This window comes from Dipteris shenzhenensis, chromosome 2, assembly GCF_047967505.1.
Source record: "Dipteris shenzhenensis isolate YYH24624 ecotype China chromosome 2, Dip_SZ_1.0, whole genome shotgun sequence".
NCBI lineage: Eukaryota > Viridiplantae > Streptophyta > Polypodiopsida > Gleicheniales > Dipteridaceae > Dipteris > Dipteris shenzhenensis.
The window spans coordinates 31,550,158-31,622,246 of NC_141597.1; the positions used below are offsets into that span (position 1 = coordinate 31,550,158).

At 44.8% G+C, this 72,089-nt stretch overlaps 1 protein-coding gene across 2 annotated transcripts; it reads left to right on the forward strand.

The window, feature by feature from the left end:
* The first annotated feature begins 12,614 nt into the window (after positions 1 to 12,614).
* LOC147904624 (zinc metalloproteinase-like protein) lies at positions 12,615 to 52,373 on the forward strand. Of its 2 annotated transcripts, XM_087387674.1 has the most exons (12): positions 12,615 to 12,851; positions 23,093 to 23,299; positions 35,798 to 35,878; positions 36,019 to 36,105; positions 36,190 to 36,285; positions 36,367 to 36,420; positions 45,986 to 46,432; positions 46,529 to 46,827; positions 46,984 to 47,032; positions 47,315 to 47,354; positions 51,776 to 51,959; positions 51,990 to 52,373. In XM_087387674.1, exons 1-11 carry the CDS (start codon positions 12,615 to 12,617, stop codon positions 51,913 to 51,915), a joined length of 1,737 nt encoding a protein of 578 aa, XP_087243800.1. In that variant the 3' UTR covers positions 51,916 to 51,959; positions 51,990 to 52,373. The 2 variants fall into 2 exon arrangements, with proteins under 2 accessions (XP_087243800.1, XP_087243792.1); XM_087387666.1 differs by having other exon boundaries at positions 51,776 to 52,372.
* Positions 52,374 to 72,089: the final 19,716 nt, after the last annotated feature.

Below are 72,089 nucleotides of genomic sequence, written 5' to 3' on the forward strand. Positions count from 1 at the left end.
CTAACTATCCATTTACTCTAACTGTTGGTGGAGTAACTAGGTCAGTTTAATTCAGTCAATTGAGGTAGCCTAACTAGACAGTTAGTTTGACTGACAATTAGTGTACTAACCTAACTAACTGTGATTAACACTAAGTAAGGTTAATACTAACTGAAGTGTCTTTATCTTAGCTTAACCTAGCTTGTTAGTCTAACCTTACCAAATCTAACCTAACCTTGGTTAACACTAACCTAACTAACCTAACCTATATACCTAACTTAACCAAGGTTAGTGTTATGGTTATTTTTTTTGAAATAATTAAAACAAAAGGGGGGGGGGCATCGAGCAGGGCTATCAGGAGGGGAGGCGAGGGTGGAGGGGGTGGAGGGGAGTGGAGGAGATGGAGGGGAGGGAGGAGATGGAGGTGGAGGTGGTGAGGAGGATGAGGTAGAGGGGAGGGAGGAGATGGAGGCGGAGGCCCGAAGGTGGAGAGTGTAGATGGAGGCCGGGGCGGAGGAAGAGCGTTGCCGCAAGCGAGGCGAGGCGAGCGTTGTGCATGTGGCGGGCATCATCGCCTTTTTGGGGCAATTCTACCTTGGGCGGGCCATTGGAGGTGCATCGTCGGTTGGCGGGCGATCAATCGGGCGACTTTGTATCGACATCGCCACGTCGAGCCGGTGGCCTTGTAAGGCCTTGGCCCAAGGGGCCTTAGGTCCTTAGGAGGGAGTTAGGGAGGGGGGGATTAGGGGCGGGGTGGAGGGGGGGGGCGAGGGGAAGAAGGGGGGAGGGGGGAAGGGGCTGGGAGAGAGGGGGGATGGAGGGTGCAGTGTGGGGGGATGGAGGGGTGGGGTTGGTGGAGGGGGGGGTGGGGAAAATGGAGGGTGGGGGAGGGGTGTGGGTGGGGATGGAGGGTGGGGGTGGGAGTGGGAGTGGGGGGGAGTGGAGGGGGGCGGGGTGAGGTGGAGAGGGGGGGGTGGAGATGGAGAGGGGGGTGGTAGTGGATAGGGAGGGGAGGGGTGGTGGTGGAGAGGGAGGGTGGGTGGTGGTGGATAGGGAGGGGAGGGGGGGTTCATGAAAGTTCGTAGTAGTTCATTTCTTACACATACTTGTGTATGTTTACTCATTACTTGAGATGCTAGTCTCCCTGATAACAGTGCCAAATGTTTGCTCTTCCCCACGGCTTCCACAGGAAAAGCATGGTTTTCTCAATATGCAGGGTTCCGAGGCTTTTTGTCACCTACAAATAGATCGATGTTGTCATTTGTAGTATAAGTGTAGCTTAGGACCTTGGGTCATATTCTGGTGAGAGATGTAGGCTTAAGTATGGTAAGCAAACATAGTGCATGCATGTGTGAAAGGAACATGCATCATCATGGTTGGGGTAATGAAGGCTTTCACCTTCATTGGGAGTTTAAGGGTTAGAGGGAGGTTCAGGGTTTAGAAGGAGGATCAGGGTTTAGAAGGAGGTTCCAAGGTTCAAAGAGAGGTTCAAGAGTTTAGAAGAGGTTCCAGGGTTCAGAAGGGGTTTAAGGATTAGAAGGAGGATCGAAGGTTCATAGTAGAATAATGGTGGAGAGCTCGTCTCCCTCATAGTTCATGGAGGTCAAGGATTGAGGGACTAAGCATTTAGGGGGAGCATAGGAGTGGGAGAGGAAGGAGTAAGAGCATGGGGGGGGAAGGAGAGGGAGAGGATGGGTTGTAAGGTTGGAGGAGAGGGGTGGAGGAGTTGCAAGGTTAGGACATGCTTTTGGACGTGGAGTGCATTTTGAAGGATGACATCGATGTTTGGATTCCTTAAGAGTTTAGGCTAATGTCATGGGTCACAATGCAACCATATTTAATAGGTCCATTCAAGGATTCAAGGAAGGCTACAGCAAAGAAAGAGAAGCATTGGAAGCGTTGCATTGTTGGGTTTTTCAATACAAAGAAAGGACTCAAGGTCAAGGTTCAGTATGTGTACATGGCTCGAGACTTGAACTTGGACCGTACAAATTGAATTTGCTTTCCTTCAAATTGTTTCTCTCTTTTACATTGTCTCTTTTGCATAATGGCACTTCATTTGTCCATTCTATGCATGTGAATGTGTGTAGAGAAAGGTTGCTACGAAGAGAGAGAGAGAGAGAGAGAGAGAGAGAGAGAGAGAGAGAGAGAGAGAGATGGTGAGGGGTGGAAGGGACATGGTGAGGGAAAGAGAGAGAGGGATGTGTGTGTGTGTGTGTGTGTGTGTTTGAGAGAGAGAGAGAGAGAGAGAGGGGGGGGCAGTGATTGATGGGCTCATTGACATCTTTCTTTACTTCTTTTGTAGATATTTTTTTTCCCGCCAAAGTCAAAACTCAACCCTAGGAGAGTCTCACCAGAACATTTCAAGATTTTCATTCAAACATTGGGGAGATAATGTTCTCGGGAAGGAATACTACCTCCTTAATGAAATTTAGTTTCATTTTCTATAATGCATGCTACCAAGTACTGCGAAGAGAAGGTGCATACGGACTGCTCCGTCCTATTCCTCTATGTGACTTTGATAGTCGAAAATGGCCTCTTCTAGACGCATTCTCTATAGATGCATTTAGAATGAAGATGAAATCGGATGTTCAATCATCAATGAAGTTTACTTTTAGTTCTAAATCTGTGGGGGATAGTTGGTTCATGCCCTCCATTGTATTTATTTAGTACTTCAAATCAGTTTTCCTCCACAAAACAAAGACCATGTGGGTATGCAAAGACCTGGCTGAGGACTTTCTTGATAAACTTCTTTATCCAACATGGGGTGTTACAGAACGTTTTCAAAAGGGAGACCATTTTAGATGTGTTAGTAAAGAAAGTTTAGTAATAAGGTATCAAGTAGTATACAATATTTGTTATATGAGATATGCTTATAGATGTTGGAAAAATAATCACGGCACATGGATACCTATGGATTGTGATGTAGTAGACACAGATACATATGCCAAATGGTGAAATCCAATGTCTTGAGGTCATAGATAGTTGGAGCTTGGAGCAGCTTCGAGAATACATTGCTGGCCACCTTTGATGATAGTGACTTTTCTTTCAGGATGTTATTCAAGTTGACGATTTTGCATTGCGACATGCAGGCTGAGGTGGTAGCATTGGTGTAGACTCATTGGTGTAGACTCTGCACTTGGACATGACAAGGGGATGCATCAGAGTCTTATTTGCATGCATTCCTTGTACTCGCCTCACGGAATGGAGTTGATCAAATGTAGGGCACTTTCAAAGTTGGTGTCTATTGTGCCCTTACCTCCATCAATCCATAAGTGCATTTTGGTTATGCGAGATCTTGCTCTTGCAGCTTTTGGGGAAAGAATGGTAGGAAGGCTTTTGGTGACTGCTGCTATTGGGGCTTCGATAGGTGTTTATGATTTAGAAAAAATTGTGGAGTGTTACAATATGAAGCCAAGTTGAGTCAGTTTGGTGTGTTCTAGTGTGAGTTCTAGTCTAGTGTGTCCTATGGATGCCACATGCACATTGGGAGTTATCCCATATGCATAGGTGTTCATATGTGTGTGTGTGCTCTTATATAAGAGTTGTACTTGTCTAGTGTCAAATCAATCAAGTGTCAAGGTACAAGCTCTTTAGTCTACATGTGAGTACTCTTATTTTGTTCATTGTTCTAGTAATTTTGTTTCCATCTCATTATGTCTCTCTTTGAGTATCACTTCCTCTCTCCCTAGCCTACCCTCTCTCTCTCTCCCTCTCCACCATGTGCCTTCATGTGGTATCAGAGCCTCATTTCCACTTTCCCCTTCTTCTCACTCTACCTAGAGGATGAAAGAAGCCCCCAAATGGAAGCTGCCCTCTCCTGAAAGGTACATCTCCCTTCCTATCCTTAGCCTCACCTTTGTTTGGAGCTTTTGGAGGAGGTGATCTACATCGACCATTAGCCCGGTATGCCTCGCCATCGCACGCTCCTTTAGAAGCTACAAATCCTCCGTACTAGCTTGCCCACCTACCTGTACCAGCCTGTTGATTCGTCATATATGCCCATACCAGTAGTTGCATCTGCCCATACTGCTCGCACAGCTACCATACAATCTGTCGTACAACCTAACTCAACTTAGCTTCATATTCTAACACCCCCCCATGAATGCAAGGTGAGAGACTACTGGAATGGGACCAAGGACAAAACATGACAGTGACAGGACTACTAAATTGTGCAATGTCTGAACTAGACCTGACTCGCCTACTGTACGATTGTATGATCAGCCCTCTGATTTGCTCGTACTTTCCTACCTCGAAATGCACATCTAAACCCGCTTGCATTTTTTGCTATCTTTGCCCTCTCTGCCGCATCATTTACAATTGCCCTTGCTCATTGCCTCTTCAAGTGTGGATACCATGGAATTTTTTCCTCCTGTACATCACTTCATCTCGTGAGAAAGCCCTTGCCCATATTGTCGTGAGGTTGGACAACAAATTGCTCCATCACTTTGACCTCACTGCTTTTGCCATGGAGATCAAATCCGAGTTCCAAAAGCTTCATGCTACATCTACTAGACTTGACCGACGAGCTATATCTATTGTTTTACATAATCTATCTGAAGTGATAAATAATGGTTAGGAATATTTGGGTACTCTACCCAAGGATGTTTCCCAAAAATGAATGCAATAAATAATGTATGTTGAGTCAATAAAGGGACTCTGCCTTGGATTGTCTTCCTAAAATGATGTATTTCTTATATGGTGTGTGACTCCATGTTTCTAGTTAGTCCCTGGAGTCAAGAGGGGGATGTACTATGGGAGCCATGTATTGGCATTGATAGGGTCTAGTTATCAGGTCTGGCATACGAGTTCTAGGATATTGGTGCACTGGTCTTCTAGATCTTTGAGTTGCTCATGCATCCATGATGAGACATGAGTCTTTGAGTCATGTTTGGGACATAAAGCCATGTGAGTGTTTAGTCTGACCTTTGAACCATGCTCAAACTTCAGCCTATGAGTGCATGGGACCCATGTCTAATTCAGACATTGCACAGTTTAGTAGTCCTATCACTATCATGTTATATCCTAGGTTCCTTTCCAATAGTCTCTCGAGTCTCACCTTGCCTTCATGGGGGGGTGTTAGAATATGAAGCCAAGTTGAGTCAGTTTGGTGTGTTCTAGTGTAAGTTCTAGTCTAGTGTGTCCTATGGATGCCATGTGTCACATTGGGAGTCATCCCATATGCATAGGTGTTCATATGTGTGTGTGCCCTTATATAAGAGTTGTACTTGTCTAGTGTCAAATCAATCAAGTATTAAGGTACAAGCTCTTGGTCTACATGTGAGTACTCTTATTTTGTTCATTGCTCTAATTATTTCATTTCCATTTCATTATGTCTCTCTTTGACTATCACTTCCTCTCTCCCTAGCCTACCCTCTCTCTCTCTCTCTCCCCCTCTCCACCATGTGCCTTCATTGCTCTAATCATTTCATTTCCATGTCTCTCTTTGAGTATCACTTCCTCTCTCCCTAGCCTACCCTCTCTCTCTGTCCCTCTCCACCATGCGCCTTCCAAAGAAAGGAACCCTCTATTAATGCTTGAAAGATTTCATACAAGACAGTAGCCTTGAGGGTGCCGAGTATGAAAAAACTAGAAAAGATTGAAAGAAAAAGCCGGCCTGTTCCAAAGAAGCCCAGCTCACTACCTAGGGGATCTCTGGAACTGGGGCTAACAACCAAGTGGGGGGACTATACAGCCAGCGAATCCCTCACAGAGTGAAGATATAGAAAACACTTGTAAGCCATGCCTTGCAGAAATGAGCATGCCTCTCAATAGTCACCCGAGAGCCTGGAGTCCCACGCTCCTAGGTGGACCGTAGAGTGTAAATGATATCCTGCTAGATGGCAACCAAGGTAGTCGAGGGTGGAACTGAGTGCTCTCCCATCACAAGACTGCACCGAGCCACCCAAATATTCCAAGTCGTGATGCTACTACCACCTCCTAAACATTGTCCTCCTTAGGAGAAGGAGGAGCTAGGGTGTCAGGGGGGACTCTGCCTCGTGGAGTGCAATCCTCTAAATGCTTTGGTAGGCTGGGGAGATCTCATCAATCTAAAATGCATGTCCTCCCTCTGTCAACCAAGCCATCCCGCAAATGTAGTCTCTGTGTATACTCTACATGCGTGTCATGATCCTGAGGGCTCTCATCCAAATCCTCGCTGCGCTACGACAGCTCCATAGGCAGTGCAGGATAGTCTCCAAGACACCATCCAAGCAGCAGTGGCACTGCCCCTCCACTCGCATCTGCTCCAACCACGAGCTGCCTCCGTGGGCTGCTAACCAGAAGAAGTATGAAATCTTCCTCAGTCGCAAGCTGGACCACAACCGCATCCAAAACCTGGAGCGAACATCCCGGGGCACTCTCTGGGCCACCCAGTGTCTCTCCCTCGAGGGGGTCCACCTCGACGAGTCCATCTGAAGTCTCCTGCCAATCTGTGTGGTGTAGGAAAAGAAAAGAAAGGCACCTCATCTATCGTCTCAGCTAGGCCACCCTTAGAGGGCCAGAACCACTCCCCCAGGTCCCAGTGGACCTCCCTCAGGGGTCTACCCTCCCATAGCCAGAGGTGCCATCAAGAGGCATCTTGCTCTGAGATACTGGGATCAATGTGCCACTCCTTCCCCAAGCGTCTTACCACTTTGATCATCTGCCAGTGTATCCCATCAAGATTCCCATCCATCTTAGGGTCACTCCTAGTGAGGGGTTGAAGTAGGCCTCCAGGTCCTATGCGGAAGAAGCCGGGGTGCATGCTATATCGAAATCCTCAAGGGAACACCAGTATGGGAAAACTGCCCCAACCATCTACTCTCTCTCCAAATGTGAAGTCTTTCCCACCAGGACTCAGGAATGGCTAAGTCAATCTTGCCCATCCGCTACCTTGCCCCTCTCAGATGCGCTAGGGCATCAAGCCTCGCCTCTGCCTCCATAGGTAGTTTGCTCCAGTGACCAAAAGACCCTACTGGACCACTGTCCCACTGTGCCCAGCCAATGTGAGTCTGCTGCCCAAGCATACGTCCCTCCTGATCTCTGACCTTTGGGTGCCACATAACGGGCTGGCACTCAAACTCCTCTCTGCATCTGGGTGGAGCACGAATGAGACCCCCTGCTAGTCTTTGCCAAACCCTATGAAGACTCCTCATTAGGGGGGAGCCCTTCCCAATAAGGGGGGCCTCTGAGAAGATCCATCTATGTGAAGGCTGCCACTGTCCCCCAGTGTGTGGGGTGTTCCTCAGAAGCCCTCTCTGTAAGAGGTGCTTCCAAGGCTCGGCACCTGGGGTGAGGCCACGAACCACTAACTTGCCCAGAAGGGCCCTGCTCTGCATCTCCGGATCAATGATACCCAAGCCTCCCAGTGCCTACGGCATGATCACCATTTGCCAAGCTACTCGGGCCCTAGTGTTCCTTGTGCCATCTAAACCTACCGAGAGGAAGTTCCATACAACCGTCGGAGCTGCCCAATGCATCCTCTATGAAAGGACCAATAGGAGGCAATATACCATGCACTGGTAAGAAGGACTTGGTTTGCCATTAAGGTGCGACCTACGAGGGAGAGTTTGGCTGAGCTCCAATAGAGAAGCTTGCACCAAACACTCTCAAGGACCGGGGCAATTTGCTGCTCTGCTATGATGTCAATACCCACCTGGCATCCGAGGTATCTCGCTATCTGGCCCCTCGGTATCCATCTGAAACCAAAGTCACTCCCCCACTCATGGATCTCCTGTGTCTCCTCAAAGCCTATGAAGAAGCCTATGGATTTCGTTCAGTTGATCCGTGCCCCCGAGGCCTCACAATAGATAGCCAAGGCGCCTCTGACTCTCTCTAGACTTGCTGTGGTGCCCTCAACATACAAGGCTGTGTCATCTGCAAACTCCGAGTCAAGGAGCTCCTCCTCTTGCCTGATTGGGAGCCTCAACCCTGTGAGACCCGCCACCTGTGATCTCAAGTAGTAGCCCAAAGCCTCCGCTACAAACAAGAAGAACGGAGCTAGTGGGTAGCCCTAGCGGATCGAGCGAGAGAGAGGAAAGGCCTCGCCTATGCGTCCTCTGATAATCATTTGACTAAAGCTCCCTGCATATAGTGCTGAAACTCCTCTTACCCATCGGTCTGAGAAACCCAATCTCCTCATAGTGCCCTCAAGGAAGGACCACTCCACCCTATCGTAGGCCTTCTCGAAGTCCAAGAGAAGGATGGCCAGTGGCTGTGACTCCTCCCTAGACCAATCCACTGCCTGCCAGAATGTGAAGATGTTGTCCAGGATGCTGCGCTCCTGGATAATAAACCCAGTTTGCGTGTCATGGATTATGTTGGTATCAAGAAAAGGGCAAGCAAACTCAAGACCTTGGCGAGGATCTTGTATGCAGTATCAAGCAAAGTGATCGGCCTCCACTATCAGATATCTGATCTATCTCCCCCTTTCGGGATCAAACAAATCCACCCCCTATGCAAGGACTGAGGGAGAAGGCCTGTGTCGAAAATCTCTTGGCAACCTAAATGGAAAGGGGTGGAGATAATTTCCCAGAAGTTTCGAAAGAAGGCCGGAGTCAAGCCATCCTCCCCCCGGCAATTCTGGGTCAGGAGAGCCTTGAGGGCTTCCCAGAGCTCGTCATCTGTGAAAGGCTCCTAAATTCTGCTACATAAGTCCTGCGAGACTACTGTCGAAACGTGATCCCAAACTAGCTCTCGGGCCACAAGACCAGTTGGGGTCTTCATGGAGACTTTCACACAACCAACTATCTTGGCACCCCAACAGAGAGCTGCAATCTTGGACAAAGTGGAGGATGCAAAGCAAGCAAATATCTTGTAGAGGAAATCATAAAATCATGTTTTGATGACTTTAGTTTTACCAAAAACATTGAAAATACAAATGGAGGTCTAATATACATTTCCCCCCCCCTTGTTGGTGTTAATTTGCAATGACATTAAAGTTTATCGTGATAAAATTATCTTTACATTTTGTCTAACCAGTTTTGATACATAATGTATTTCAATATTTTGTTTATAAGAAATTCAAAGTTTTTACTAAAAAATACCAATATAGACTAACATTGTTGAGTACACACTCTGCTTTCCCAAAACATACTCTTCATTTGGCCACTTAATTAATTGTCTACATGTTGTGGTATGGTTAATAATATGATAGAGAGTGGCCCATGCTTGAGGTGATAATTCACTTAATGATAAGTGCACATTCCAAGTGGATCCTATCAACAACATAAAAGTCATTCTAAATCATCATCTCATTGACAATGTGGGAGGCTATATTGACTCAATCTAGAGTTTCCCTACATTTCCCAAAGTCTAGCATTAATAAGAGGTTATTCTAAGGGCAACAAGAGAGCAACATCTGGTCAAGCCTTCCCATACCCACAGGTAGGGAAGGTGTAGAATCTAAGTGCTCGTTGTGATATGCTTTTTTTTTGTTGGCAGAGTCGGGGTAAACTTACCCGATCTTCCTCATTTGTTCAAAAAGCTCCAAAGTATACACATTGTCATCATCCGCAAAATAGAAAAAAAAATGAAAAATCATACACATTATCATCATCCGCAAGGTATACACCTTGTAACACTCTATGCTAGTGTTTAATTATTAAAAAAAAGGCTAGGATTGGCCATGTACGCGCGGGCGTGCAAATTGACCAGACACCACCGAGCCGTATTACACACCTGCGTGCACATGGGCAATCCTGGCTTCTTTTTTTTTGTTGAATAAATGCCTTGTAGGTGATCTATGCTAATGTTTTCATTATTATTATTATTGTTAAAATGGCCGAAATCGGCCATGTGTGTGCGGGCATGCAAATCGGCTGTTGTCGTCTATTGTTAGAAATGCATTGCAGTTTAATGATGAGTCTATCAATGCTGAATATCTTTTTGTTCATTGGTTTTATAAGAATGTCTCTCTTTTCCAAAAATGATAGTTTGCAACTTTACTAATGTGTTGTTACTCTGTTGCCTCAAGCTAAATGGTTGCTTGACCAGGACTTTGTTAGCTACAATGCTACATTGGCCTAGTTACAAGAAGAAGGTGATGAGCATCAAAGGACCTTGAATAGTTGCAAAATTACTATCCAAAACTTTCATGCTCAAGTTATTCCCTCTGTGTTCCCTGTTAAGGAAGAGATCCTTTGAACTTTTCTTTGCTATTGCTTACCAAGTTGCCACAAGTTTTGCTAATCCCTATGTTTACTCCAAAGTTGGTGGATTTTTAATACCTATAGATCTTCTCATGTGAGAGATTTTTTGTTGATCAGGAATATCATTGTATAAATCTTTTGATAGTAATATAAATACAAACTTTTCTACCCAAAGAAAAAAGACTTGCGAGTAGGTAGTTTTAGGGGAGACCTTCTTTGAGTTATCTCAAACAATCCACATGAAGAGGTCTTGGTGGTGCAATAGGAGAAGCTAAAGATTCAAACATGATAAAAGAAGTTTCACATTTTAAGAGCCCTTGATGACTATTTCATAGCCCTGATGAGAATAGTCATAGCGGCTTTACATTTCAACTTGTAGGCAGCCTATAGTGTTTTTTCCAACCTTTACAAAGAGGCTATCGTATTCTACATGCATCTACCTCTTATTTTACCAGAAGTTATGAACTCTCAACCATTGGGTATTTGCTTATTCCCTCAAACCTTCAACTCTTCTATTGTTTTTCCTTCTTTTGTAGGTGAGCCTCCCACAAACGAGAAACCACCATGACATCCACACCCATCTTGATAGCGCATTGCTTTTGCATTGTTCAGATTTTGGGCCCTATGATATTTTTGTTATATTTGCAATGTAATCCCTTGCAAGTGGCTCCAAACCACTATGAAAATCAAGCTATTGTTTGTTTTGATAGCTATAAACCTAAAAGATTATTCTCAGAAATCGATTCGAGGATGTTGGCCTAAGTTCTTACAAACTACAAAGTTTTTTATGAATACAACATGCTTGATGATCTAGACCCTTCTTCCATAGCTAAGCTCATTCTCATACATAAAAGCATGGAGACCGATCATCCTGGTTTAGGTTCCTTGATCCTAATAACGTCATGGTTGGACATGTGAGTTTCTTACATGAGACTTAGTTGTTGTTCAGTGGAGGATGCTTAGTGTAAGCACTTAGTGGAGCGACATGATAGCATATAAGTGGTGTCAATGTAGCAACAAAAGTACTTTTACAAGATAGTGAGCAGAGTTCATAATATTAAGAGATATTGGCATTGTATTAATTAGATTCGTTTAGATCAAATCGGGTCTAGAGTCGTGAGCTTTCGTCAATATGATGTATAAGACGACGAGCTGCCAGCGCCTCCTTGTGGTGCTCACCCAAACCCACTAGCCCCATGCAGGTCCAGCATTGATTGATCTTCAAAGCTTCCATTGCAGGTCAAGCCCAACAATGTTAAATTTCACGATTCTAGCACACTGTTGGACCATTGGAGTGGGATATCCAGTAAATTGCAGTGTTAGGCTCCATAAAGCCTCTCTCTCTCCATGAGTCTCAGACTATGGGAAAGAACTAGTAGAGGTGGTGGTAGCCGATGAAGCCGATTGCCACCATGGATCTTAGGACATGCTAGGATGTGCGAGGAGCACATATGATTGTTGTATAGGCGGCAGCAGGCAAATTGCTGAGTCCCCAGTGCTAGCAATGTGAATAAGGTGTGAGATGCTTCATCATCATCATCATCATCATCATCATCATTTGGCCTTCTTTTGCGTCCAGGTCGGCTTAGATTAAATCTAAGTCGTTCGATTACGGCAATTGTAGAAGCTGAATATGGCACCCCCCTTTTATGGTAGTCAAATGCCATGTGGTGAGGCCACATCCCCTATTTTCGGTGCTCCTTCCTCCATTTATGTTCTCGCTGCCACCGCCCACTTGCTATCCTACGGAATCATGCTGCCGCCCACTTGATATCCCACTTTTGATTATAGCCACTGGATCTAAGAGAGATCCTAGGGCCATCATTCCTTCGCACTAAGATCCATTGGATCTCATTGCATCCAACGGCCATGGATGCTTCTTCTCGTGCTTGTCATTGACGTATTGATGGTCAGTTGGATGACCGCTCAGGCTTTCCGGATTGATAAGTACCCGGAAGGTGGCATGGGTAGCAGTCGTTGGTCGCCACCACCCCGAAAAGCCCTCCCCGACACATTCCCAATACATCATCATCATCATTCATCATCATTTGGCCTTCTTCATCTTTGTTCCTGTTTGTGTTGGCTGGAAATGATGAGGATCGTCGATCAGAAACAACAACAACTCATTGAAAGTGAGTTGTTGTTGGCAGCTCGTGAACCCATTGCCGCCATAGACCTTAGGACGACACGCTAGGATGTGTGGGTAGTCCGCGGGCGACCAACCGCTCAGTCCCCAATGCCGTGAGCAAAGCCGTTACGAATAAGGTGTGAGACGCATCGTCATCATCATCATCATCATTATCATCATCATCAATTGGCGCTTACATCATCAACATCATCATCAATTGGCCTTCTACTTGCTTACATCATCATCATCATCATCATTGTGCTTACATCATCATCTTCATTTCTTCTTTGAGCTTTCACATGGTCGGTTGGCCTTCTTCTTCCTTGTGAATTGATTTCGCCTTCTTCGTGCTTGTGTTGGTGTCTGTGTGTTTGGCTATGGAGACGATGGAGATGGAGCTTACTGTCATCTTCCGTAAGAATGAATTCCGTCTACCTTGCACAACCAATTCCACTCTTCTTCAACTCGGAGAGCAGCTCCGATCTCTCTCTGGCATTGACCCTCACACCATGCGCCTCCTCCTTCCCCCCAGCCGCCGTGCCTTCTCCTCCTCCCTTCTCCCTTTCTCGGATGAACACGCCCATCTCACCCTCCAAGTTGCCGGCCTAACTGAGGTGAGTCTTTTCTTAATGGCGTAATCTCGAATGCTCCTTTGCGTCCCTTGCTATCTCTTTTTCCATTGGAATCGGCTGAGTGGTCTCCCGAGCATCTTAAATCTTACCGTCTTTCATGGAGATTAAGCGTTTACTCATTTCTATGCAAAGCTGTGAGCATGACTCCCAAACATCCGTATTTGATGCATTGTGTAACATTACTTTCTGAAGACATTTGTCGCAATATATTTCGTACCATCGTGGCTTTCAATCGTACATATTTGCTCATCTGTAAGTCAAAGCCATCATCGTCCGCACTCTGTGTTCCTTCCTTCTGAAATGATCGCCAATTTTGCATCTTGTGCAAACAAGCTAGAAATCTTTTTGTGTCCCAAAGAAAACGGGGATGGGCTATCGTATGAGGCCTCACAGGTGGCGCGTTGGCTGTTGTGTTCTGACATCTTTAATACCATAGCTACGGTTTCTACTTGGAATTAGACTTCCATGTGATGTATGTTAAGCCCAAATTTGCGGGTGCTAGGGAGTCACTTATCGAATTGTCTCCTAATCGATATCTGCTGGGTCGCGATCGACCTGTACTACGAGATCTGCCTCTTTATCTTTGCTTCGTCCTTTTGCAAAATCTTGCTTATTGGACGATCGTCTCCATGGTTGAGCCGGTGCAGTGTGCGTGGTGTTCTTCACTTAGTACTATTGTTTTAATTTCATTTAACCTGGGAGTAGTAGCTTGCATTGCAGTGCTTGGGTCTAAATTTTCATATCCTTCATCTGGTCCGTTTGATACAACCTGTACAGCGTCTTCTTCCTTTACAGTATTCCATATCTTGCGGGCTGATTTTTCAAAGTTCTAATCTGAGTCTCAAAACGTATGTATGTGCTGTGCCGTTGACAATCCTGTACCTCTAATTGTCTATCTGTCAAGATTAACAACCTTAATGTGTTCTCTACCTTAGAGACTATCCCAAACATTCCCCATGCTTGTGTTGGTGTTATTCTATTAACCAATGATTGTGCCATGGATTTTGTGTTGGATCCACCCCCTAAGTTTAGGTCAGTCCTTAGTTGCTCAATGCTTGAGCGAAATGTTACCTGCCCAATGGCGGCAGTAATCGAGGTGACAGGATTTGAACCTATGGCCCTCTATACCCAAAGCAGACCACCACCCCCAATCTCAACTCTCTGTAGGAATCTTCTCTCTTGGGAGGGGGAGTCCATACCCAATAGGGATCGTTTGGAAACTACTTGGAAGATTTTGGTCGTGATTGATAGCCAACGGAAGGACCCACCCTTTTTGGAGTCAATTCAAGCAATTTTGGTGTTATTCTATTAGTGCCATGGATTTTGTGTTGGATTCACCCCCTAAGTTTAGGGTTAGTCCTTAGTTGCTCAATGCTAAGCACACTTCCAGGCAACTATATGGACCAGATTTGCATCAGATCTGATGACATATGTTGAGAGGACACATTGGCTGAAGTGCCATGTGTTTGACAAGGTTAGCCCTCTTCCTTTGTGAGAGTGCTGTTGTTGGTCTGTAACATAGGGGAAACATGGCGGGGAAGCTAGCATTAGTATCATCTAGGGCTTGAAGAATATACGTGTTTAGCCTATGTCTAATTTATCTCAAGCGAGAATAAGTGGGCTATTCTGAGTCCGTCGTGTGAGTGGATTTGTTCGCCCAGCCCTAAAACTATAAAAAGGCAGTTGTTCCTATCATTGTACTCATCTTCAAAGACATCATTCTTAATGACATTAGAGCTGGAGTAGACAAGCTCTAGCCCAGCTCATCTAAAGCTTCTTCCTAGGCCTGTGCAACAACTATACACACATGCTTCACTATATCTGCTCGTCCTCATGTTGACAAGATAGGTTAACGTTTTATATTGCGGTCACCCAAGTTATAAGTGTTCTTCCTCATTAGAGTAATTTGTGTAAGAAAACAATAAAACGTCTGTGCTCAACAGATAACAGGATCTCGTATGCAAGAGAGAAAAGTAGATAGTATGGAGAATCAAAAATTTGATTACTGTAAAACTGATACAATAGATGGCGCTGCCCCCCAGCTGTGCGCTCCTGTGTGAGAAGCTTGGATGGCGTGCTAGAAACAGTAGAGGACGGAGGTTGGATGCTAAGGAATCAGGGTTGCTGTTGCCAGTGATGGTAATGGGCTTCACGGGCTTGCTCTTATATAGCCACCAGTCGTAGTCGGTTAGACCCAATTGGGAGACCGACCCGGTTGACCCAAAACAACCGATTGGAGGTCGGCCGAAATAGGCCACTGACCACACGTTAGAACCGTGGCGCAGAATAGAGCAACTCACCTACGATATCCGTTCGGCCCAGAGCCATCCGGGATCATCTGGGGCTCCAAACAGGCCCCGCAGCCCGAGAGTGGGCTGCCCCGGGAAATGCTCCATCTACCCTCAGTGCAGTCAGTCAAGGGATGTCTTTCCGCACTTGCATGTAGCCTAGTTGGCAGTGTATCAACTCTATCTGAAGCCGTCCAGCCATCAGGCCACACATGGCTCCCATTTGGTGTCCAAACCAGGACCTACCGGATAACTGAGCTACTCAAATGCCTTCTCCTCATATGGGGGGCTTACAAGTAGAGTTAGCTGGTTTCCGCGTAGTTACACGAGAGTGGAGCATTGATATCTAACACCCCCCCTCAATGTCCACCCGCAAGTGAACTTACTTTTTCGGCCCAATGCCAAGTCGATGAAGATGCCTCTCTAGCAAGTCTCTTCCAAGAGCCTTCGTGAAGATGTCCACAGCATTGTCTGTAGTCGGACAATACACCAAGTCGACCTCTCCATCCAAGATGAGCTCGCATACAAAGTGATATTGAATCTCAATGTGTTTTGTGCAAGCGTGGAACACATGGTTCTTTGCAATTGCCATGCAACTCTGATTGTCACATGATAAGTGCGTAGGCTTGTTTTGCATTGCACCCATGTCCCCTAAAATCCTCCTCAACCACACTGCCTCACAAGAAGCAAAACATGCTGATTTGTACTCAGCCTCGGTAGAAGAAAGAGCAACTGTAGGTTGCTTCTTGTTGACCCATGACACAGCTCCAGATCCAAGTGAGAAATAGTAACCTGTCACTGATCTCCTGCTGTCCATGTCTCCTGCCCAATCCGAGTCACAGAATCCTGTCATCCTGCCTCAACATGTATCCACTTGCTTGGTACTATTTCTTTTTGTTTTTCAATAGTATGCTTATTAAGAAATGAAATGTTTTCCTTCTGTTCAGTTACGGACAATGGGGACTAGGTCTAGCATTTGAGGGTGGACCCCCTTGCTTGGGGTTATGGGCATTAGTGACCCACAAGAGTGATGGCCTCTCTTTGAGAGGGACATCTAGAAACCACACCCCACCTGAGTACCCAAACATGGGACCAATCAAATGCACAGATTGCATACCGACCTAGGAACCATTCAAGAGAATGTTCCCTGAGCTTTGGGTGTGGGCCTGGCAGCATGCCAAGAGTAATGGAGATACAAGATAAGACGACAAACAAATGAGCTCAGTATGGCTCAATTATGACCTTAGAGTACGTCAATAGATAGTCTAAGCTGTTAGGAACCCGTGGGTGCGATCAGAATTAAATTCTGACAACTTTGAAATTTAAGGGTTTTTGGGAGTGACGTGGCAGCTGACACGTGGCAGACTGCCACATGGAATCTGAGCTGGCAGGTCAGTCCACCTGTCCCACACATGTGGCAGCATGCATGGCAAGTGGCAGGGCATGCAGGCCAAGTGTTTGGCCCCAAATCTGGTAGATTTAGGGCAAGTGGTGGGCTGTCCTCTTTGGGACTGCAGCCCACCAAAAATCTGGGACAAGTGTCCACCTTCCACTCTAGGTCTAGGGGGGGGGCTGAGCCTATAAAAGAAGGCCTCTCCCCTTCATTCCTCACATGAAAATTTCGTCACTTTTCTTCTTCCTCCTTTTGGATGATGCTATAGAACCTCTCCAGCTCCTTGGGTGCAGCCAGCTTCTCCCCAGGCCATTCTCTCACCTCAGCAGCACATTCTCTCTCTACAACAGCACATTCTCTCTCTACAGTTCCAGCCCCTTCTCTCCAGAAATCTGCCCCCTCTCAGCTCTTGTGAAACAGCAGCAGCATCCTCTCTCCTTCACCTGGCCTGGAGCAGCCACAGCCCCTTTCTCTCTCCTGCTGCAGTCTTTCTCTCTCTACTGCAGAATTTCTCTCTCTACTGTTCCAGCCCATTTCCCTTGCAGAAATCTGCCTTTCTGTGCACCTCTGGAACAGCAGCAGCTCCTCTCTTACATCTCCTCCCTTGGGATCAGCATAGGCACTCTCTCTCTACAGCTATCACTCCATAAAAGCTTTCTCTCTCTAGCCTACAGGCTGTTTTTCTAAGCTGTTCTCATTCCAGCCCCATTTCCACACTCTCCTCACCCAAGGTAGCTTTAGAGGCATCAAGGACTTCATCTACAAAAAGGCCAAGTCACGAAGGGAGCCTGTATTGTCAAGTTTATCTCATTTACAGCACTATTTCATGTTGGTTCTACTATCTTTCTAGAAACTAGTGTTTGTCTCTAATGTTGGATGTAAGTGGTGATTGTTGCATGCTTCTTCCTTGTGGATTGGGCAAGCCAAGAGCTGAAACCTGAGCTTGGAGTCCTCCTTTTTGTTGTCTACCTTGTACATATGCTCTTGAGTCTTGTATCTAGGTCCTAGGTTTTCACTGAGTTCATCAGTTTGGAAGGTGCATTGCACCTTGGTCTTGTATCTCCATTTTCAAGAATAAAGTGAGCCTGGATAAGGGGGGGCCCCGTCTTGGCCCCTCAATCATATTGCATTCTCCAATGATGTCACTTTGTGTTTAAGCTGTATAAGTCTTAATTCCAGCTTAATTGCAAACTCTTAAGTTCAAGTATATGTGTTTGGCAACTCGCAATCATCTCATTCAAATGCCTCTGCAAAATCCGTTGTTTGAATTGATAGAAAGCACCGAGTAGTTTACAAATCCAGTCAAGGTGTTGCCCTTGGTGTAGGTGATGCCATAATCAAGTGTGCCTTTGCACCGCATCCCTGCCCTCCAATGGTTCTCCTGGGGCTTATTGGAAAACCTGCTTAGTACACCAGTCGCAAAACTGATGTCCGGCCGCGTGTTGCACAAGTAAATCAAACTGCTTACAAGCCTTTTGTACTTGGCTTCGTCCACCAGTGGTGATGAATCCTCGTTTGAGAGCTTCACGTCAACCTCTATAGGAGTGCCAACTGTCTTGCACTTAGCCATTCCAAATGCCTTCAGTATCTCTCCAGCATACTTCAGCTGTGAGATGAAGATCTGTTTTGGCTCTTGTCAAACTTCAATCCCCAAACAGAAATGCATCAGTCCGAGGTCTGTCATTTCAAACTCTCTTTCTAGCAATTGCTTTGTCTGTGAGATCTTTTCTTCACGGTTCCCTGTTATGACAAGGTCGTCCACATAAAGGACCACGATCATGCACCTGCCTCCTCTGTAGATATACAAATTTGCATCAGATGGGCTCCTCGTGAACCTGTTTTACAGAAAGTAGGCATCAATCCGCTGGTACCACGCTCATGGGGCCTGTTTCAGCCCATAAAGTGCCTTCTTTAGTTTACAGACTTTGCCTTCTGAACCGGGGATCACAAAACCTGGTGGTTGTTCCACGTATACCTCCTCCTTGAGATCTTCATTCAGAAAGGCGGATTTTACATCCGTCTAAAACACGGGCCAACTTTCCTGTGCTGCTAAAGCCAAAACACTGCGAATTGTGGTTAGTCGAGCTGTGGGAGCAAAAGTATCCTGATAATCAAAACCATGTACCTGTGCAAATCCTTTGCTACGAGCTGAGCCTTGTACTTATCCAACGTGCCGTCGGGGACTTGTACTTGGTCTTGTACACCCACTTGGTGCTGACTACCTTGCGTTTTGGTGGTCGATCCACAAGGTCCCAAGTGTTGTTCTTCATTATGGAGCCATACTCCGACTGCATAGTCCCATCTACTTATCATCACCCTGTGCCTCTTCAAGACACTTGGGTTCTTTAGCACGGATCACTTCTATTATCAAAGCGTAGTTGACCAAGTGTTCCTGCGCCCTTCTTTGCTCCTCTAATCTCTTAGACCGGCGGTGTTCGGATGGTTCCTCCTCAATGGCTGGAGGTTCTCTGCCGTCCAAAAGCTGCTTTACCCACTTCGGGAATGGCCATTGTCGTTGTGGTTCTGCAGGCTCTTCTTTCTCTTCTTTATCTTGAATCCTCCCAAGCACCGTTGGGGGAGTTCGGTCTGCTGTTGGTGGTTGTACTGGATGGATATCCTGGTCCTGGTTGTGTGGGAAGGAAGCATCCTCCTCCAATTGATGCGGCTATTCTGAGAAAAGCACATCGCGAATTACTATTACCTTCTTGGTAAGAGGATTATAGAGACGGTAACCCTTCGCCTCTTCACTGTAGCCCAAGAAAATACACTTCCGGCTCTTCGGTTCCCATTTGGTCTGGTTAGCATCAGGGACATGCACAAAACAGTCACATCCAAAAACTGTGAAATGTGCAGCTGAAGGTTTCTTACCAGAAAAGGCCTGCAGTGGGGTCATCCCGTTCACAGCCTTCGTGTAGCTACGATTCAAAATGTAAACTGCCGTGTTACATGCTTCAGCCAAGAAGGTCTTTGGCAAATCTTTTCCTTTCATTATACTCCTGTCCATTTCGCAGATGACGCGCATCTTGCGCTCTGCTACGCCATTTTGATGTGGTGTATGTGGCGGGGGTTTCTGCCTCTTGATCCCGTGACTTTTGCAATAACTTTCGAATTCACTTGATGTGAACTCTCCACCTCTGTCTGATCTCAACTTCTTAACCTTCTTCCCCGTTTCTTTCTCGACCATTACATGCCATTCTTTGAAGTTACTAAGAGCCTCATCTTTAGTCTTTAGGAAGTATATCCATATCCTTCTACTGTAGTTGTCGAATTAGCGTCATGAAGTAGTAGAAACCACTTAAAGCTTTCGTCTCCATCTTTCCGCAAAGGTCTGTGTGAACGAGCTCTAAAGGAGCCTTCGCCCTGCTGGCCTTTTTAGGAAAGGGCTGCCGATGCTGCTTGCCCATCATGCAAGCTTCACATACATCGGGCAAATCTGTAATTTCTGGTAGGTCTGCAATCATTCCACTTTTATGCATCTCCTTTAAAGAACTAAGGTTTAGATGACCAAACCTCTCATGCCACAGCTTAGTGTTGCTCACATTGGCTCGAGCACTGAAAGCTGAGAGTTCGTGGATGTTGTTGCGCTGTGTACCTTTACCAATGACCTTCCCTTGAAGATTCAAAATCTGTGCGCCATTCTTATCGAAGTGATCTTTGAGGTCTCGATCCGTGATCGCAGAAACGAACAACAAGTTTCTCTTGATATCTGGCACATAAAGAACATCGGACAAGTGTTTTACAACTCCATCTGACTTGAGAGCAATCGTACCTTTTTCTTTTGCTGGACATTTTACATCATTGCCGACTGCTACTAGGATGTCATTCCCTACCGGATATAGAGAGGTATACCAATCCTTTCGACTGGTCATGTGGCGCGATGCACCACTGTCAATAATCCAAGGTTCATCCGTAGGTACATGAACTGCCTCCGTGCAAATCTCCTCAATTGCTACGAACAGCTCTACTGGTACTGCCTGCGCGCTGTTGCTGGACTCTTTCTTTACTCCGTTCTTCTCATCTGTAATAGAAACCCTTAATCTTCTTCTTTCTCTTTATCATCAGAAGAAGATGGGTTACCAGAGTCCTTACCCTTACCTTTCTTTGATCCAGCCGAGAAAGTCGAATCTTCTCCAGTCCTTGTCTTTTGACGCATCTCCTCCTCCAGAAGCATTGCGCTGAAATCCTCAAAGTTGAGGGGCAGATTTTCTGTTCTGCGTATTCAGCGCCGTAACAAGACTGTCGTACTTTGGTGGGAGAATCCGTATGCACCTTCGTGCTAGATTCTCGCTGGTGATGGTGATGCCAATTGTAGTCATTTGATCGCATAGATTCTTCATCCTGGTGATGAATTTCTCTGCCGTTTCAGACTCAGACAGTTTCTCGTTCGCGAGTTGAGTCTCCAGATTCTGAATCCGCATCTGATTCGTGGTCTTGTACTGATTTTTCAAGACCATCCATGCCTCCTTCGTTGTGGTGACATGTTGAATTAATGTCATGACATAAACACTTACACTACAGACAATAGAACACAGTGCCTCTGCATTTCTTCGTGTCCACGCGAGAATCTCATCCGCAGTTGGTACTATCTGTTGTCCTGCATTGGCTGGATTCGGTCTCGCAATCGGCTTCACGTCCACCCCAGTAGCAGTATCCCAAAGGTCGTATGTGCTTAGGATGGTCTTCATCTTGAACTTCTAGAGTGGATAGTTAGTGCCGTCCAACTTTCCGCTTTCGCTGAACGGTGGGATTCATAGTCTTGCGGGTTGGGCCATCTTTCACAATCTGCTCGCAAACAGAAACACACTACCAAATCTTCTTGCTAGAGCCCAAGCTCTGATACCATGTAAGAAAACAATACAACGTTTGTGCTCAACAGATAACAGGATCTCGTATGCAAGAGAGAAAAGTAGATAGTATGGAGAATTAAAAATTTGATTACTGTAAAATTGGTACAATAGATGGCGCTTCCTCCCATCCGTGCGCTCTTGTGTGAGAAGCTTCGATGGCGTGCTAAACAGTAGAGGACGGAGGCTGGATGCTAAGGAATCAGGGTTGCTGTAGCCACTGATGATAATGGGCTTCACGGGCTTGCTCTTATATAGCCACCAGTCATAGTCGGTTAGACTCAATTGGGAGACCGACCTGATCAACCCAAAACGGCCGATTGGAGGTCGGTCCCGGAATAGGCTACTGACCACACGTTAGAACCGTGGCGCAGAATATAGCAACTCACCTATGGTGTCTGTTCGGCCCAGAACCATCCGGGATCATCTGGGGCTCCAAACAGGCCCCGCAACCTGAGAGTGGGCTGCCCCGGGAAATAGTCCGTCTACCCTCAGTCAGTCAGCCTTCCCGCACTTGAATGTAGCCTAGTTGGCAGTGTGCCAACTCTATCCGAAGCCGTTCAGCCATCAGGCCACACATGGCCCCCATCTGGTGTCCAAACCAGGACCTATTGGATAACCGAGCTACTCAAATGCCTTCTCATATGGGGGGCTTACAAGTAGAGTTAGCTGGTTCCCGCGTAGTTACACGAGAGTGGAGCATTGATATCTAACAATTTGTATATTAATACAAAAACATTTTTGATATGGCTAAACATGGAGCGATTACTTTCCAATTCTATAGGTTCTCTCATCTTTGTTTTAGTAAGAGTGCTTTAATCTCTCAAATTTTTGAAAGGGCTACAATACAAGAATAGTACTAAAGAATGGCCGCTACATTGTAGTCATTATACGTTTGCAATTTTGCTATTGTATGATTAAGATCCTCGATTGTAGAACCAAAGTGGGAAGCTTTAAAGTTTATTTGGGTTTGTCTTTAGCCTTGTACTTTATTTGGATGCCATTTTGTTTGAGACAGTTTTAACTTTGATATATCCCTTCCTTGTTTTCTTAAGTTTGTGTTGGGGTTTCTCTTGTTTTCTTGTGTTTGCGTTGGGTTTTAATCTAATGGAATCAATTAATCCTCTGTGTGTGTGTGTTTTTCTCTCTCTCGTGCATCTCTTCTCTTCTTCTTCTTCCTTTGTGTTGTTATGGTATTTTTAGTTTGGGTTTACTTTGGGTTTACCCAAGAGATTCAAAAATCTTTGAAAACCAAGATGCTAGCTTATTCTTGGGTACTTATGAGAACATGAGTGTACCTTGTGTACCAAGTTTATGTTATATGTTTCCTTACTCTTTGTTTTGTTTCATGTCTCTCCTAAATCTCCTTCTTCCCTCTCTCATCCTCTTTTTTTCCTTCCCGCCTTTGTCATTTGTCTTATAAAAAATTTGATTTGTAAGATTGGATTTGTGGTAGTCTTATGGAGGTAATGTATATGCACCAATTCCATTTAACTTCAAAACTTAAAAAAGGAGCGTATTTCTTAAATTATGAAAGAAAGATCTAGAAATCTTTGGTTATCTTCATGTAGCATAAAGTACCATCAAAAGCTGACAAATGGTGGAAACACACCTCGGATATTTGAAAATTCTATTTATTATGAAAGAGGATATTTGTTAACGATGCTTAAACATGTGTTTCCTTTTGTTTTCAATAAGAATTCGGTGTTGAGGATGATGGGATCATTGCCCGAGGAGTTAAACGGGATATTAGGACAGAAGGAGGAAGGCACAATCATTGGATTTTCAGAAGAGGAAAGAAGGGCAAAACAACGCTTAGCACTAAGAAATGCTACAAGCTGGAAACTTCCTCAGGGTAGCTACATCTTCCGTGATTTCCAAACACTAGAGCTACCTGGCATCAAGGTATGATGTTATTTCAATTCCAATATGGTTTTATAACATTTAAGTTTGGTACGATCTGAATAAGGGTACAAAACCTTCTGCCCCAAGGAAGTATTGAATTTCTATTCTCACAACCATTAAATTCTTGGAAAACTAAGATGTTTGCCTTGTTAAAGTGTAGTGAAGTGTGTGTTTGTATATTTGTGTGTGTGTGTGCTCGAACTCGAAGTGTTTGTGGTTTCACCTAATGCAACAACTGCTCCTAAAATGTTGCACTCTAAAAAAGCTTGCTAGACAAAAGAAATGTAGCTCTAAACATTGATTCTTGGCCATGTGATCTCATGCATGGTATGTGGACACTCGTGTAATTTTAATTCAAAAAGTCTTACAAAATGGGTGCCCCATGCCCCTCCCCCCCCTCCCCACGGTTCCTCTCTCTCTCTCTCTCTCTCTCTCTCTCTCTCTCTCTCTCTCTCTCTCGGATTGTTTGAGAGGAGAAAATCATATCTTTTGATGATAAAGGGTGTATTGAACTCTTATAGTGAACATTTCACTGCTTCTTCCCCCCCCCTCCTCTCTCTCTCTCTCTCTCTCTCTCTCTCTCTCTCTCTCTCTCTCTACTTCTCTTGGGTTGTTTGAGATGAGAAAATCTCTTCTTTGATGATAAAGGGTGTAGTGAAGATTTCACTTAAGGGGTGAAGGGGGAGTGTGGTGGAACTAGAAGTTGAAAGCTGGGTTTGCTCCTATCTATTAAAATGGCAGCGGAAGATGCAAACAAACTGAAATTATAGAGCCACACAGAGAACACTAGAGATAACAAAATGTACCACCACTGATATGCTGTAAATCAGCCCTTAAACCAGGGCAGCAACTGAAATACAAGATATCTTGAATAAGATAAGAAAACAGGAGCTGCAGGAGAGGCTGAACTGAAGCAGAGAAAAAGGGGGGGGAAACAAGAAAGCTGAAGCGTGAGAGCACGGAGGCAGGAGAAGCCTGAAACGAAGAGGCAAGGGCCTGGAGTGAAGAGGCTAGAGAAGCCTGAACTGAGGAGGCAAGAGCCTAGAGAAGAGGAGGCTGAAGGAGCCTGGGTGAAGAGGCAGGAACCTTGGAACAAGGGAACTGTAGAGGCCTGGAGCGGGGAGGCAAGAGCCCTGAAGAGGCAAGATCTGCTGCGGGAGTGTGGGCAGCCAACTGAGCAGCTGAGAGGGGGCTCTGAGGGGATGGTCAGGAGCAGGCTGTATGCTGGAGCCTTGAGGAGCTGCAAGAAGTGATGGAGGAAGTGAAGGGAAGGAGGCCCTTTTATAGGGCAGGCCAGGGGGGGAGTCGGCCAGTTTGGCTGGACCGACCAGCCTGGTCGGTCAGGCCAACTGGGCCGACCAGCTGGTCGGCCAGCCTACCCCCTCTGGCCCCCCTTGCTGCATGGGGGCTGGTCAGCTGGCCACTCCTGGAGATGCTGATTCTCAACACCCCCTCTCAGCTCCAGGGTGTGGCACAAGACCCAGAGAGCTGGTATGACGTTGGAGAAGGGGAGGAGAAACAGATTTGGTAAATATGTCGGCGACGTTGTCGGAAGTGGTGCTGAATAGGAGCACAATGGTACCGTCAAGAACCTTCTCTCGCGTGTAGTGGTACTGAATTTCAATGTGTTTTGTCTGAGCATGAAAAACCGGATTGCGAGCAAGGGCAATACAGCTTTGATTGTCACAAAAAAGTGTGGTAGAAGTGGATTGCTGAAAACCACAATCGAGAAGAAGGCGCCGAAGCCACACAGCCTCACAGGTGGCACTATACATAGCCCGATACTCAGCCTCGGTGGAAGATAGGGCGACCGTGGGTTGGCGTTTACTGGACCAGGAGATAGCCGCAGAGCCAAAGGAGAAAACATAGCCCGTGGTAGAGCGGCGAGAATCGGGGTCGCCAGCCCAATCGGAGTCACTCCAACCTCGGAGAGTGAGCGGGGAAGGAGAGGAACCACCGGCAGCATAAAAGAGCCCAAAAGTAGAGGTCCCCTGAAGATAGCGGAGGAGACGTCGAGCAGCTTGCCAATGAGAAAGCGAAGGGGTTTGCATGAAGGTACTGAGGGTGCCGACAGAGAAGCCGAGATCCAGTCGAGTGTTAAGTAGCCAAAGAAGAGATCCAACAAGCTGGCGGTAGAGGGAGGCATCAGGATAAGTAGTGGACCCAGAAGCAGAGAGTTTAGCGTTGGGATCCATGGGAGAGGTGATGGGCCGACAGTCAGCCATGTGGAAAGTTTCGAGGAGCTTGTGAACATAGCGTTGCTGAGAGACAAAATACCCCCTCTTAGTCTGCCAAATCTCAAGACCCAAGAAAAAATGGAGAAGGCCCATATCCGTCATCTCAAATTCAGTTTGAAGAGCAACTTTAATGGCAAGGATATGATTGGTATGACTCCCGGTGAGGATTAAATCATCCACATAAAGAATGATGAAGGTATGAAGCTGTCCTTCATGAAAAAGATAAAGATTGGGATCAGCCAGAGAGCGAAGAAGTCCTTGGCGGCAGAAGAAGGTATCAATACGCTGATTCCAGGCCCGAGGAGCTTGCTTGAGACCGTAGAGAGCCTTGCGAAGGCGACAGACCATGAAAGGAGAACGAGAATTAATGAAGCCGGGCGGCTGATCCACATATACCTCTTCATGAAGATCACCATTCAAAAATGCAGATTTGACGTCCATTTGAAAGATGGGCCACTGATGGTGGGCGGCAAGAGCGAGGATCGTGCGGATGGTGCTCATCCGGGCGGTAGGTGCAAAGGTCTCCCCATAGTCGATGCCGGGTCGTTGGGCATAGCCTTTAGCCACTAGCCGAGCTTTATACTTGTCGACAGAACCATCAGAGGCGTATTTTGTTTTGAAAATCCACCGGACACCAATGACGGAACGATGTGAGGGACGAGGGACAAGGTCCCAGGTGTGGTTCCGAAGAAGAGCATGAATTTCCGCTTCCATAGCCTGTTTCCAATGAGGCTGGGCCAGAGCCTGAGGAACGGTAGTGGGCTCACGAGTGGCGAGGATGCGAGACATAAGGGCATAATTGACATGAAGGGGATCAGAAGAGGACGGTGGGAGATGGCGATGAGAGCGACGAGGCCCATCATCAGGGGGTGGTTCGGAGTAGGGATCCTCAAGACCGGAGGAGCGGAGAGTATCAATGGGCCATCGCGGAACACGTACCGAGCGGGGTTCCAAAGGAGGAGCAGACGAGGGTGGAGCCGGAGAAGGAGGCGGAGGAGAGAGAATAGGAGGTGATGTACCGGGGGACGAGGCAGGTGGAGGGAGAGAGGGCTCCGGGGCATCGGACGGATCTCCAAGAACAGGAGGAGAGTCGGAGGATGTCGGAAGGACGTGCTCGTCGAAAAGAACATCCCTACTCACGGAGATAATGCGGCGGCGAGGATCATAGAGGCGATAGCCAGTGGAGACGGAGTTGTAGCCTACGAACAAGAGCTTGTGGGACTTAGGATCAAGCTTTCCACGATCAGATTTAGGAATATGAACATAAGCATCACAGCCAAATACCCGAAAATGGGAAACATCGGGCTTAGATCCATAGTAAGCCTGATAAGGGGTCATGCCTGGGACTGCTGATGTCGGAGAGCGGTTAAGAGTATGGGTGGCGGTCATCATGGCCTCGGCCCAAAGAGACTGAGGGAGTTGACTGTGAGTGAGCATGGTCCGAGCCATTTCAACACCGGTACGATGTTTACGTTCAACCACACCATTATCAGAAGGGGTACCTGTGTTGGCAAATTCCCGTTTGACACCATGACTACTCAAGAACTGATCAAACTCGAGAGAGGTGAATTCACCACCTTTATCAGCACGAAGAATTTTGAGGGAGTGATTGGATTCTTTTTCCACCATGGCTAGCCAGGTCTGGAAACGACTGAAAGCCAGATCCTTGTGGGAAAGAAAATAGATCCAAGAGTAGCGACTGAAATCATCAACAAGGAGCATGTAGTACGAGGCTCCCCCAAGGGACATAATCTGCATAGGGCCACATAGGTCGAGGTGAACAAGACCAAGCGGAACAGTGGCACGGCGAGAGGCATGATGAGCGAACGGCTCGCGATGTTGTTTGCCCAATATGCAAGAGGGACAGAGACCTTGGCGAGTGCCGACGTTAGGGAGGCCGAGGACAAGCTGATCACGGAAAGCACGATGAAGAGCATCAATGTGTAAATGACCAAACCGATAATGCCAAAGGTCGCCAAGAGAGGTTCCTGTAAGTGAGGGAAGGGCAACAAGCTTGTAGATACCATTAGTAGAATGGCCGGTCCAAACCGGCTGTCCGGTGGTACGATCGCGGATGGTGACAGAGGCTGCTTCAAACTCAACTTTCATATTGTTTTGACAAATCTGATGAACCAAAAGGAGATGAAAGCCGAGAGACGGAACATAAAGAACACGAGAAGAGTGTTTACCCCCTTTGCCATCAGGAATAATATCAAGAGAGCCCTCTGAATGAACAGGAATAGAGTGCTTATCGCCGATGCAGACACGACCAGAATGAGGAGTGAGATCCTGGAGCAGTGAGGAGGAGGGGGTCATATGCCGAGAGGCCCCACTATCAACAATCCATTCACGGGCATCGGAGCTATGGAGAGCCAATGACTCTGCTGCAGGAAGGGGGACCGAATTCAAGAGCTCAAGGTGAACAAATGCAGGAGTAGGGGTAAGGGAAGCATCAGCCGCAGCGGCCAGAGGTGCGTCAGCTCGTTTGTGTTTGCGGTAGGGACAATTGCGCCAATAATGGCCAGGAGTGCCACAGTGATTGCAATTACCTTTGGGAGCAGGACGGTCACTGGAGGGATCTGAAGGAGATGAGTTATTGGCAGAGGATGGGGCATTCTTGGATCGTGATTTGGGACGATGGGCCACAAGAGCCTCAGAAGAACCATCAGAGGTTTTAGTGAATGTTCCTCCTGATCCATCATCATGGGGACAAGTTCCTCCCAAGTGATGGTGCTGAGGCGGCCAGAGGTAATAAGAGAAGAATAGAATGCTGCATATCGACTGTCAGTAATAACATGAGATAAGAGAGTAATAGCCATATCTTCGGAGGAGATAGCCTTGCCTGCATGGAGGATGTCCTGATGCATGCTCTGCATTTTGTTGATGTGGTCCCGTATGGAAGGAGAAGTAGTTGGATCGAGGCGACGAAGCTGAACTTCCAAGGAAATACGTTTCATGGGAGTGACGCGAAGATACATGCCATCAAGAAATTCCCAAATAGCACGTGCAGAAGTAAGATGCTTGATATGATTGAGAACCCCTGGTTGACAATTGAGAAAGATGAACGAGCGTACACGAGCATTCAATTTATCCCAGATAAGAGAAGCATGTGGCTTCTCCTCAGGTGACGGACGAGGGATCCCGGGATCAACAAACTCAGCAAGATCATAAGATTCCAATACAGACGCCATCTGAATTTTCCAAAGAGAATAATTGGTCCCATCTAACTGCCGAGCATCTGGAAATGTAGGAAGAGTGGGAATACGTACAGGCTTGTCAGACTCTTGAAAGAAACTGGACATAGGGGATACGCGAAGATCCGGAGTAGAATCCTTTGTTTCATCAGCCATAACTGAAACCAGGGAATGGACAGCAACAAGGGGCTGAAGAGAACGGGGCTGGTGAAAAGATCAAGGTCTAGAACAGGGCTGCCGACAGGCAGCAAAAAAAAATATATAGGGAGGGGAGAAGAGAGCTCTGTAGTCAGTGGGAAGGAGAGTTGCTGACGAGGACAAACTTCTTCAACTTCATCAATATAGAAGTTCCCAGATCAGAGAGTAACCTGGTGCTCTGATACCATATTAAAATGGCAGCGGAAGATGCAAACAAACTGAAATTATAGAGCCACACAGAGAACACTAGAGATAACAAAATGTACCACCACTGATCTGCTGTAAATCAGCCCTTAAACCAGGGCAGCAACTGAAATACAAGATATCTTGAATAAGATAAGAAAACAGGAGCTGCAGGAGAGGCTGAACTGAAGCAGAGAAAAAGGGGGGGGAAACAAGAAAGCTGAAGCGTGAGAGCACGGAGGCAGGAGAAGCCTGAAACGAAGAGGCAAGGGCCTGGAGTGAAGAGGCTAGAGAAGCCTGAACTGAGGAGGCAAGAGCCTAGAGAAGAGGAGGCTGAAGGAGCCTGGGTGAAGAGGCAGGAACCTTGGAACAAGGGAACTGTAGAGGCCTGGAGCGGGGAGGCAAGAGCCCTGAAGAGGCAAGATCTGCTGCGGGAGTGTGGGCAGCCAACTGAGCAGCTGAGAGGGGGCTCTGAGGGGATGGTCAGGAGCAGGCTGTATGCTGGAGCCTTGAGGAGCTGCAAGAAGTGATGGAGGAAGTGAAGGGAAGGAGGCCCTTTTATAGGGCAGGCCAGGGGGGGAGTCGGCTAGTTTGGCTGGACCGACCAGCCTGGTCGGTCAGGCCAACTGGGCCGACCAGCTGGTCGGCCAGCCTACCCCCTCTGGCCCCCTTTGCTGCATGGGGGCTGGTCGGCTGGCCACTCCTGGAGATGCTGATTCTCAACACTATCTTGGGACACAATGATTACCTCTTTGATCCTTTGCCAACTTGAGTGAATCCAAGGCTGCATTGTCCCACAGATCTGTGTCTTCTGGTTCTAACTCTAATAGCAACACTAGACCTCCTTAGGTTATGAGAAATATCATAAGCCATGCAGAGAACTTTGAATATCACCCTTGTCTTCAAGAATTGGGCAAACCATCAAGGGGAATGCGTTGTATTTGGAGCCACTCTAAGCCCCTTCCATCTATCTTCTCTAAGCCTCTGACATTGTCACGGGCATCCACAACCCGTGGACATGCTGGACTGCCACGTTAGCAGCCAGCACAACAGCAGCCACGCAGGCAGCCACGTTAGCAACCATGCAGGCAGCAGCAGCCACGTCAGCGTAGACCAGGTCATTAGCAATGACGCCAGCATAGCGGCACCACATTAGCAGATGACGTCAGCAGCCACATGGCGACTACCACGTGGCAGGTCAGTGTATCCAGCAGGTCGGCCACCCAAATGTTTATACAATTGTAGTTGGAGGAAAATCAAAAGCTGAGCAAATTTCTCCATGGCTGCATACAGAAATCCAATGGTATGTCAGAAGTTTCAGGCCACGGGATTATGAGTGTGCATACGAGCTTGGTCAGAACTTTGAGCTCATGCACAAGGGTCAAGGACCCAAGCAAGTCAATAGTAAGAAGCCGCCCTAGGATTCCATGTTAGGTGATGATGGGAATGGGCAATAGAAGAAGAGCTGGATGGCGAAGGACAGCAATAGATATGGTGGTACTTGGATGTAGCGACACAAGCACTCTATGCCAAAGAGAACCGATGCTTCCATTGTCGTGTGCCGGGCCATAACAAGGAAGACTGCCCACATTACTAGAAGCTTCGTACAGAAGACGCCTCGTCAAGTGGATCACCTAAGCTTCAACTCCTACAGGGACAACCTTAGTGGTCATCAAGGAGCTTGAAGATCAGCAGAAGGGGGAGCTTTTGTCAGTTCCTAATAAATTCAGTTCTATGGATAGATCGGTGGGCAATAGGTCCTTATCCTCGCAGATTCTGGCGGTTCAGAGGACATCATTTCCACCAAAGCAGCTAAGCAGGCTCAGTTGACTCTTATGCCAGCGGAACCTATTGCCTTGAATTGTGCATTTCCAGGGCAACTGATAGAGAGCAACGTGTAGGTAGCTTCAGCCACTCCAAAGATCTCAGGGTAGATTGTTGGCCACTCAGGGTTGCACCTACGCAGGCAACGGGCATCATCTTGGGGACACGATAGTGGCAGCAGTTTGAAGTCCCTGACCAGATTATCAGAACCAAGGCTTGGATGCCATGCAAGCAGCCATGTCAACAGTAGCAACCATGTCAGCGCAGGCCAGGTCAGTAGCAATGATGTCAGCACAGCAGCACCACATCAGCAGATGATGTCAGCAGCCGTGTAGTGGCTGCCACGTGGCAGGTCGGTGCATCTAGCAGTTTGGCCAGCAGCCTGCCAGGTCGGTGGGCAGCAAAAAGGTGGTCGGTCAGTTCTAGGGTCCCAGGGGGAAAAATAAAAGGCAGCCCCCTTGGCTCTCATTCATGATTCAGCCCTAGGCCTTCAACAGCCCAGCAGTAGCAGCTAGAGAGCCCCAGCAGCAGACTAGCATAGGTAGCCCTTGGCCTACAGGGATCAGCATCTTTTCCCTCTTTGAAGGCCCGCTATATTCTCTCCCTCTGATTCTCTCACTCACATCCACAGCATCACTTGTGTATTGAGTGCATAATTCTAGCAGTTCAATCAGCATGAGAGTGAGTCAGTCTATCTGCGGCTACTACAGACATGGCTGTGTCTATCTTCTCTTCCATGCGACTAGCTTCCCTCAGGTGAGATAGGCTCCGAAGTCGTTCCTTTGTCTCCTCTAGAAGCTGGCTTCAAGCTCCGAGCGGCAGGCAAGTCCACTATCCCATTGTGCTTATAGCTGATGTGAGTGCAGCGACCTAGCATGTATCCCTCTTGATCATAAACCTGTGGGTGCAGTTGGTGCTTGAACTCCTCCCGGCATCGCTTGCTTGTTTGAATGAGGCTGGCGGTGTAATCAGCCCTGCAATCCTAAAAACGAATCTGTAATTAGCTGGAAATCCTAATATGAATCTGTAATCAGCCTGGAAACCCTAACACAACACTTCCAAGAGGATTCATAGCCAGAGATCTCAATTCACAGCAGATAGAAGCAAATTGTAGCGGTTGAACAAAATCCGTAGCAGCCTGGTACAATTCGCAGTAGATAAACACCAGGGAAAAGTTGAATTTCAGAGAAAACAGTGGAAATTTTGTATGCTCACTTCTTCTTGGAGGAAGCAGCAGCGAACTTCTTTTGGGAATCCAATCCAACTGAAAGAGGGGGAGAAAGAAGAGAGAACACACACACAAGGGGCCAGAAGTAAGGGCTGCCCCTCCCCCCCCCTCCTAGAAAAAAGGTTTTTATCCATAGTTTGTTACAAAGATGAGCTCTCGCAGAGCACATAGAAGAAGCTACAATAGAATCGCTTTACAACTGAGCAGCCAGCTCCAAAATTCGTCCTTCTCCCTAGTAGAGGTGAGCTGGTTGCTAATCATGGCAATTCTTGCTAAAAATAGCAATCTTGAATGTGGAACTTCCTTTAGCACTTTAGACATCCAGTTTGCATGCTTTTTCCCCTTAAAATGTGGGGATTTTAGCCGTCTCCAAGCACTTGGACATAAATAAGACACCACCAAGCACATTGCACCCGTTAAAGGTTAGCCAATGCATGCATTCTAATTCTCTGGATTTATCTTAGTCCTCCGTGGGGGTGTCCCCACCATGCAACTAAGCAAACTCAATTAAAATGATCGAAACTTTTCTAGTTAACAGAAGTCAACTCACTTTGACCGAAGTCAATACTCTTTGACCGGAGGCAATAACCTTTGATCGAAGTTGAAATAAAATACTTTTTTCTTTATTTTTGGGGATAAATACGGTTTTATGACAAGTGGGGAGGTGTCGCCACATGCCTTTTATGCTTCTTATCAAGAGCGACCCTTCCCCATTAGGGGAGCCTTTGTGAATATCCATTCAGTGTGATTGCTACCCTTGGCCCCTAGTGCAAGGGGTGTTTCCTATCTTGCTGGAGCAGAAGCTTCAAGGGTGTGAACCTAGGGTGAGCCCTCTGAGAATGAGCTTGCTTAAGAAGGCTCTGCTTTGCATCTCTAGATCGATGATGCCCCAAACTCTCTACTTGTCTTAGGATCATAGTCTACCAAGATACTATCTCGAGTAATTTGTGTGCCTCTCATCTTGCCTAAAAACATTGCACGCCAATGTCCTTGGCTGTCCCATACAACCTTTGTGTGGTGAAAGACCACCATTCACTACAATAACTCTCCTTGCTAAGGATAGCTTGTTGGTTGAGCTCTAGTAGAGGAGCTTCTGACGCACACTCTCTAGCACTAGAGCTATTTGCTGATTCGCTGAGATATCCGATGCAACCTGGTTGTCAAGGTATTGGGCCGTCTGGCCTCGAGTTGTCTATATGAAGCCAAGATTAACCCCCCATGTGAACACTTCCTTTGTTGCTATAAGGAAGCTAACTGATTTGTTCTAGTTGATCTTAGCAGGGGAAGCCCGACGGTAGAACTCTAGCAAGTGCCTCATCCGCTCTAAGCTGGCTGTTGTACCCCCACATATTAGGTCGTGTTGTCTGTAAACTTTAGTCCAAGAGCTCCTTCTCTTGTCGAATCATAAGACCCATCTTGGCCAGGCTAGCCTCGTATGATCTAATGAAATCTACCCCAAGCCCTCGGCTACGAACAAAAATAGAAATGGGGCTAGAGGGCAGCCTTGCCTCATTGAGCAGGGGAGAGAAAAGGCCTTATTCGTTTGATTTGTTATCATAGGTCTTCTTGAAGTCCAAGAGGAGGATCACAAGGGGATTGATACTCCTAGTATGCCCACTTAATGGCCTCTGAGTAAGGGGAGGTATTGTCCAAAACGTATCCTTTTTAGACAAAGCATGTATGTTTGTCATGGATGATGTTGAGGAGGTGAGGCCACAATCAAGATCTAGAATCTTGTATGCAGAAGAGTGATTGGGTGCCCCTTCAAATGGGTCTTGTCTCCCCCCTTTCAAGATTAGACAAATTAGTGATGCAAGCGTAAATACCAAGCAAGATGCAATCACTTTTGGCAGAAAGCATTTCCGCTGACAATAATTTCTACTTGTCTCAGGATCACAGTCTACCAAGCAACTCTCGCTTTAGTAAATCTGTGTGCCTTCGATTATGCCTAAAGAACACTGCACACCAATGTCCTTAGCTGTCCCATACAACCTCCTTAGCTGTCCCATACAACCTCTGTAGCCAAAAGAACGTGGTTCACTACAAAAACTATCCTCGCTAAGGACATCTTGTTGGTTGAGCGCTAGTAGAGGAGCTTTTGACGCACACTCTCTAGCACTAAAGCTATTTTCTGATTTGCCAAGATATCCGATCCAACTTGGCTGTCAAGGTATCGGGCCGTCTGGCCTCGAGGTGTCCATGTAAAGCCAAGATCAACCCCCATGCGAAACCTACTCCAAGTTGGCTGCTGTATCCCACATATAAGGTTGTGTTGTCTTTAAACTTTAATCCAAGAGCTTCTCCTCCTGTTGGATCATAAGACCCATCTTGGCCAGGCTAGCCTCTTACGATTTGAAGGAAATTTACCCGAAGCCCTCGGCTATGAACAAAAATAGAAATGGGGCTAGAGGGCAGCCTTGCCTTCGTGAGCAGGGGAGAGAAAAGGCCTCCTTCAGCTGATCTATTATCATCCTTTCGATTGTGCTGCGGATGTAGAGAGCAAAGTTGAGAAGCCTAGTGTCTTGATGGTCCCCTGGCCCAATTTACCGGCCAATTTACCTTATCATAGGCCTTCTCAAAATCAAGAGGAGAAGCACAAGGGGATTGATATTCCTAGTGTGTCCACTTAGTGGCCTCCGAATAAGGGGAGGTATTGTCCAAAACGCTTCTTTTTTAGACAAAGCGTGTATGTGTGTCATGGATGATGTTGAGGAGGTGAGGCGACAACCACAAACTCAAGATCTTGGCCAGAATCTTGTATTCATAAGGTGATTGGGCGCCATTTCGAATGGGTCTTGTCTCCCACTTTCAAGATTAGAAAAATTAGGGATGCAAGGGTAAATACCACATTGAATCGAGGGCTAGCAAAATGCATGTGCTCTTGGCAGAAAGCCTACTGGTCCATTTTAGCTGGGAAGGCTTCTCAAGTTCATGTCATAACCACCAACCGTGTTTACCCTTTACTTGACCTGACATTGAATATATAGAGCAGAGTAGCCGAGGCTCATGTATGAAATTTTGAGCCTTCGCATGAATTGCATTCTCTTTGGTAGTGCTCCATTAAGATTTCAGTTTTGGACTTGAAAACATTTGTTGAAGGCAGTGCCATCATGTACAAGAGTGGCAAAGCCACTATAGGCCTTATAGACTGATCACGAGGGGTGAAAAGGGAGGAGAGGAGAGGGGTGAGCGTGAGTGATGAGGGAGGAGGAGAGTGGTGAAAAGGCCGGAGAAAAGAGGCTTGAAAAGGGAGGTAAAGGGAAGGGGAACTCAAGTGGCCAGGGGATAAGTGGAGGAAATAGGGACTGGAGTCCTTGGATGCATGTATGCCATATATTTAATGAAGGCCACCAACGTTTTAAAACCCCCAAATCTAACCTAACCTACTAACTAATCATTAACTAATCCTGATTCTTTACATCACTAAGTACCATAAATGCTAATCATTACCACTAACCAGAAATGCTAATCATTTTCAATGTTGACTACAGCCCGTTTGGGCATTGACCTCAAAAAAAGCCACCATCTTTCCATAGACTGAAATGTCCAAGGCTTACTAAGGAAATTCAGGAATTGCACAAAAATCAGTTTTAAATTTTTATATGACTCACATGCTTTATGGTTGCCTATGCAGCTTGATCCTCCCCCTGACAGAGCTCTTTATATAATGCATAAGCTTGCAAGTGATCCTGGAATTGTCTCCATCATGAACAAGGTAGTGGTGTTTCTTGTTTTGATTTTGTTAGTAAAATAGAGGCTGATGTATGTGCAAATGATTTTACATAATTGCTTTTAGTACATTGTCTATGTTGCAAGAAGTCTTAGTCATGACTTCCACACATCCATGTGATGCAGCATAAATGGAGCGTTGGGGTGATGACAGAGATGGCACCTCTTGGGTACGTCGGGATCAGTCCAAAATGTCTTCTTGGATTCAATAAGGTAGTTTAAACACCATTCTCACATGGAATTTAGATTAATGAGAGAGTACTGTAGAACTTTGGCTGATGAAAATGTGATACACAGAATCATGGAGAAGAAATTTCGTTGCGTCTGCGAACAGATGATTTGAAAGGATTTCGAAAGTATGAGAGCATCAGGAAGACACTGCTGCATGAACTGGTGAGAACTTTTGAGAAAAATTCGTAATATGTAGAGGTATATGTTACAGGTGTTCTGATGCCTTACTGCTTATCTCTGTAGGCACACATGGTCTACTCAGAGCATGATGCAGACTTTTTGGCATTTGAAAGTCAGGTTGATCCAATAGCTTATGCCATTACATTTCATTTCTTTTGTAATGCATATATGTGACTATATGTGTATTGTATTTCTTAGCACACATGCACATGCACAGGCGATATGCACGGACACACACATGCACAAACACATGCAAATGCACGCGTACATGCACACAGTCTGTTGTGTGCTCTGTGCTACATTTATACATTTCTGATATATGTACGATTGCCATGATTATTCACGTTACTGTGTTTTAGGGCATCCCTAGGAAATACATTTGGTGTATTAGTAAAATGGGTGTATGCACATGAGTGCACGCCATGCATGTACACACACCATTCAAACATTTTGTCGTCAATGAATGAAACTGCTCTTTCAAAGGAAAAGTTTGAAACGTGTTGACTTTGGATAGGTTGATGCATTTAATGATGAGCCATTACTGTGATGTAGGTATATGTATGTATATATTAGTTGACACATACATTAACTTTACACCCATCAATACCAGAATATGTGCTTGCACCTGCCATAGCCAAGGCTCACTGGAAAATGATCAGGACAGAGGAATCTTGATAAAAACAAGCAAAGTGCTCAACATAATTACATGAGAAAACACTTGCATGAGCGTGTCTCTCTCTCTCTCTCTCTCTCTCTCTATCTACACACATCCACACCCACACCCACACCCACACCCACACCCACAAAACACACTTATTTTTATAAAGTATAATTTTAAAAATAGTGTATTCTCTATGTGTGCCTATCTATGTACAAACGTATATGTGTTTATACTTATATTGTTGTCAACTGATTCATTCGGTGTCATGGCCCATTCCAACTGACACATGGTTGTTTACAATGTTATAAATTTTAGAAACGAAATGCCTTATTAGAATTGTCGTGCCCACATAAAACACCCACGTGTTCTAATTACTTATATACCATGTTTAGAATCTAATGTGTGCCATGGTTTAGTAGCATGGCCTTTTTCTTATGTATTTTATATATTTTTGAATATATTTTGTACTCATTAAAAAAAGGTTTGTGAAATGTGTGTCTAAGCATCTCTAACATGAACTGAATTTTATATATGTGTATACATACATGCGCATGTGTTTGTGCGTGCGTGTGCACGCACACACACAACACACATGTATCTATGGATTTATGTATGTAGGTATCCATATATCTACATACAGACATATAGATGCATGCATATATGTGTGTGAGAGAGACACACGTTTTTTTTTTTTTTTCTCGGGGTAAAAATTTTGATGCCTTCTATTAGACAATAGCTTCCCCTGTAGGGAGAGCTGAAAAGTACATCAGCAAAAGATCTCACTATATGAAAAGTATACATTGTAATCTATGTAGCGAGTTTGCAGACAATCAAAGAAGGATTGCTGCAGAGACACGCACACGCACACACACATGCACACCCACACACACGCTTTTTTTGGGGTGAAATCCATCTGTCAGTATGTTACAAAGAGGGACAAGTAGTTACAAAAGATTAAAAGAGATCATTATATGACAAGAAGGCAGGATAGTCAAGATCCCGCGCATGAAGACAATCATAAAATGATTGCCGTAAAGATGCCTGGAAGTACTGATACTTAGTCAAGGAGGGATCTCATGTCTTAAGTTCTGGCTTTTCTTGCTCTTTAAAACCCATGAGTCTCTCAGAGCACTGGGCAGTCATGCGCGCCCCCCTTTTCCATGTACGTAATTCTGGTTGTGGGTCTAATCATACTCCAATACTAGGCAGGATAATTCCTTTGACTTAGACAACACTGCATGGGTCCTTTGCCAGTTACGACCATACCAATAATCTGGGTCCAAAAATCGAATCTTTTCTGATCCTTGGCATATGAAATCACATAAGCTCATGATATATCCCCTCCCTCTGCTTTTGAGCAACACCATAATGTCTATGGATACACTTCAGAGAAGTTTCCATGCCCTTCTTTCTTGGCAAATCCATGCCCCTTTTTCTTTTTTGTGGGAGTTGACTGGTTCCTCTCTGGCTTGCACAAGCCCCAACTCTTGCAAGTATGCTGGTGGTGGGAAAAAAAGTATTCCAAGACAACCATGGGCCTTCAATGGTGGAAATCATCAGTGCTTCGAACAGATCCATACTCATTTCTGCCTACATCCTTTTCCTTGCGAATAGTCTTGAACAGCTGTGGAATAAAACTGGCTATTTTTTCGAGAGCTCTGTATTCCCCTCGGCTTCTTTAGCTGCAACTTCATCTTCTAATTGGAATAAAAGGGAGCTATAAAAAATCAGAGGCACTTGGCCAATGATCACTTGTATCAACACTTCGGCATATTGTGCTCCATAAACTTCTCATTATGAAGAGTGTCTCCCTGATGCAAATTCAAGAAAACAATCCACTCTTCTTGTTGCATTGCTATACAAGGGTTAAGTATTGAAAGAAACAAATGTTATGAACATGAAAGAGATAGTCAGCCTTAGTTGTTGTCAACGTCATCTCTGCTGATCTTTCCAAGTCAACTTACCCGTTTTCCATGTTAGATCTTATAAAGCAGCTTGCTTTCGGTGACAGACCTCAAAAACATCTCTTGGCTTTTTGCGACGAAACTGTCTATAACATATCTGAATCCACTTTGTCCAATGTCAAGCTGACCTTAAGACAATCCTTGCAATAGAAAGCACGGAATAAAACCCACACTTTTATGCGTAGTGCATTCAATAATTGAGCTTTTCTTTGCTTTTTGAGAATGATATAAAGCTCGCGGATAATATTGAGAAAATGTGATGTCCACTTTAAATTATACAGACTGATTGCTTTAGAATTAGCTGGGAACCAATCTTTGCATTTATTGGGGCCACGGATCATTCCAACTGTGTTCCCCAATACCCATGAGGCATATCCGTACTCCTTTACAATGGCAAAACTGTGAACCCGTAGTCTTGACCAGACGAAACAAAGTGGCTCCTTAATAGAATTAGTCTGCCCTTCACCTCCGGAGTGCCGACAGAAACTCAGTACGAAGACTTTGTATAAATGGATGCTCAAGTATGTGTGGGTGTGTGGATTTGTATGTGTGAGAGCATATTTTTATACTATGGTCTACACCCACTGTTGGGCGCTGATGACGTCAGTGGGGATGTCATAGTAGCTAGTCCCTGCTATGCATGATGGAGTTTATGGTTTTCAACCTTGTGAGTGACTATCATGAGATTGAAACTGCACTATGTTGTGTTTTTAGAGGATGAGTTTGGGAATGTTCCTGGATTCATCTAGGTATATGCTTCTGCCGTATTAGCGGACATGCAAATTTCACCTTGTGAAGTTTTCGTCCAAGTTGCGGCCTGCTGGTATTGTGATAATTCTTTCTATCTTAAATGGTGCGTTGCCCTATCAGCTAGATTTAGATTTAGATGCTCGTTGGGGAGAGACTAAAATGAAAATGTTTAGACTTCACAAGCAGTTGTAGCTTGAATGAAGAGATTTTGGACTACCTTTTGATTAGCCTTCTCCTTTAGTGCTAGCCTTCATCATGGCTGAGTCTGCCCTTCACCTCCGGAGTGCCGACAGAAACTCAGTACGAAGACTTTGTATAAATGGATGCTCAAGTATGTGTGGGTGTGTGGATTTGTATGTGTGAGAGCATATTTTTATACTATGGTCTACACCCACTGTTGGGCGCTGATGACGTCAGTGGGGATGTCATAGTAGCTAGTCCCTGCTATGCATGATGGAGTTTATGGTTTTCAACCTTGTGAGTGACTATCATGAGATTGAAACTGCACTATGTTGTGTTTTTAGAGGATGAGTTTGGGAATGTTCCTGGATTCATCTAGGTATATATTAGTTAACTGAAATCCTCCAGAACTGAAAATAATATGACTCGGAATAATTAGCTGTGTGAAAATTGATTTAAAAACTTGGTGAACACTCCCTTTACTGGGTCTGGCCTTGAAGATCCCTTAAACTTTCTCAGAATTGCCAAATAAACATTTCAAGCCTTGCTTAAACTATAAATATTCGCTGTTCCTGGGACAATCAGGAAAACAACACACTACTCTTCTTGTATTTAGATACAGGGGTTAGGGTCAAAAAGAGACTATTCAAAATTAGTAAGTATACAAATACTTTGCCTTTTGATATACTTTGCCAAAGATTTGGTGAAGCAAATTCTTATTCAATCATCATGGAGTTTACCATGAATCGAGCCTTGCTATAACTTTCTGATATGTGGGAGATTTTGACATAAAAGGGATTCTTGCCCGCCATCATAAGAAAACTTGAACATATTGTCATCCTTTTGTTCTATGGGGGGACGAACACTTGGATGAAATGGACCGTCTAGTATTTCAAACCAGAAGTCCAACTTGTCTGGTCTCCTGGTTGCAAAGTTACCAGTGTGATATCAGGCCTCAACCACCCATCGGGATTTTCTTAGAGAAAAATCATCTATATTGGCAAGCAATACCTTGGATTTCTGGAAATTGTTTAGATTTAAGGGATTCAAAACAAATGCTGATTTTTGACTGCTTCAAATCAATGCCTAAGCAAGACTATTTCTGAATCTTTACTGGTCAGTTCTGTTAGGGAACCAATCCCCTCACAACAAATGCATCAAGGCCACAATTGTCTGCCACAATCGTCTCATCAAGATCATCAGTAGACGAGCACTTGACATGAGACTTTACTACCTGGAATTCAAACTTTTGTGGGTTTTGGATTCAGCCATGATGTTCAAACGTTGAATAGATCAGGGACGAGCTTTGCTGGTCCAATTTCGTGGAGAAAACAGTGGATCAAAGATAGAAACCCAACGAAGACAGGATCGCTTTATGGACAGCTGCAAGGACTTGAACAGAAATCAGCAAACCATCTCAACAAATCACTGTTTGGAGGTGACAAAAAGAGCAAAATCCACCTCTTCAAATTGCCAAAATATGAGTCTATGAATAGCATCGAACTCGCTCGCTGTCCAGACTGTTTATTAAAGTTGGAATGGACTAATTGAGCTGAACAGGCTGCCTGAAATCGCGATCAAATCCACAACTACTTAAATTGCATCTCCTCGTTCCAGTTGAAGGCTCTTCTCTAGTTCACAACAACTATGTACAATTCTCTTTGGCTTGGGACCACCATCACCAAGGAAAGTGATGATGCCTTGCTCTGATACCACTAAACCTTCTAGTTAACAAAACTCGACTTTAAACTCAAAATGGAACACTACAAGGCATTCGGACTTGGCAATCTCCTCTGACTTGATGCTGGAACCTCCGCAAATCATGAGTGAAACTCAACATACGGGTTGGGAATGAATCGCAACGGAGAGAGAGGAAGTGGGAGAGGGGAGAAGAGAGATAAAACACAGTGCTAGGGGCCAGAAATAAGCCCCCCCCCCCTTGTCCCCCTTGCCCGCCCCCCAAGGTCTTTATTGCAATAGAAAACTCTTTTACAACTGGCTCACGGAGGAGCAAGAAGCTCAACAAAGGTTTTTATTGCATTAGAAAACTCTTTTACAACTGGCTCATGGAGGAGCAAGAAGCTGATACCACTTGAAATCTCTTGAAATACAAAGAGCAGGATTGCTCATTAATTTATAAGCTTGGCTCGCAACCAAAAGCTAGGCTTTCCCACAAAGTTGGGGCCCGCTTTTAGCTAGAGTAGGCTGACTTTTCCTATAAAGCAATAGCTTTCTTCTCCAAATAGGTGATTTCCTTGCTTTTAGACTTGTGGGCCTTCTTTTAGGCTGCTTGTCTTGTGCCATGTGCTTTCTTCCCAAAATTGGGTGCTCTATATTTGCTTTTCTCTTGTGGACGTGCTTTTTAGTGCTTTTCTCCTTGGAACTTGGGATTTTTTGCGCTCTCCAAGTTCCTACATAAGACATAAACAATATTTAAGGAAATTTACGGTGCCTTGCTCCGATATAGTTAATAAAACTCAACTTCAAACTCCAATCGTAGCACTACTAGGCAATTCACACTGGATAATCGTCTCTGACTTGATGCTGTAATCACCACAAATCATCAGTGAAACTCAAAAGAGAGGCTGGGAGTGATTCACAATGGAGAGAGAGGAAGTGGGAGAGGGAGAAGAGAGAGAAAACACAGCCCTAGGGCTAGAAATAAGGGCTGCGCCCTCGCCCCCAAACTACCAAGGTCTTTATTGCAATAGAAAACTCTTTTACAATTGGCTCTTGGAGGAGCAAGAAGTTGATACAACTCGAAATCTCTTGGAATACAAAGAGCAAGTTTGCTCATTAATTTGTAAGCTAGGCATGTAGCCAAAAGTCTAGGCTTTCCCACAAAGCTGGGTCTTGCTTTTAGCCTAAATAGCCAGGTACGTGTGAGCTTGTCCTTAGAGGGTAACCACATTCGAGAGGTCAGCATGTATGGGAGAGGGGTTTTTCTTTCCCACTTGAGCTCCCTCAATATCACCCAGGCCCTCGTAGTGCAAAGCTTGATCTTCCTTGGCCCACATTTGGTGTTCTTCATGCCATGGTACCATGGCTTTACTATAGATGACATGGCTTCAACACACCATGTGCCAGGCTTTCTAGTGACTCTCAGGTTCTCAGCCTACCAAAGGAGTATTGCTCCATTTTGTCTTCTATTAGAGGGTGTTTTGGAAGAGTCTTAGATTTTTCATCCACGTTGGCCTCCATACTGGTGGACGGTGGGCTCCCTCGACTTAGGGTGATAACAGAGTCTTACCTGAGGAGCTCTTTCTTGAGAGCTTGGATGGGGGTTCATTTTGGTAGAGGGTTGAGATTTTAGGACTCCCAAGGCAGTGCCTTTGCTGCAGATAAATGGGGCACCTTGTGAGAGCGTAGCCTCGTAGTATAGGTACATGCACCGCCTCGTTCAAGACAACAGAGAAGGTTGTATAGTCAGACTTCCTTTGTTAGATACATGAGACAGAGACTCCGTGAATTGGGCTTCTGATGGGGCTTGGACTCGAGTGGATTAAAGTAAACTGGGCAAGCGTGCTGTGAAGAATCGCAGGTGTCAGACATGACAATGGCAACGCATAACTTAGGAGGAGCAGGCTGTGGGAGCCCCAACATGCCGAACACACACCCATGAGGGGGAATCTTCTTTGATTTTAGATTTCCTTCTTGACAGACGAGGCTTGGGTCTTATAGTGGTAGTGATCCGCCTAGGACCAGACTTTCTGGTAGTCTCTTCTACTCATTTGGTTAGCTGTGGCAGCACTATGGTTTGCTGGAGAGGCTTGACATATTCTACATGGTGGATTGGGCGATGGATAAAGGGGAGCCACTCCTATTTTGACAGGTACGACGATGTTAGATTACTCCACATTTGTGATGCACCTTTGATATGGCTTGTTGCAGGCAGCTTTGTTCTTCGGTTTGCTCGCAAGGGTATTGGGAATGAGCTCCCCTTGTCTGCATGTTGCCGCATGTACGATTGGGACTTAATCCCATATGCAAAGGTGGCTTGTGGTATACCTTGAATATATTCAAGGTTTGAGACCTCCTCACTATGCCAACGGCTGTTTTGGGATAGTGGGGAGACTGGGTAGGCCCCATAGATTGGGACCCTTGCACTTGGCATTTCCCTTCCGATAGGTGGTATGTTCTAGTGCTTTTTCCTACATTTGTTATAGGAGGAGGAGATGCAGCAGCCGATAGTAGCGATTTGGCAACATCAAGAGAGCCCCCCAAATGGACTGGCCAATTGAGTAGCATAGATGCGATCTAGAGGAGCAATGAGGAGCTTCATGCACAGGCACTTCAGAGACATCACTCTCTCTAGGAGCGGGATAGAGCTTTTAGAAGGGATTTGACGTAGACTGTCTTAGGGAGTAGGACGCGGCCTCAGTGGTTTGCAAACTGGTATGAGAGCGCACAGACTTCACCTCCAGGCCACGTCGGTCTAAGTTCTCCTATCACTCCTCTAGGGCGTGTTGTGTCGAGCATGGAGACAGGATGACTAGACAATTCTTCTAGACCATCGGCCCTCGTTCAATAGGGGCCGAGTTGTGCTTGAGAGATGAGACTGGCCAGTTGCACTCAGTCCCACAAGAGATCCTAGACATGACCACCGTTTTCTATTTGACAATTGTTTCAATTTGAGGAGTCCCTCAGATCATTGTAACTTGGGAGTCAGTCTAGACACACGTTTCAATAGTTGCCTCTCCGAGCATGAGTAGGTAGATGGAGGCACCGCTCACGGATGAGGAGCTCTTACCCGGCAGCAGTGCCCTGGGGAGGACGGATTGACACTGTCCTTGTGTAGGTGTTTCTGGGAGTGCATATATTCACCCTTGCGCTTGGCTTTTCAAGAGATTTTTGACTGTGGCTCGCTTCCCTAGTCATTGATTCAAGCGCGAAAGGGGGGATCGATTAGACATTTGATAGTGGCCAATTACCCTACTGGACATTGCCTACAAGATCTTGAGTCCGCGGCTGCTGCTCCATCTTATCGACATCATCCATGACTCTAGACAGGTTTTGTTTAGGAATGCAGTATCTTGGACGTCTTCTTTATCTTTTGGGAGGCAATGGGTGGGGCCTGGAGGGCACCATGGAAAGGTTCTTGGACAGATAGATTAGGGGGGGCTCTGCCTTCTGTACAGTGAATTCTAGCCAGATGCTCATTGGGGGTCATATGGGACAGGCTTCTCTCTCAGGACAGCAGGGCTATCGTGTTGCTCCCCATTTGTGGGCATAACAATCAGTTCAGACCAGAGGCATCCCTCACCTATTCTGGAGCAACTCTTGGTGCACACCTACCCGTTTGCTGGAGGGTGCTGTCTAAGGAACTCGCACTACAGATGATGACTGAAGCTGCACACAACCTGAGGAGTGCAAGGACAGAAGTAGGAGCACTACTTGTGTTCCATGGTTCATCCAGGGCAGTAGATTGCTGCATGTTTGTGATCTCTGTGGGAGCATTCTCTAATGAGTGTTTGGCTCGGTTTTGTGCAATATACTCTGAGATATTTTGGACTGTTCTATTGTTGTTGATTCTCCTGAATTGGTGCTTGTGAGTCCTCTCTTGTGGACACAGAAAGTTTGAAGTGATTAGAGCACTCCTTTCACTGCTCTCGAGATTCTTCCATTCCATACACCATTTCCATTTCTACATATGCTGTGTGGAGAAACTAGCTCAAGGTGGTTAGGTTTCTTCTAACAATAGATATACATACAATTTACATGCATAATTGGCCTCCTGATGTAAAACCTGTTTTTTTCTAAGAATGAAACACCCTAATGTGAAATGTATTATGTTACTGAAACATTATACAAAATAATTGTTTGTCATGAAAGGATCAGATTTAATATGTATTGCAAACTCAAACATTGCTTAACTCAAACATTGCTTATCTATATGAACGAAGACATGAATACATAGGTGGTTAAAGATGTAAGTCAAAATGACGTTGTAATTGGTCTCTCAAGCTGAACGTTTATAAGTTCTGTTAGAGCAATTAGCAGGCATAAGGTTTTTCCCGAATTGTTCTTATGTTTGTGGTGTATTTTTCAATTGCATGTCATGCTTGCACCAGTAGTTTCAATGCTATGTGTTTGGAGTCTAATGCAACTTCTGTTGAAAAAATGACAGCTGAACAAAGAATCTGTTTTGTTGGATTGGACGAAGTCCAAGGGTCATATGTGGGGAGGCCTGAAGCATTATGAAGAGGAAGACTTGGGAGATGGAGTTGTGCAGTTAAATAGTTCAAATAATGGATACAAAGTTGGTTGGAATGTAGATGCCTTCAAATCAAGTGCTCGAGGTGCTGCAGCCGATGCAGCAATACGCCGGCTTGGGGATGCCTCACACAGAGCAGAAGATGGAAAGCATGAGATCAAGGAAGTAGTTGCTAGGGGAAATGATAAGGAGGATATGATGCATGAGGATGACTTTGATGAGCCAGCCAAGGCAATGCATGAAAATGGATACGGAAAGAATGAAACAGATCAAAATGGTGCTCCTAGTGCAAGCAATCTCAGGACTTCAAGCAATAAGGAGACCCAGCTTACACAGACTAATGGTGTACAAAGCAATACTGTAAGCAAGCTTTTTACTTTGCCTTTATGCTCATAACAATTAAAAATGGCATGGGTGTGCTGACTTCTGACTTTGACTTTTTCTGATCTCAACCAGGAAGCCATGAAAGATGAGCCAGATCCAGATGATTTGCTGACTGAATTACCCATTGATAACTTTCTATCTGGCCGTGTGAGCAATGTGAATCAAGGGGCTGCGTCCACCATTGAGGCAGCATCAGCTGTTATGCACGATGAAAGGGTGCCTAACTGGTCAGGCGACTCGGACTTGGGAGTGATAGAAGAACCTGGAAATCTCATCTACAAGCGTTTAATGGAAGCCATTGCTATGTTAAAAGAGGAAGCAACACCTATGGAAGCTGCAGCATCATTACAAACTTTATGTGTAATCCTGAGGTGATTTCTTAGTCTGTTGTATCTTTGTGCAAGCATATGTAGATGAAATGCTAGACTCACTAGTTCTACAATAATTGCTGACCCTCACCCTCAGTGTCTTTTTTACTTGTCGACTACCTCTTGCCCATTTAATGAAAATTTGCTTTTGTTCGTCAGAAATATACTGGAGCATCCTCAAGAAGTAAAGTTCAAACGACTTCGAAAGGTATGATTTGGTAGTCAAAGCAAAGCTTGTCCATTTTAAGTGAATCATCCAATGCAGGTGTTAGAGTGATAAAGTGCTTAGGATGGATGGAACCTCCTAGTGTGGATTTACTCTCTTGGCTTCATAATCTTGATTTGACAAATGAGTTCTACATCCTGATGGATATTGTCTGCTAAGTGTGGTATTTTTGAGGGGCATTTGCATTTTATAAATTCTTATGCTGCAGTAGATGAATCAATCAGACATAAGTCTGACCATTATATTACTCAATCCTGTTGGCAGGCGAACCCCTTATTTCAGAGCCGCGTTGCGAAGTTCAGAGGTATGCTTGGGAAGATTTCAAAGATTTTGGCAATGCTTATGGTGCCTGCTGCTGTGCAGCAAGTTCAACTACATGGTTGAGTCTTTGTACTTGAGTCTAGACAGTTGCTTAATACATTACAAATATGGTGTGTGCTGCTGTGCAACAAGCTTAACTAATGGATTGAGTCTGTGTAGTCGAGACTAGATGGTCAGTGAATATACAGTCTACAATAAAGTGCAGGGAGAGAAATGTACTTTTCTTACGTAAGTTTATTGCTTGTAGCCTTAAGGTTTGCCCCTGGATCAACACTCTCCCCGCCCCCTCCCCTCCCCCCCCTTTCCAAATCCCTGAGGAAAGAACCGTGTATTAAAGATGTCGACAACAGTACAATGTCAGCTATGCATGAGGCACTGAGGAAAATTCAAGCTTGCTGCAAATGCAGCCTGCATATCGGTGTCTGGCTCATTGCCTATGGTAACCTGGGAGTAGGTGCCGACAACTAGCATGGTGGGCTATACAACCAACAGATTCCTTGATTGGTGAAAATATAAAATACCCTTGCAAGCCAAGCCTTGTAGAAATGCTCACAATGCTCAGTAGTCTTCCCGGAACCCTGTTTACCTTGCTCCCATATCGCTTGCAAGTTATGTATGACGTCCACCCAGATGTTGATGAGAAAGAAAGAGAGTTTATTAAAGTCTTCGAAAGACCAAAGAGTCTATGAGACTGAAAGAACCAGATACAATGAACTGAATGGGTGGAGCCACTAAGCGAGTCTCCAATTGGCATGCTACACATGTTCTAGGCTGTGATTGTTATGTACCAAGACACTAATCCTCAGATTACTGGACTTAATCTAGCACGGTTAGGGGGCCTTAGGATTAAGGCAAGCAGGCTAATGTGGGGCTAGAGACTTAACACTAGCAAAGGGCAGTTGGCTAATTTTAGCGAGGATGCTTTCCATAAAACAGTACACTCTTCTGTATAAGAGTGGGCAAGGCTTTTGTGAGTTCCATCAGTGTGAACACACCACTGGATGGTCTCGTCTGGATCTTGAGCCTAGACTCCTGCCTTCTACATGGCGGATCACGAGATATTTTGGCGAAAGTTCCTTGAGACAGGGTGTTGAATAGGACTGGTCACCTCCCCACTTGTGAGCCCCCATATGAAGAGTGCATCGGGGGGGTGGAACATAGAGTAGTAATAGGCATGGGGCTGCCACATGGGCAGCATATAAGCTGTCATGTGGACAGCAGAGAGAAAGGACAAGTACGTGGCAGCAGAGATCCACAATGGACGGCAGATCTGGCAAAGGAGCATCCAGAAGCTGTCCATACATGAAAGGACAGAAATGCACAGGTCAGCAAATGTTTTCGGACCTTAGGGGCATGGAGATGAGGCAGGATTATTGGCATGCCTGCCTGCCCAGTGGCAGCCAGCCACGTGGCCAGGCAGGGCCAGAAAAAGGCCTGCAAATGAGGTCCCAGAGGGGATTTATAGGCAGCTGCACGGAGTCGGTTGGTTGGCCTATCTGGGCCAACCAGAAGCAGGCTGCTGGGTTGGTATAGTTGGCTGGGCCTTGAGCCCTATAAAAGGAGGGGCATTTGACCCCATAACACATCCCTTGGAGCAGCAATCCAAGAGCAGACAGGAGCAGCAGGAGGACTATCCTTGGGCCTATACACAGGAGGTGAAGGTGAACTACAGAGGGCTGCAGACTTAGCTCAGGGAGCTGCCCACCTAGGCTGAGTTTCTGGACAGCAAGGTGGAAGAGATCCTTTGGACAGAGAGTCTACATAAGCTCAGTGGAGCGCACGGGTTTTAAGATCTAGAGGTGCCAGGCATATAGTAGGAGAACCTTTTTGGTATTGTATCGTCCAGTCTGGGGACGACAGAAATATATAAGAGTTGCGTCTATTTTGTCTTGAGCATAGTCTATTTGGTAGTCTTATAAAATACCCTTGCAGGAGGTGAAGGTGAACTACAGAGGGCTGCAGACTTAGCTCAGGGAGCTGCCCACCTAGGCTGAGTTTCTGGACAGCAAGGTGGAAGAGATCCTTTGGACAGAGAGTCTACATAAGCTCAGTGGAGCGCGTGGGTTTTAAGATCTAGAGGTGCCAGGCACATAGAGGTGCCAGGCATATACAGAAATATATAAGAGTTGCGTCTATATTGTCTTGAGCATAGTCTATTTGGTAGTCTGCACACACATGAATGGTTGTGAAGCATACACATGGTTATGAAGCTTGATTCCATAGTGAACACTTCCGTGTGTAATTCGTGGGCTAATCTATTAGTCTTCCGCTCTGCGGGATACCCTCTGGTGGGATTAAGGATTCTGGTGGTATGGGATGCCAGAGCTACAGGCATGGGTAAATACTGGGAGCTCCATTAAGTCTTCATAATCTGCTTGCACCTTGGCTCTCATATGCGATTAGCTGATTACAATTCAATTTCCTACTGAAGCATCTAGGCTGGACCAGAGTTTATTTTGTCGTGGTCTTATGGTCTTTTATAGAAGCTTGGCGTTAAAGAGGCAGACATTGAAAACTTAAAAGGCATGGTGGATAGGGGAACTTGAACTAGGGACAGCCCCCTTACTATCCAGTCCAAAGATGCAAATGCACACCAAATGATCTCATGCTCTTCTACAGAAATTACAACCTCATGCACATGCAGGTAGAACAAAAGAATTTTACTAATTGATGATGAAGCCCTACAATGAGAGGTGTTTCTTTCTTCTCTCAGTTGTCTGCCTTGTTTTAATTTTGTATGAAAGAAGAGTCTAGATATAGTAACTATAAACAGCTGGAACAAGGAAGGGATACATAGAGGAAACACAGTATTAATGTACATGCATTTGAACTAAGCATAGTGGGGAAGGAGAGGGTGGGTTGTTTGCAGGTTCAATGTCAAAGGTGAAAGAATTTTTCTTGTAGAACACAAACTGATGGCAGGGAGATAAAGAGAGAAGGCTGGGGGTGAAAACTTTTAACAGGTTATTTCCCTCTGACAAAGGAGTAGGGAACTCGAGGGCAAGCATGGCCTCTTGATGTTAGCATTAGAAGAATCTTGAGGTGGTGGTTCTGGCCTCATGTTTTTAGGGTGGTACAAGGGCCATTTGCCATTCTTCAGCTTTTGTATTGCATTTTTGTATGTGCTATTTTGAAGCCTTCCTGCACACAATGTGTGGAGCATCCAAGCCTATGCTGCCTGTTGGTACATGCTCATGAGTCACAACCTGCTCAACCCCCTCGCACTAGTATATCCAAAAAATAAATAAAAAGACAGAAAGGGGGTCGACACCAAATCCATCCTCTTATCCAAGAATGTGTAGCCCTCATCCTCGGCATCTACATTCTCAAAATGGGCCCCAAATCTTGGCTTAGAGTGTGGTCACTTGGTAAAGAAACCTCTCTCTCTCTCTCTGTGCATGTGCAAGTGTGATTGTAGGGAGAAACATGCAGAGTTGCGCAGAGGTAAGGAGCAAAAGCAATAGCTATACAAAATGAAGATTTGGAGATTGCACATTACTGTTTGAGCATGGAATATTGGAAGTCAGTGATGGAATCTTCATCTCTTTCTCTCTCTGAAATACATGCTCACAAATGACTTCAAATGAGTTCTGATGGTTGAATAGAAAGAGATTGCTTAGCTTGGGGGACTCTTTTTGTTTACATTGCCACAAATATAATTGCCTAAAAATAGCATTCAGCTCATACAAGTGGGTTATATAGCAAATCTATTTTTAATGTCAGTGATTCTAGATCCGGGAGTTGAAAAATATGTTATAATGGCTTCTTTCTAGGAAGTGGTACATAAGTGTAAGGGGTTCATTTAGTTTTTTATGTTTTAAATATTCATTCCTTCTGTAAGTTCTTTCTTTCATTCCTACACGAGAGAGAGAGAGAGAGAGAGAGAGAGAGATTTTATTCCCGGTTTTTGGAAGCTTTTGTTTCTTGATTTGCTCGTTTATTTTTGCTTAGTCACCTTTTCCTTCCTTCTTTATTTCTTGTTTTCTTTCTCTGTTGTTTATTTGACGTATTTTAGTAAGCACTGGGTTTGCCCAAGAGACTCCGCTGGTCTTTAGAAACCCAGTACAGCTGCTTATGCTTGGGCACTGATGACAACATAAGTGTTGCTTTTCTTGCTAAGTATGTCTCCCTTTTATTTTTCAAAAAAATTTGTTACCTCTTTTTCCTTCTCTTTGTTTTCTCTTTTATTTTGTGTGTAGATTTTTGGACTTTATAACAACAAAAAATCTAAATTTGTTCGATGGATATAGTATATATTTTAGTCTTACAAAGGCATATAATATGTTATAATGGATTCTTCCTGAGGAAATTGTTCTTGATTTCTGTCTTTCCAGAATCTTGTAGTATGATTTGCAATGATTATGTGACTGGTAACAAAATAAGGACTTTTGTCTTGTCATGCAGGCGCACTTGAGGTGCTCCACACAGTTGGCTTTTCAGAACAGCCAGGTGGAGTACTAGGAGATGACTATCTTATTTTGGAAAGAAATGATCCGGGTTTGTTGTGGCTTGCACGGTCTTCCCTTGAAACTTGCCTTGCTTAGTGCAAGCTGAATGCTTCAAAACAGCTGCCAACAGGAAACAGTTTCTAGTCTTTAGGTGGGACTGTTCTAACTACTATGCTAAACTTCATACAACCTTTAGAGCCAATCATGGTATATATGGTTGTCCTATCGAGCTGTAATGGACAGCTATAAATGATTTGTGTAGTGAAGATCAAGAGGCACAAAAAGTAGTGCTTGATCTTGTTGTGTATTATATGTGGAATCCAAGTTCTAGATAACTTGTAACATATTTTGGCTGGACTTGAAAAACAGCTGAAGGATAATTTGAAGGAGTCTTTGTGTCCTCTCGTGCCCAAGATCAAGCCCACTAGTCAATCAAAGGTTCAAAATTTGAGAAAACATGTTTGAGAAAACAAATCACTGTCATGAGCCTGTCACTATTGTGGGAACTATGCAACAAGCATGTTTGTATCATTATTTCATAATTAACGTTTCTCAATCCTTTATATCCTTGCAAACATTATCAATTAAAAGACTTTATGCATGACATTATTAAATAAAAGATGCTGAAGGTTTATGATAGCTTTAACTAATGGCATATCCAAGTTGAAATGCTTTTTCTAGTTGACAATCAATGTTGCACTTAATACAAGCCTTGGTGTGTTACTTTGACAACGTGCTACTTAGGGTTGCCATTTGTCAATGGGGATGGCTAGCTTAAGTACTAGGCACTAGAGTACATGCAAAATTTAAATCTTCTACACAACGTACTTTGTTGGCGTGCCTTTGATGCTCTTAAGCCTCTACTAGTCTAATCAATTCTTCGGTGCGACCTGCCTTGTTGGCATGTGTTTCTTGTTCATAAACTAGATTTGTGCCGGTCTCTCCTCAATTTGGCTAACTAGGTGGGCCAAAGGTAAAGACTCACTTTCAAAATATATTTGGATGGTTTATGTTGACTTTTTGTATTCCTTGCTCTCATGATTGATAGATGAATGCTTAATGTACTTTTGCTCAATTTTATGAAACATATGTGACCAAGTAGCTTAGGCTTTTGATTCCCATCTAAAATTTTTCCCATCTTATGTAATTGGTTTGTCGAGATACTTCTTTTTTAATTGGTTTCCAATTTCAAGTGTTCTCTCTTATGAAAAGGAAGCAAACTAGGCATCAAGATTTCAATCCCTATGCCTCCAACTCAAAGAAATCGAAGAAGATTCTCCCTCTCTTGTAAACACTCCAACAATAGTCTGCTTGGCCATCTAATTGTCATTGTGGAAGTTGCCTTTTTGTCATTCTTGAATAATCACACTTTGAGGGAGAAAGGTCCTAGACATGACATCCGTAAAGAAAGGTCCTTATGTGATATTTCTAGTGTTCCAATGATGTTTAATTGACTTTCAAATAATAATGACTATTATTGCACATAATTCATGGTTTGGGAGCCCAAATTTGCCATATGTATTAGTGACTAGAGTTGGTGCGTGTCACTAAAGGGAAAGGGAACATTGTGTGTAGAGGATCCCTTACCTCTACCCTAGAGTCGTGCAAAGCCTCCTTAGCACCCCAACAAAAGGCAGCAGGATAATGAGTAGGTTCAAGAAGCCAATATATATCCAAGGATCATTAATTTATCACTTTGTATATAGGATTATTATTACTTGAAGTCCACACATCTTCAAGTGCACAAGGGGCCTTTACCCCTCAATTACAATGTCACATGAGGAGGTTGGTCCACAACACATGTGTTCCAATAATATTGTTAACCCTGTGGCAACAATGGCCAGAAGTGCAGTCTAGGACAACTACTATGAGAGCATTGTGTGTAGAGTAGTGGCGAAGCTTCGCTTGTAATATCTTGAGCCTGAAAGATAGTATGATAAATCTTAAAGGATAAGGATAGCTAAAACCCTCTCCAGAAAAGACCCAATCATACTTGCAACATCAGTATTTAGAGAGAGAGAGACTAAATCTAGAGAGAGAAAGATTAAAAGCCTACACTCTCGGACGTCCTTCCACTTTGTGTAGAGACCCAAAAGGTCCCCCTAAAAGTGGAGAGACCATGTATAAATATCTCTCAATGGAATGAAGCTCCCACTCTTTGGGATTCAACGTTCAAGCTCACTACTGTGTTCATGCGATTGATTTCCATTGCGTCCATGCTCTCTTACACTATCATGTTCTAGCATGCCCTTACCTTTGCACTCTCTACCCTTGAACTCCCTCCTCCTCCTCCTTCCTCGCTCTTCCTTCCTCCTCCTCATCCTCCTCCCTCATCCTCCTCCTACCTTCTCCTCCTTCCTCCCTCCCTTGAACTCCTCCCTCCTCCTCCTCCCTTCTCCTTCCTCCCTCCCTTGAACTCCCTCCTCCTCCTCCTTCCTTCTCCTCCATCTCCTCCTCCTCCCTCCCTTCTCCTCCTTTCTTCTCTTCCATCTCCTCCTCCTCCCTCTTCCTCCTCCTCCTTCCTCCTCCTCCTCCCTTCTCCTCCTCCTCCCTCCTCCCTCCTCCTCCTCCTCCTCCTCCTCCCTCCCTTCTTCTCAACCCTCATCCCTCGAATCCACGAAGGAGACTAGCTCTCCACTCCTCAACCTTGGACTCCTCCTAAACCCTGCAACCCCCTTTGAACCCTGGAACTCTTAGTTAGCTATCTCAACCTTGTGCCCACTTCTAACCCTGAAACTTCTAACCCACTTCTAACCCACTTCTAACTCTCGTGGAGGCGAGAGCCTTCATCAATCGTTATAATCAAGCCCTCTTTCCCATTCACGTACGCATGAGATCTGCTTTCCATGCTTTAGCCTACACCTCTCAATGGAACACGACGTGAGTTTCTATGCTACACTTGTGAACACCTATGCTACAACGAGCAACGACACGATTGTAGGTGACCAACACCTTTGGAACCTGCAATTGGGTAAAACAGAGAACATTTGGCATTGCTGTCGAGGAGGTTAGCGCCTGAAGTGAAAGCGGAGCACGTGCTTGCATGTGTGAAAAAAGAACCCCCTACGAAAAACCATACAAGATACATCCCTCAAGGCAAAGGAGTGGAAAAATGCTTTCAAATAATGTAAAAGGATAATGTTGACTTACAAAATCACATTAATACACTGAAACACCCAAAATTAACCCTTAATCCCCCCACATCCTATAAAAGCAACACCAACCCCCCTCATTTCTTTCCCCACCCTTTTGCTAGCCACTCCCTTCTTCAAATTCCGTTAAGCTGCCATAATTTCCGTCTTTCTCTATTTTTCGTCCACCTCCTCCACCACCACTTTTTCCGTTACCCCCCCTCTTCCATCTCCATCTCCACCTCCCATCATCTTCCTCCCCACCACCTCCACTTTTTTCGTCCATCCCCTATCTTCCCCACTCAAGGTAACCATCCTTTTTCCCTCCACCATCTCTCTACCTCTCTCTACACCCTGTCCCTCCTTTTTTTTCCTCCCCCTCCATCTCCCATCTCCTCCACCAGCCCCCAATCTCCACCATCTCTCTACCTCTCTCTACATCCCATCTCCCCTTTTTTCCCTTGCCCTCCATCTTCCATCTCCTCCTCCACCCCCCATCTCGAACTCCCTCCACTCCACCATCTCTCTACCTCTCTCTAGCCTCCACTCCCTTCACTCCATTTTCTCTCTACCTCTCTCTATCCCCCTCCACCTCCACCCCCACCTCCTTCCCCCCTTTTTTCCCTCTTTCCCCCCATCTCCATCTCCACCTCCACCCCCCATTCCCTTTCCCCCCATCTCCACCTCCACCCCCCATTCCCTTCTCCCCCACCCCCTCCACCCCCACCTCCTTCCCCCCTTTTTTCCCCCTTCTCCCCCACCACCTCCACCCCCCATTCCCTTTCCCACCATCTCCCCATTCCCTTCCCCCCCACCTCCACCACCCATTCCCCCCCCTCTTCCCCTCCCATTTCCACCTCCACCCCCCCTTCCCTCTTTACCCCCCATCTCCATCTCCACCCCCCCTTCCCTCTTTCCCCCCCATCTCCCTCTCTACCACCTCCACCCACCATTCCCTTTCCCGCCATCTCCACCTCCAACCCCCATTCCCTTCCCCACCACCTCCACCACCCATTCCCCCCCCTCTTTCCCTCCCATTTCCACCTCCACCCCCCCTTCCCTCTTCCCCCCCATCTCCATCTCCACCACCCCTTCCCTCTTTCCCCCCCATCTCCACCTCCACCCCCCCTTATTCACCCCCCCCTTCTCTCTCTGTCTCTCTCTCTTTTCCCTCCCCCCCTCGCTAGCCCTCCCCCCTCTCCCCCTCTCTCTAAGCCCCAAGGCATGAAGGCCTTGGGCTTGGACAGCCCCGCCAACAGCGGCCATGGAGCTCGCCCACGCACCACGCGACGGCACCCACGCAGAGGCGAAGCCCGCCATGTGCCTCGCGGTGGTGCCCGCATAGAGGCAGAACCCGCCCGCACTAGCGACGATGGCCCCTGCCTAAGGCAGCCCGCCTACGCACCACATGGCGATGCCTGCATAGAGGCGATGCCCGTGCAAAGACAGAGCCCACCCACGTCGACGACGGCGCTCGCTTGAGGCGGAGCCGCCCGTGCGCCACGCCAAGCCTTAGCCTAAAGGCTTGAGGCTAATCCCCCCCCCCCCCTCCCCCCCTCTCTCTCTCTCTTAAGAAAAAAAGGTTAAACTAACCCTAAACAAACTAACCGTAGTTAGGTTAGTTGACAATTGCCCATCGATTAGGTAAGTTGACCTTTGGTTAGGTTAGAGGGTTAGATTAACTTAACTATGGATCAATTAGAAATTAACTTTAGTTAGTTGGACTAACTACAGTCAGACTAACTGTTATAGTTACATAAACTAAGGACCAATTATAGTAATTGAGTCCAAACTAACTAGCAGTTAGTACACAACCCTAGTTATGCCAAAGGTCTAGGACCATTCACACTTGGCCCTAAAGACGAAAGGGTCCCTAAAATCCCCTAACTTTGAAGGTCCATATCTTGCCCGTTTGGAACCCAAATTGGACGCAGATTGAACCACAACTTCACACACAAAACCATTGAGCTACGAGAAATTTTTCCAGCCAATCCTACACCGTTAAGGCATCCATAAAACACGTTAATTTGCACCCCCGTTTGGGTGACTTTTTTGCACTAATGCACTCATAAAATTTCACCGAGACCTCTGATTGACAATCCGTCTGTACTGGCACAATTTCCCACTCACATGGAACAATCCTAGTCACGTTTTGAACACAACGATCCCTACGACACTAACGCATCTCTAACTCCCTAACAATTTCGACTACTTTTTTGGAAACCCATATCACGGACAAATTACACCTGATTTGAACCTAGATATCACGCATGTAAAGATCTATTGTAAGTAAAGTGTTTTGATGTGTTTAACCATCAATTTTGGGCTCCAATAGTTGACTCACGTAGGCACTGATTTCGACCCGCCGCTTGCTTATTTTTTACCATTTTTGGGTCCATGAAGGTTGAAATCATAATCCGGCTTTGCAGTCATATGCACCCACCTCAAAATCACAAATAGGACTTGTTTATGCACCTGAGATCAGGAAAAAGACTAGAACCTGCCTACTTTCGGGAGCTTTCTTCGACCCTCACCGCTCTTCAAGAATTTAACCTCTCACCATCGACAAGCAGCATGGAGGAAATTACAATTGAAGAAGCAATAAGTAGCAACGATCAAAGTCCTTCAGATCACCTTAAAGAACAACGCAACTACAACAACAACAACAACAATGGCAGATGACACTTTGGTAAATTGGAAATGCCAAAGTACAATGGATGAGGGGACCCCGCCAGGTTCCTTCAACTCTTCGACGCAACACTTTGTGCTAGAGGCAACCAGTCAAATGAAACCAAAGCCGCTTGGTTCCCAATGGCCCTAACCAATGAGGCTTCGGAATGGTACCTCGACCTTCTTGTAGAGGAGAGAGCCACATGGGCATTGCTATTTAACCAGTTCAGAAGAAGATTCCAAACATAAAGGCTGCAAGATGACCCTACATTACAACTCGGCAATATAGACATGCGCAAGAAAGAAAAGGTCAGAACATACTTGGGAAGAATGAAAAGATTAATAGCAAAATGTGATCCCTGTCTAGACGACAAGTATCTCATAGCATGGTTCATCTCTGGCCTGAAAAAACTCACTTGCAAGGATATGAAAAAAGCCAGCAGCTATGCACATTTCAGCAATGCTCATGAAGTTGCAATTGAAATCGAGGATGGCATGACCGATTCTAACAGCAACAGTGATGGATATAAATCAAGTCATCGCGATAAGAAATCATCAAAGAAGGGAAGCACTTCTCACAAAGATCACACCACTGAAGACAGAGTGGAAGCCATGGCCCTAAGAGTAAAAGAAGAAATAATGCAAGCCATCGAGCAAAAGTTGCATGTCTCTCAGCCGCCACAGTATCCACGGAGAGATGGTGCCCACATTATATGGCCAACCATACAGCCAATGAATGCCTGATCTTGAGGAACAGACTCAACCCACCAGAAATGGCTCATCCCCCACACTTATGGTGCCCCATTTGCAATGCTGTAGGGCATGATGTAAATACTTGCTTCTATAATATGAGGGTAGCACAACCCTAGCCCCAACAATACCAATAGCCGTCGCAAATCCCAGTGTACAGACAACTGGGACTAGCACGTAATGCACAAGTGCCACGTCTCAACCCACTCCCCGGTGAGAACAAAAGTGCCTCAACTAATGAGGAATCCCAATCCCCCGCAATATCCACGGGCTCCCAATCTTGCTCTAGTAGTTCTGGTGCAACAACTCCAAACTGAAGAGCAGGAGCCTCACTATGAGTATGAAACATAATACCCTATGTACTACATGGATGCTGCTGAAGGACTCATCCCGATGTATGCAAATCAAGTAAGACCCACCACATATCGAACACCCATCAAGTGTTTTGGTTGTGGAGAAAACCACCGCATAGTAGAATGCCTACACCAGGGTAACCCCACTTCATTCCAACCTGTGTGGAGGGAATGCGGAGTTGGGCATGCTTGCATGGATTGCCCACTAAGAACAAAGCCTCAGCCAAACACGGAAGTAAAACTTGAAGTACCCCTAGGGATGATAAGTGTGGAAAATCATAGTGTGGCAACACTAAGTGTGGCATCACAACCGATCTTGATCATAACAAGACAACAGAAAGAAGCGGCATGGCAAAAACTCTTTTTTGCTCAAAAAGCAAAGAGCCCTTTGGCAAAACAAGCCATGCCAATCCCACAACACAGTGAGACCATGCCTAGCACATCCACGGAAAGTGCCACCCAAGGAGCCAAGGAAGCATACCCCAATGCTGAAACTGAAAAGATGCGATACCAAGCCTTGAAGCAATGGGTTCAACAAGAACAAGAAAATTTTGAGGCAGACAGGATGGTAGCAATAGAGGACAGAGCACCATCAGCACCTAGCATTGACACAGTGATTGATCCCAACAACTTCCAAGAGGTAATAGAGCAACATGCAAAACATCCCCAATTGGATGGCATCGCACTAGCAAGCTTGATAAGCTACCGAGTCACGATGCTAATTGGGACCTTACTAAGAAATTGCCCTACAATGTGGGAAAGTTTTAAGGGATGGATCGAATCTTCACAATATTTCCCCCCACCTGAAGAAGAGGAAAAGACAATTTCAGTAAAATTCAGTGCTCGAGATGACATAAAAAATGTAACCATCCCGCTGGAGCATAAAGCCTTTGGTCAATACCCAGCAATAGTGGACGGTGAAGCCAGAGTAAACATTCTGGCAAGAGAGCTATATGAAGAATGGGGTCCACCTCCAATGCAAAAGGCCACATTTAACATCCACCTAGCTGACCACACGAAAATGAAGCCATTAGGTATCATTGACAATGTGTCAATAAAAATTGCTGGAGTAAGATTCACACTCCAATTTACTATCTTGGATCTTCCCAAGGGTGCCACATCATACTAGATATTGTTGGGAAGACGATGGCTTTGAGAAGCGTCGATACTCCATGATTGGGGCACCGATAGGATCACTATCCAAAATAGAGAAACCGCTGTAAAGATAAGTCTGGGAACAAGGGAAATCAAACCCACTATTCTTAGAAATGTTGAAGACACTTTTTCCACTACAGCCACTAGTCATGCATCCCCTGAACCTACCAGTGCACAAAAGCCCATAGAAGGGGATACACAAAGTGACATCAACAATTGGATACAAACGTTGGCTACAATAGATAATTGTAAAACAACACATCTAATGTTGCCAGATGTGGATGCCCAACTGATACAACTAGAAGCACCAATCTGGGATGATGAATCAGAAGTAGTGGAAATGCCAGTCTTCATGATAGGTGTTGAATGGGACAGTGACCCTAAAGAGTCCATAATAGAAGGCTACAGTGCCAACATAGAGTGGGATCTGGAAACATAAGCTGATAATGCATCCTTGGAAGGCCAAGTATTTGATGATGACTTGGCAATCCTACAGGTACTCATGGCCATTGAATTCCCCAAGATCAACCCTCCATCACAATCCAAAGGCAACCGGTCTAGGAAAAAGAAGGAGGGTGTATAGTGCCACAAGGCCAAGATAGAGCATTTCAATGAATTTGAAAGAATGCAGACAAGAGTGGTAGAATTGTACTTGACTAAGCCCACAAAAGCACCTGAGTCCCCACATTTTAAATGGGATCCTGAAGGTCTTGAAGGTCTTTGTATGGCCAAAGAACCACTCCTTGGGAGTGCAACTCCTATTGAAAATCCATCACTGGTCTCACTAAGAAAAAAACTTAGAAAGTTCAAACCCAATGTGAGAATGAAGAGTAAAAAGGTCAATAGTAACAAAAAAGAAGAACAAGGGAACACAGGTGAATTGGACCAAACATATTCTAGTGAAGCTAGTAGTAGCCAAGCAAGCACCTCAAAGTGCCATGAAGGCCTAAGGGAAGTTCCCGATTACTTCAAAAACTACACTAGAGGAGAAACAACAATAGCAATGCCTAGGCCACTTCGGGAATCAGAGCTCAAATCAGAGCTCAAAGAAATAGAGAATATTGAGGATACCCCAGTTTATGAAGGACCAGCCAAGACAAGGAAACTGAATCTTGCCTTGGACGGTGAAGAAGAAAAGCTAGTATACATCGGTGAATAGCTGACTCTAGAAGAAGAAAATGAATTGAAAGCATTGCTAATGGAATATAGAGATTGCATGGCTTGGTCCTACAAAGAAATGAAAGGGATTTCCCCAGAAGTTGTAGTACATACCATACCAATAAGGGAAGGATCCAAACCAAAGGTATGTGGACCTTACAAGACAAATCCCAAGTATGGCACCCATGTCTATGAAGAACTAGAAAACTACTGGAGGCTAGTTTCATTTATGAGATCGAGCATACCGATTGGGTGTCACCAATTGTGATTGTTCCTAAGAAAAACAAGAAGCTCAGAATATGTGTGAATCTCAAGAACGTCAATACAACACAACAATCAGAGATCATTATCCCCTACCATTAACTAAAGCAGTTTTAGAAGGAGTAGCAGGATTTGAAGTGTATAGCTTCTTGGATGGGTTTAGTAGGTACAACCAAGTACAAATTGCACCTCAAGATCAAGCAAAGATAGAATTTTCCATAGAATGGGGTATTTTTGCATACAGAGTCATGCCATTTGGCTTATGCAATGCCCCATCTACTTTTCAAAGGGTAATGTACACTGCCTTCAAGGAATTTCTCAACAAGTTCCTACAAGTCTTCCTTGACGATTTGTGCGTACGCTCAAGAAAAAAGGATCACTTGTAATGCCTTGAAGAATTGCTTTAAAAAAGCAAGGAGTATGGAATCTCTTTGAATCCTCTAAAATGCCAATTCTTGGTCACACAGGGAGTAGTCTTGGGACACCTAGTCTCTCAACATGGGAGTGCAACTGAGATGGACAAAATAAAGATCATCATGGAACTCCCCCCCACTAAATGCCAGCGGAATTCAAGTCTTCATGGAACATGCCGGATACTATAGAAGATTCATACTGAGGTATGCCATGATTACAAGGCCCCTATACAAGCTCCTAGTCAAATTAATTTGGACAGATGAATGCGAACAAGCATTCGAAACCCTCAAGTGGAGATCGATCACACAATCCCTATTCTAATGGCACCAAATTGGGACATAGACTTTCATGTACATACTGATGGTTCCAATTATGCAGTAGGGAGTGTATTATGTCAACTTGGCAAACACAACAAAGACTACCCAGTATACTTTACAAAAGCAGACAGCTAAATGATGTGGAGGTAAATTACACCACAACAGAAAGAGAAGTCTTGGCAATGATCTACAATGTGAAGAAATTTCAACACTATCTATTGGCTACTGACTTTATCTTCTACAAAGATCATCAAGCCTTATTATATCTTGTGAATCGGCCATGTACCATAGGCCGGATCACTCAATGGCTTCTACTATTACAAGAATTCAATTTCAAACTCATGGTGAGAAAAGGAGCTCAACATTTCATTGCCGCTCACATGTCATGATTGAGGACAGGAGAAGAGTCGGAAGGAATAGAAGATGACCTACCAGATGCTGCATTATTTCAAACAGACGCTGTGCCTAATTGGTGTGTAGACATCATTGGGTATTTAAGGGCAGGAAGACCACGTCTTGAAATGAAAGTAGTGGATGCTAGGAAACTAATTCTAAAAGTTGCACCCTATCAACTCATTGCAGGTCAACTATACAAGATGGGCAAGGACCAGGTTTTAAGGAGCTGTGTGATGCCACATGCGATCATGCCAATCCTCAGTGAAGCACATGAAGGCATTGCAAGTGGACATTTCCAAGGGGAAGCAACAGCTAGAAAAGTCCTTCTCGCAGGATGCTAGTGGCCAACACTTTGGTCAAATGCTTATGAATATGTCAAAAGTTGTGATGTATGCCAACAAACTTCTAAACCACAACACAAAGACTTCAATCCCCTAACAACAGACGTTGCACAAAAACCCTTTGAGAAATGGGAGATTGATTTTGTTGGTCCCATCCACCCAGTAGCAAAAGAAACACAAGCATGCTACATCATTGTGGCCACATATTACTTTACTAAGTGGGCTAAAGCTAAAGCCGTCAGAGAGGCAGATGGCAAAAGCACAACAAGGTTCTTGTACGAGAAAGCCATCAGAAAGGCAGATGCCAAAAGCACAGCAAGGTTCTTGTACAAGAATGTGATCACCCGATTTGGATGTCCCATTGAAATTGTGTCAGATAGAGGCACACATTTTGTCAATGAGGTCATCCAAGAACTCTTGTCTGGCTTTATGGTGATCCATAGAAAGAGCACACCTTACTACTCCCAAGGGAATAGACAAAAGCCGAATCCACCAACAAAATTCTATGTATTGTCCTCACCAAGATAGTAGAACCAAAGCGTTCTGATTGGGCTGAGAAACTAAATGCAGCCTTATGGGCATATAGAACCACACTCAAGGTCAGTATAAGAAATACACCTTTTCAATTGGTGTATGGCCTTGAAGCTGCGGTCCCATTGGAATTTGTAATACCTAGTCTATGCATAGCAGTACAAGAATGCATGGGAGATCATGAATCACTGAAAGAAAGACTCTACCAATTAGAGAAGCATACAGAGACCAGATTAGTTTCCTACCATGCCATGACAACAGAAAAGCAAAGAAGGAAGGCATGGTTTGATAGAAACCTCAAAGACAAAGACATCAAAGAAGGTGACCTAGTTCTGCTAGATCAAGTACAATACCAAAGTCCATAAGGGCAAGCTCAAATTTCTAGATCAAGGACCCTATAGAGTCAAAAAAATGATTCCCATCGGAGCTGTTCTGCTAGAAACACAGGATGGAGTCCACTTCACAACAACAACAAACGGGAGCCAACTAAAGCACTACTACATCAACATGCAAGCCATCCCTAACAATAATGAAGATTTGGGGGTCCCAAGTCTTCCATAGTTAGGACTAGATTGTTTGACGAGCACTCACTAGCATATGTACGCCTTCGCACATATAAGTAGTTTCAATCGATTTCAACCTAGGGCTCAGAGGTGATGATTGTGTCCTAATTGCCCTATGATTCCCTTAGCAAATTAAGCATATAGGAGGAATGCCTACCTCAGTAGTCATGCATAAGCGCACCCACATGTTTTGAGCACCACGAATAAATTACACAAATAAAAGCCCCAAGAGATACTTGTTGTAAATCCACACACACAACACCCTCATCACAAAAAGAGTAAAATGCATTAGCCACTCACAAAAGAAACATGCACTCTTAGCACATGACACTATATTGGCACTGTCAAACAGGGATTCATGTGTGCAATGCCAGGGTGAAGACAATCCAATAAGATGGGAAAAAGGTCTACAACACCATTGTCAAAGCAACACCATGCCAAACGGCCTAAGCCTCAACCTCAATAGCCCTCCTCAAATTACCAACCTGAAGAAGGACACGGTGCAGACTCACCTACCCAGAGGTTAGCACCAAAATGACCACGGCTAGTGGTTCTCGACAATGATACTAATGAGCAAATAAATGCAACATGCCAAGAAGAAATGCCACAGAACCAAGGGATAATAGAGGCAGGAGAAATTAAGCCAGAGCAATTGACTATGCAAGATGCAGGTGTAGAACACCGTGAGGAGTAGAAAAGAGAAATGGAAAGACAAATGCTCCCATCACTCCAATCCAAAGTGCAAAGTGCCGAGATTGAAATTATGAAGCTCAAGGAAAGCAGAACAAATGCAGCAACAACTCCTTGCACACAATGCTCTAGCAGAAAGTAGAGAGGATGCCCTACAAGCCATGGTTCCTCTCCAAAATAAACACCTACAACTATCTAAGGCCTTGAACCAAAAGGAAAAGGTTGAGTTATCCCTCTCCCATATGCAAGCCACTTGTGATGATATCAAAAAGGAACTGGTGCAATTAAATGAAAGATTATTACTTAAAGAGGATCAGCTCCATGCCATATTAGACACAAACAATGAGTTGCAAAATAGCCTATACCTAGAGGGGTAAAAAGGGAAAAAAAATAAACCCATCCCCTACCCCTAGGATTACCCTAGCTACCTAGGGTGAAAATCAAATTCAAGCACTAGAGAAGGAAGGCATGGAATCAAGGGAGATAATTGTGCACACCAAAGCAGAACTGGACACTCAAGCACAAGAGATACTCCAACTCTGTGTGCTTAATGATCAAGTTCTAGGGCATCCAAAAGCAGCTCAACAATTCAATAGTCTAAAGCTTGCATACACCTCCACATTGGGTAAGTATAAAGATAAGTGCATGGAGTGGCCAAATAAAAAAGCTATAATTTCCAAGTTGGAAATTCAACTACTGGGTCAAGCCGATGATGATGCGGAGGGGTCAGCACAAGATCTTTTGATACAAGGCATCACTACATTATACCAAGAGCTTGTTGCAGTCCTCCAGCAAGAGGATCACCTTGAAGGAAGAATACGCACTTTGGAAACACTTGCAAATCAAAATGTTACATGTAGTGTCTGGTCTTGATTGGACCAGACCAGTAAGCACAAAGAATCTCTGAGATCTATGCTAGCAGATGGATGAAGACGAGAGGAATGCTCTCCCTCCACTTTCCTCCAACATCCCTACTTCTAACTTCTCGAATTCACTACTTGTTTTGACCTCAAGCTTTTCCCCTATAACATCTTCCTCTCCCAGATAGGATTCCCATGCCTGGTAATCCCATTGGTGGCTTTTGGAGGCAATACCCAAACATACAGTCAAGAGGAGGATGGGACCTCTCGGGAATTTCAATGAGTATCCGCCAAGCACAAATCACTCTAAACATCAACATGAAATTGGAGCCACAGCAGCCTACTTGGCATAGACCAAAGCTGCTTAATGAAAAGTACCTCCTTGAATATATGTAGGCTCCATCTTCCTTTTGCATGCATCCCACATTTGATGCGGTGCTCCATCGCTATCGATGGGATGCCATCATCATGATCCAGATAATATAGATGCACTCGCAATTGGTCGTTAATCAATAGAAACTCTAAAATCAAATGGACAAGCTAGGAAACACTCATCAGAGCCTTGGACAGACATGCATTAATTATGCAAAGAAGTTATGTGACAAAACACTCAAGGAAAGTGCAAAATACAATGAAGCCTTAGCAATCATCCTGGAGGTGTCCCTCACCATTGACAACCATTTGCTCAACATCAGCTTCAATCCAAATCAATAGATAGATGCTCAAACAACAAGTCGCCTCTTTCAAAGGGCCATATCTCTTCAAGGACATTATGTGTGTTTGTTTGAAGAAATGGTTGACATTGGCTTCTTAAAAACTGAGCAACCAATCTACGGTGGTCGTGGATTACAAGGAAAAAATCGATAAGAAGCTCGCTCGATCTATCACTGTCGCCATCTTTACCATACTCATTGGGTAAAGACAATTGCATCACAACATCATCTGAAGACCCAACCATAACCCGAGGATGGGTAATCAAATTGGTCCAGGGGAGTTGTTAACCCTTTGGCAACAAGGGCTAGAGGTGCAGTCTATAACAACAACTATGAGAGCATTGTGTGTGTAGAGTAGTGGGCGAAGCTCCGCTTGTAATATCTTGAGCCTGAAAGATAGTATGATAAATCTTAAAGGATGAGGATACCCAAAATCCTCTCTGGAAAAGATCCAATCATACATTTGCAAAATCAGGATCTAGAGAGAGAAATACTAAATCTAGAGAGAGAAAACTAAAAGCCTACATTTTCGGAGGTCCCTCCACTTTGTGTAGAGACCCAAAAGGTCCCCCCAAAAGTGGAGAGACCAACATGTATAAATATCTCTCAATCGAATATAGCTCCCACTCTTTGGGATTCAGTGTTCAAGCTCACTATTGTGTTCATGCGATTGATTTCCATTGCGTCCATGCTCTCTTACACTATAGTGTTCTAGCATGCCCTTACCCTTGCACTCTCTACCCTTGAACTCCCTCCTCCTCCTCCTTCCTCCCTCTTCCTTCCTCCTCCTCCTCCTCCTCCTCCCTTCTCCTCCTTCCTCCCTCCCTTGAACTCCTCCCTCCTCCTCCTCCCTTCTCCTCCATCTCCTCCTCCTCCCTCCCTTCTCCTCCATCTCCTCTTCCTTCCTCCCTTCTCCTCCACCTCCTCCTCCTCCTCCCTCCTCCTCCTCCCTTCTCCTCCTCCTCCCTCCTCCCTCCTCCTCCTCATCCTCCCTCCCTTCTCCTCAACCCTTACCCCTTGAATCTGTGAAGGAGACTAGCTCTCCACTCCCCAACCTTGGACTCCTCCTAAACCCTGCAACCTCCTTAGTTAACTATCTCAACCCTGTCCCCACTTCCAACCCTGAAATCCCCTTCTAAACCCTTGAACTCCCATGGAGGAGAGAGCCTCCATCAATTGTTATAATCAAGCCCTCTTTCTCATTCACGTACGCATGAGATTTGCTTTCCATGCTTTAGCCTACACCTCTCAATGGAACACGGCCCAAGGACCTATGCTACACTTGTGAACACCTATGCTACAATGAGCAACGACATGACTGTAGGTGACTAATACCCTCAGAACCTGCAATTGGGTAACACAGAGACAACATTTGGTGCCGCTATTGGGGACCGAACTTGGGTCTCGGGTCACTCGCATGACATGCGGCAAGACCCTCCTCCGTCTCCATCAACCACCACCCTACTCCTATCCTCATCTCGATAAGTTATTTTGAGCCCTTCTCGCAGCAGCGGTAACCTAGCCTTGTTACATCAACAAAGACTTGGGAGAGCATTGCAAGTGACCATCTCCTCCTCCCTTTGAATTTTCGTCAAAGTTTTCTGTCCATTAGATTTCCATCACCACAACCCCATCCACCACCATCCCTCCACCCCCCTCTCCACCTCCTCTGTGCCCCTCCTTGCACCCTCCCCCCTTTTGGATGCGTCAATTTTACGGAAAAAAACCTATGAGCAGGTTTATCTGAGCGTGTTTTTCAAGAGATTTAAAAAATTGTATTTCTTTAGGAAACATGGTTTTTACACTTATATTTTTACTAGAACTAGATCCCTTTGTCATCATAAAAATATACAGACTAGTCACTCATTCACTTTTACATAACATATATTTTATTTTTCATAGACATCCCTTTGTACCCCTGTTATTACCTTTAAAAAGTGTTAAAAACTAATTCATTTAAGAAACATCCCTCATAATCACTCTTAATGTAATAATATTATACAAATATAATTACATATTAAACACATTTATATCAAGATGACAAGATCTTTTTAGTGTTTTAATAGCATAAATAATAAGATACTTATGGATATGTTCTTAAAGAAGTTTAAATTACTATAAATAAGTATTAACTTGGGATTATATATCACTCATAAAATACATGTAATATTTAATTACTATATATGCAAGATTTTCCAATATATAACCCCGTATATGTCCTCAAATGAGGTTTTTCGATCAATTTGAGTGGTTAAATGACTATATTTGGAGATTGGATGTGAAAGTTACGTCACTATTAAAAGTGTTGTCCAAAGTAGTTTCACCAGCGAAACTACCATGGAAGACCTACTTCAAAGGGGTTTCGCTGGAAAAACTACCCTTGATGGCTTGCTTCAATGAGGTTTCTTTGCAGAAACTCATTCATGAAGATAGGTTGAGAGAGGATTTTCAATGTCACCCCTATTAAGTAAAAGTTGTAAGAAGGATCATAAGGGAATTTTCATAGAGAAGTGTACTCTACATGTGTTTTAGTTGATCCATTTTTGCCATATTTTTAAATAGTTGGAAGCTTTTTTTCCCCTTCGCTCAGATGCTCGGAAGATTTTGCTCAAAAAATGGTCGTCCCCCCCCCTTTCAATCCCCTCCACCTCCCCTCTCACCACCCTCCTCCCTTACCTCTCACCCCAACACCCCCCTCCCCCCCTCCTCCACCCTCCCAACAGCTGCTGCTCCCCCCCCCCCCCCCCCCTTTCAAAAAAAAAACAAAAACAAAAACAAAAGGACCTAACCTAATCACTAACCTAGGTTAGGTTGGGAGGGTTAGTTAGGTTTTGGTTAGGCTAGACTAACTATACTATAGTTACTAGACAAACTATAGTTAGTTTACCTAACTACAACTAGTTAGGCCCATAGTTAAGTTAGTTAATAATAACTAACAATTCAACACCATTAGAGGCTGATTTTTGAGAAGTGCCAGAGTACTTCAAGAACTACACAAATGGTACTATCCCCATAGCAATGCCAAGACTAGTAAGAGAACTTAATGTGCAAGAAGCCGATAATATTGGAGAGACTCCTATCTATGAGCGATCGACCAAAACTCACACAATAAACCTCGCCCTTGAAGGTGAGGAAGAAAATTGGTATTCATTGGAAAACAGCTTACACACGAAGATGAAACAAATCTCAAAGCACTTGTAATGGAATACCAAGATTGCCTAGCATTGTCATACAAGAAAATGAAGGGAATTTTGCCGGAAGTGTTAGTACACACGATACCTATTAGGAAAGGTCTATGATGAATTGCAAAAAACCCTTAGGTGACGGATTCATCTATGAGATAGAGAACACTGATCGGGTTTCACCCATCATCATCGTGCCTAAATGCAACAAGAAGCTAAGAATATGTGTTAACTTAAAGAATGTGAATGCCGCCACAATCAAGAATCACTATCCCCTACCCTTAACAGAAATAGTATTGGAAAAGGTGGCTAGATTAGAGATATGCAGCTTCTTGGATAGCTTTAGTGGCTATAGCCAAGTGCAAATTGCTCCTACTGATCAATAAAAAATAACATTTGCTATAGAATGGGGTATATTTGCTTATAGAGTCATGCCATTCGACCTTTGTAATGCCCCGGCCACATTCTAGAGAGTCATGTTCATAGCTTTCAAGTCATTTCTAATAAGATTCTACAAGTGTTCTTGGATGATTTGTGCATCCACTCAAACAAAAAAGACCACTTCAAATGTCTTAAAGTAGTTCTAATCAAATGTAGGGAGTATGGCATCTTTTTAAATCCAACAAAGTGCCAATTCATGGTCACCCATAGAGTTGTTTTGGGACACATCATTTCTCAACATGGGATTGCAATTGACATGGACAAAATCAACATCATCATGGAATTGCCTCCTCCTACAAATTCAAAAGGTGTACAGGTCTTTATGGGACATCCCGGCTATTATAGAAGATTTATCTTGCGGTATGCCATGATAGCCATACCACTTTAAAGATTATTAGTGGAATTCTTATGGACAGAAGAGTGCGACCAAGCCTTTGAGCTTTTAAAGTAGTGCCTAATCACATCACCCATCCTTATATCTCCCAATTGGGATATTGATTTTCATGTTCATAATGATGGCTCCACGTATCCAATTGGGAGTGTTCTTTGCTAACCTGGTGAACATAAGAAAGACTACCCATTCTACTTTGCCAGTCGACAACTCAATGATGCGGAGATCAACTATACCACCATAGAAAGAGAAGACCTAGCAATGGTGTATAGTGTTAAGAAATTTTGGCACTATCTATTGGCAAATGATTGTGTCTTCTACACTGATCATCAAGCATTGCTTTATCTTATGAACCGTCCATGTATAGTAGGAAGAATAATCAGATGGCTCCTATTGCTTCAAGAATTCAACTTCAAAATAGTGGTCCGCAAAGGTGCCCAACACTACATTGCCGATCACATGTCTCATGTCAAGTTGGGAGAAGAAGCCACTGGAGTAGAAGATCACTTGCCAAATGCCACACTATTTTAGTAGATAATGTTATTCCAGATTGGTGTGCAGATATCATTGGGTACTTAATGGCAAGAAGACCACCCCCTGAAATGAAAGTAGTGGATGCGAAAAAACTAATTTTAAAAGCTACACCCTATCAACCAAGACAACTATACAAGATGGGCAAGGACTAGGTTTTAAGAAGATGTGTAATGCCTCATGAGATCATGCCAATCCTTAGTGAAGTCCATGAAGGCATTGCATGAGGACACTTCCAAGGGGAAGCGACAGCAAGAAAAGTCCTCCTTGCAAGCTACTAGTGGCCAACACTTTGGGCAGATGCCTATGAATATGTCAAAAGCTGTGATGTATGCCAACGGACTACTAACCACAACACAAGGACTTCAACCCCCTAATAACCTTCATTGCACAAAAACCATTTGAAAAATGGGGGATTGATTTTGTGGGCCCCATCCATCGAGCAACAAAGGGAACACAGGCATGCTACATCATTGTGGCCACTAGTTACTTTACCAAATGGGTCGAAGCTAAAGTAGTCAGAAAGGCAGATGCTAGAAGCACAACAAGGTTCTTATACAAGAATATGATCACCCGATTCGGATGCCCATTGAAATTGTGTCGGATAGAGGCACGCATTTTGTCAATGAGGCTAACCAAGAACTCTTATCTGGCTTTATGGTAATCCATAGAAAAAGCACACCCTACTACCCCCAAGGGAATGGACAAGCCGAATCCACCAACAAAATATTGTGCATTATCCTCACCAAGGTAGTAGAACCACGGCATTCTAATTGGGCAAAGAAACTAAATGCAGCTTTATGGGCATACCAAACCACACTCAAGGTCAGTACAGGGAATACACCTTTTTAATTGGTGTATGGCTTTAAAGCTCTGGTCCCACTAGAATTTTTTATACCAAGCCTATGCATAGCAATACAGGAATACATGGGAGATCGTGCATCCTTGAAAGAAAGATTCTATCAATTGGAGAAGCATACAGAGACCAGATTAGTTGCCTATCATGCCATGACAATAGAAAAACGCAAAAGAAAGGCATGGTTTGATAGAAACCTTAAAGCCAAAGACATCAAGGAAGGTGACCTGGTCTTGCTATACAATGCCGAAGTCCACAAAGGAAAACTCAAGTATTTAGGTCAATGAACCTATCAAGTAAGAAAAATGAATCCCATCGGAGTTGTGCTGTTAGAAACATTAGATGGATTCCAATTCAATACAACCATAAATGGGAGCTGACTGAAGCGATACTACATCAACATGCAAGCCATCCCCAACAAAAATGAAGAATTGGAAACCCCAGGTCTTCCTTAGTTGTTATTAGATTGTATCACAAGCACTCACTTGCATATGTGCATCTTTGCACATATAGGTAGCATCAATCAATTTCAACCTAGGGCTGAGAAGTGATGCCTAGGACCTAGT

Bases quoted from the DNA above. Each gene is read 5' to 3' on its own strand.
- LOC147904624 (XM_087387674.1), top strand. From the start codon at position 12,615: ATGGAGACGATGGAGATGGAGCTTACTGTCATCTTCCGTAAGAATGAA. The intron at 46,433-46,528 runs GTAAGCAAGCTT...GATCTCAACCAG, and splicing joins ATGGTGTACAAAGCAATACT to GAAGCCATGAAAGATGAGCC. The intron at 47,355-51,775 runs GTATGCTTGGGA...CTTGTCATGCAG, and splicing joins CCGCGTTGCGAAGTTCAGAG to GCGCACTTGAGGTGCTCCAC.